The sequence below is a fragment of the Mytilus californianus genome, unplaced genomic scaffold (assembly GCF_021869535.1).
Source record: "Mytilus californianus isolate M0D057914Y unplaced genomic scaffold, xbMytCali1.0.p SCAF_43, whole genome shotgun sequence".
NCBI lineage: Eukaryota > Metazoa > Mollusca > Bivalvia > Mytilida > Mytilidae > Mytilus > Mytilus californianus.
Genome location: NW_026262694.1, coordinates 1,282,640 through 1,354,728, shown reverse-complemented (window position 1 = coordinate 1,354,728; position 72,089 = coordinate 1,282,640). Strand labels below are relative to the sequence as shown.

Sequence of the window (72,089 nt, the reverse complement as noted above, 5' to 3'; positions counted from 1 at the left end):
ACCATGTACCACATTTAAAAAAAATAAACCAAGAGTGGTTTTTGATATATAGTTCAAATCATATCAAGATATGGATACCTTTTAACTATTCACAATTAACTAATTTCAACTTTTCATAATAAAGTAATATCAATTCCAACGATTCGTAATGATCTATATGAACAATTGTTTACTCAGTATTGCGTAATAGTACGTTATTGCGCAACAGCAAGGTATTGTGCAACATCATGGTTTCTGCGCTATTACAAGAAATAAATACATAATTCTGTTAACAAATTTCAATGGGGATTGATTTAAAGACTTCAATTGTTGGGGTTCTTACCGTTTAGGAATTAGGGGCACAAAAGTGGGGAACAATGATTTTCAAGTTTCCAGACAATTCCTTAAGTTTAAGTCATTTGATCTCTATAAAATTGTACCACAAGGTTCTGAAAACTGATATACTCAGTAGTGCGCAACAGCACGATATCGCGCAACAACAAGAAATCTTAAATTGAATATAAATACAAATCTCTTAAAAATTTTCAATGGGGGATTAGTTTAAAGACTTAAATTGTTTAGGTTCTTATCGTGTATTTGATTATGATATTGGGCCCCGTTTGAAATTAGTCCACATTGAGGTCCAAAAGGTTCAAAATTGAACTTCGTTTGATTTCATCAAAAACTGAATCTTTGTGGCTTTATCCCAGATATGCTGAATCTAACCGTGTATTTGGATATTGGACCGTAATAGGTAAATGCCTAATTTAAAATTTTAAAGTTCTTTGACCACATTCAGTCTGTACCAAAAAACCTATGCTGTGTCAAACATTTAATCACAATCAAAATTCAGATCTTTATCAAGCTTGAATGTTGTCTCTATATTTGCCCCTACTTTTCAGGGTTCGACCTCTGCGGTCTTATCAAGCTGCGGCCGGCGGATCATTTTATTTATATTGTTGGAGGTGGTGTGGTTTGAATAGTTAAACACTGACACAAGGCTATAATTCATAAAAACTTGAATTTGTGGAACTTTTATCACGAAAAAGGGTATTTTACCATGCCACTGAGATTCAATTTGAATGTATATGTGCTGGTTAAAATTCAAGTTTGGTACTGTAGACATTAATTACGAAGTCCAATGTACAGGGACACGTCACTCCCTGTGCATGTAAAAGTCATATACATTTCATGTTGTTCATGTTTTACTGCTGACTCAGGTTAGGTTTAAGGTTGGTGCGCCTGTCAACACGTTTAAACCCGCTGCATATTTTATATGCCCCTGTCCTAATGAGTCAGGAGCCTGTTGTTCTTTGGTTGCCGTTTGTTGCTGTGGTTCATATGTGTATTTCGTTTCTCGTATTTTATATTATATAGTTTAGACCGTTGGTTTTCCTGTTTGAATTGTTTTACACTGGTCATTTTGGAGTCCTTGATAGCTTGCTGTTCGGTGTGAGCCAAGGCTCCGTGTTGAAGGCCGTACTTTGACCTATAATTGTTAACTTAAAATACATTGTTACTTGGATGGAGAGTTGTCTCATTGGCACTCATACCACATCTTATTTATATATGTAAATAACCGTCGGATTAATGGTCACCTTTGAACTTTTTTCAAACAAAATCGTTGGCATCAGCTATGCCTTTATTTGATACATTTAGGTTTTTTGCAATATGCAAGAATAACCGTCGGATTAATGGTCTTTAAAATTTTTATATCTCAATTCTCATTTTTTGACATTTATACCTGAAATGATATCGTTTATTTGTATTTGCGTCATTAAACCCGTTTATTCATTGATTGCTTACTTTATGATAAAAATAATCAAATGTAACAAAGAAGCACAAAAAGGCATACATCAAATTTAACATCCTCATTTTTGCATTTTATTATACGATTTTATTTATCTATGTAAAATCCACCCATAAAGGATGTAAGGTTTTAAGTACTGGTGTAGAATCGCGCGTTTGACGTCACACAGGTAGATATAAAATAATTTTGTCGTTCAAAGTATGACGGAATACATAAGTACAGAGTCACGTCAAATGGATATCACAAAAAATGACTTAACAGTTCAAGTAATATTGATAAAACAAAATAATTTTGTCGTTCAAAGTATGACTGAATACATAAGAACAGAGTCACGTCAAATGGATATAACAAAAAAAGACTTAACAGTAAAAGTTATATTAATAAAGATAAAATAATTTTGTCGTTATAAGTATGACGGGATACATAAGTACAGAGTCACGTCAAATGGATATCACAAAAACAGACTTAATAGTAAAAGTAATATTAATAAAACAAAATAATGTTGTCGTTCAAAGTATGACGGGATACATAAGTACAGAGTCACGTCAAATGGATATCACAAAAAAACAGACTTCGGCTGTTATCTGCTCTTTGGTCGGGTTGTTGTCTCTTTGACATATTCCTCATTTCCATTCTCTATTTTATTAACAGTCTATCGAATCTTAATTGATTACTTATCTTTGACTCCTATAAAATCTCAATGATTTTGGGTATAAGTATGTCTTGGCATTTCGAATATTTTGGATACATAACGCTTTTTTCATTCTGAAGATTAAAGTATTTTGCCAAGATATGTATAGATTGTATGAGCAAAATTATGTTGACATTGATTTTGATGAAAGATTCAACAAAGTTTGACAATTATGTACAAAACGTCAACTCGTACCTCATTTTCTCTATTTGGATCTATATCTGCTCTTTCTAATAACAATTGCACTATGTCGAGATTTCCACCAATAGCAGCTAAATGTAAGGGAGTATCACCATCAGACTGAAATTAAAAAGCTTGCACTGCTCATTGCATCATATGAACATGATAAAAGCTAACAAAAACAATTCATACAAATTATTACAGTACAAAAAATTACATTTGCCAACATTTCAAGAAGTCAATGAATTTCAAACCGTTTTTGTTAATCGCATTTTGTTGAAACTGTAAATGTGGGTTAAGATAATAACTTGTGTACATAAAACATGTTCAGAGTGATGTGTATTCAAATTCCATTTACATTGACAAAGTTTGCCTGTTTTCCAGAAGTTCTGTTGTTCTGTGTGTTTATTCCAACTTCCTCCACCAACAAAAACCTGTTCGCAATGGTATAACCAATATCACTTAACGAAGCTTTATATTCCAACAAAACAAATACACGAAAAATATCACGGTTATTTGTATCACACTCATAGTATAACAGTTGGTATCATTACGGGCAGATTTCAAGAAAGAGATCTCAGTCAATGCCATCGAAATAAGATAAGATAAAGTTAAAGCTGTCAAAATGATATTGCAAAAACAAACAATCTGCTAACATCTACGACATTTGTTACGTAGTTAAAAGTTGTCTCATTGGCAATAATATCACATTTTCTGTTTTTCCATATATATCATGATATGTGTAATTTTAACATCATTTAATTAGACAATATACGTATAGTGTCGTGATATATGAAATTTATTTGTATGAGGCTAAGAAACGGGGGGAAATGCGAGGTTTACCGAGCATTTCCCCCTGTTTCGTGCCGAATACAAATACATTTCATATTTCAAGACACTATACGTATATTGTCTTTATACTGAAATCGATAAAAAACATTAAAAAAAATAAAATACGTAACAAATGTATTGTTAAAAAAAAAGTGTTTTGAATTTCCCTCTTGGGGTACCAGTGTTGGGTATTTCCCTATAAGCGTAGTAACTCATAAAGTCCAGGCGATAAGACATTGGCATTTTTAGGAATTAGAAAGAGAAAATAAACTAATTTAATAATATTTAATAAACATGGTATGTAAATTACGAATTTCAAGACATAACAAGTTAAAATTTACAAAAGTTTGACAATTGTTACTACACGTTGTCATGGTTGTAACGTGACATTATTGATGAAATACAGTAGTTCCGGTAAGTAGGCGTGGCTAATAGGTTAGTTGAGGTCATGGACGTATAAAGCTAACGTTTATACGTATAGCTTTATCTGTATAGTAAAATAGGTGATTGCAGTATAACTTCTTTTTTCTGATGTCACAATGATACTATCCCACCAATCTATTTATAGCCTTTTTTATTTGTATTATTCCTCTTTGATGGAAGATTTAACAACGTTGGACAATACTGTAAAGAACGTCATCCCGTACCTTAGTTTGATTATTTGGATCTATATCTGCTTTTTCTAATAACAATTTAACTATGTTGATAAATCCACCTCTAGCAGCTGCGAGTAAGGGAGTACCAAAATACTGAAATAAAAAATTTGCAATGTTCGTATTATCCAACAGAGGTATAACACAAACATGTCATACAAATGATTAGAGTACAAAAAGAGCATTGGCTAACAGTTGGAGATTAATGAATTACAAAACCGTTTTTATACATCACATTTTTTTATGAAACTGTACATGTGGATTGAGTGAATAACTTTTGTACATAAAAAAAACATGTTTATTGTGATGTGTATTCGAGTTTCTTTTCAATTGACAAAGATTGCCAGTTTTCCAGAAAGTCGGATGTTCTGTCGGAATACATAAGTACAGAGTCACGTCAAATGGATATCACAAAAAACATGCTTAGCAGTAAAAGTAATATTAATAAAACGAAATAATTTTGTCGTTCAAAGAATGACGGGATACATAAGTACAGAGTCACGTCAAATGGATATCACAAAAAACAGACTTCGGCTGTCATCTGCTCTTTGGTCGGGTTGTTGTCTCTTTGACATATTCCTCATTTCCATTCTCAATTTTATTAACAGTAAATCGAATCTTAATTGATTACTTATCTTTGACTCCTATAAAATCTCAATGATTTTAGGTATAAGTATGTCTTGGCATTTCGAATATTTTGGATACATAACGCTTTTTTCACTCTGAAAATTAAAGTATTTTGCCAAAATGTGTATAGATTTTATGAGCAAAATTATGTTGACATTGATTTTGATGAAAGATTCAACAAAGTTTGACAATTATGTACAAAACGTCAACTCGTACCTTATTTTCTCTATTTGGATCTATATCTGCTCTTTCTAATAACAATTGCACTATGTCGAGATTTCCACCATTAGCAGCTAAATGTAAGGGAGTATTACCATTATACTGAAATTAAAACGCTTGCACTGCTCATTGCATCATATGAACACGATTAAAGCTAACAAAAACAATTTATACAAATGATTACAGTACAAAAAATTACATTTTCCAACATTTCGATAAGTCAATGAATTTCAAACCGTTTTTGTTAATCGCAATTTATTGAAACTGTAAATGTGGGTTAAGATAATAACTTGTGTACATAAAACATGTTCATAGTGATGTGTAATCGAATCCCATTTACATTGACAAGTTTGCATGTTTTTCAGAAGTTCTGTTGTTCTGTGTGTTTATTCCAACTTCCTCCACCAACAAAAACCTGGTCGCGATGGTATAACCAATATCACTGAATGAAGCTTTATATTCCAACAAAACAAATACACGAAAAATATCATGGTTATTTGTATCACACTCATAGTATAACAGTTGGTATCATTACGAGCAGATTTCAAGAAAGAGATCTCAGTCAATGCTATCGAAATAAGATAAGATAAAGTTAAAGCTGTCAAAATAATATTGCAAAAAACAAACAATCTGCTAACATCTACGACATTTGTTACGTAGTTAAAAGTTGTCTCATTGGCAATAATATCACATTTTATGTCTTTCCATATATATCATGATATGTGTAATTTTAACATCATTTAACTTCTTTTTTCTGATGTCCCAATGATACTATCCCACCAATCTATTTATAGCCTTTTTTATTTGTATTATTTCTCTTTGATGGAAGATTTAACAAAGTTGGACAATACTGTAAAGAACGTCATCCCGTACCTCAGTTTGTTTATTTGGATCTATATCTGCTCTTTCTAATAACAATTTAACTATGTTGGTAAATCCACCTCTAGCAGCTGCGAGTAAGGGAGTACCAAAATACTGAAATAAAAAGTTTGCAATGTTCGTATTATTCTACAGAGGTATAACACAACCATGTCATACAAATGATTAGAGCACAAAACAAAACATTGGCTAACAATTCGAGAAGTTTATGAATATTAAAACCGTTTTTATACATTACATTTTTTTATGAAACTGTACATGTGGATTGAGTGAATAACTTTTGTACATAAAAAAAACATGTTCATGGTTAACCCGAATAATTCAGTCCCTCCCCGTGATCGACTCGACCACTCGCGAGGGCCTGAATTCTTTATACGATAAAAACGCGTCACGAATCCAGGATTTTGTTTGGTGCCCTCTGGGTGAGAGAGCCAATCAGCTAATAGCTCAATGTTATCTAGATATGTAAATCCCGAGCTAATTCCGAATGATTATTCGACATTTTTTTATTGACAAGGCCTTCAGGCGTTAATGTAGCCATCGTAGAGCAGTGGAATATAACGACTGAATTATTCGGGTTAGTTCATGGTGATGTGTATTCGAATTCCTTTTCAATTGACAAAGATTGCCAGTTTTCCAGAAAGTCGGTTGTTCTGTCTGTTTACTCCAGCTTCCTCCACCAACAAAAACTGGTCGCCATGGTATAACCAATATCACTGAACGAAGCTTTATATTCCAACAAAATAAATACACGAAAAATATCATGGTTAATTTATCACACTCATAGTATAACAGTTGATATCATTACGGGCAGATTCCAACATTTCGAGAATAAATGAATTTCAAACCGTTTTTGTTAATCGCATTTTATTGAAACTGTAAATGTGGGTTAAGATAATAACTTGTGTACATAAAACATGTTCATAGTGATGTGTAATCGAATCCCATTTACATTGACAAGTTTGAATGTTTTTCAGAAGTTCTGTTGTTCTGTGTGTTTATTCCAACTTCCTCCACCAACAAAAACCTGGTCGCGATGGTATAACCAATATCACTGAATGAAGCTTTATATTCCAACAAAACAAATACACGAAAAATATCATGGTTATTTGTATCACACTCATAGTATAACAGTTGGTATCATTACGAGCAGATTTCAAGAAAGAGATCTCAGTCAATGCTATCGAAATAAGATAAGATAAAGTTAAAGCTGTCAAAATAATATTGCAAAAAACAAACAATCTGCTAACATCTACGACATTTGTTACGTAGTTAAAAGTTGTCTCATTGGCAATAATATCACATTTTATGTCTTTCCATATATATCATGATATGTGTAATTTTAACATCATTTAACTTCTTTTTTCTGATGTCCCAATGATACTATCCCACCAATCTATTTATAGCCTTTTTTATTTGTATTATTCCTCTTTGATGGAAGATTTAACAAAGTTGGACAATACTGTAAAGAACGTCATCCCGTACCTCAGTTTGTTTATTTGGATCTATATCTGCTCTTTCTAATAACAATTTAACTATGTTGATAAATCCACCTCTAGCAGCTGCGAGTAAGGGAGTACCAAAATACTGAAATAAAAAATTTGCAATGTTCGTATTATCCTACAGAGGTATAACACAACCATGTCATACAAATGATTAGAGCACAAAACAAAACATTCGCTAACAATTCGAGAAGTTAATGAATATTAAAACCGTTTTTATACATTACATTTTTTATGAAACTGTACATGTGGATTGAGTGAATAACTTTTGTACATAAAAAAAACATGTTCATGGTTAACCCGAATAATTCAGTCCCTCCCCGTGATCGACTCGACCACTCGCGAGGGCCTGAATTCTTTATACGATAAAAACGCGTCACGAATCCAGGATTTTGTTTGGTGCCCTCTGGGTGAGAGAGCCAATCAGCTAATAGCTCAATGTTATCTAGATAGGTAAATCCCGAGCTAATTCCGAATGATTATTCGACATTTTTTTATTGACAAGGCCTTCAGGCGTTAATGTAGCCATCGTAGAGCAGTGGAATATAACGACTGAATTATTCGGGTTAGTTCATGGTGATGTGTATTCGAATTCCTTTTCAATTGACAAAGATTGCCAGTTTTCCAGAAAGTCGGTTGTTCTGTCTGTTTACTCCAGCTTCCTCCACCAACAAAAACTGGTCGCCATGGTATAACCAATATCACTGAACGAAGCTTTATATTCCAACAAAATAAATACACGAACAATATCATGGTAAATTTATCACACTCATAGTATAACAGTTGATATCATTACGGGCAGATTTCAAGAAAGAGGTCTCAGTCAAGGCAATCGAAATATGATAAGATATAGTTAAAGCTGTGAAAATAATATTGCAATAACCAACAATCTGCTAACATCTACGACATTTGTAATGTAGTTGAAAGTTCTCTCATTGGAAATCATATCACATCTTATATTCATAAAGATAAGACTATGTATTTACTTTAACATCATTTTTCTTTATTAACTTAAGTTGTGTTTCAAACCTTATGTACAGTAAGAAAAAAGGGAAAGCGATACTTTCTAAATGTTCATACGTCCGATGCGAATTTCTTGATTTTCCTTGACCAAGAACGCTCAAAGCCGAATATTTGAAAGCCAAATATTGAACTTGTATTTTCTTGTATTAATTGGACTATTCTCCGTTTGTATTTTCAACAGCTATAATATGTATGTGTCAAACAAAGTCGCAGTCATAAAATGAATAGAAATGATAACATGTTCAAAGCTAATACGAACATACGTTGGAATATACGAACCTTAATGATATACTGTAGTTATTCACTTTTTAAAGTAAAAGTACATCACATATATAATTAATTAAATACTATTAGATATACAAAACTTAGATATGAAGGTTACATAGATATAAGAAGATGTGGTATGAGTGCCAACGAGACAACTGTCCATCCAAGTCACAATTTATAAAAATAAACCATTATAGGTCAAAGTACGGTCTTCAACACGGAGCCTTGGCTCACACTGCACAGCAAGCTATAAAGGGCCCCAAAAATTACTAGGGTAAAACCATTCAAACAGGAAAACCAACGGTATAATCTATATAAAAAACGAGAAACGAGAAACACTTATGAACCACATCAACAAACGACAACTACAGAACATCAGATTCCTGACTTAGGACAGGTGCAAACAATTGCAGCGGATTTTAACGTTTTAATGGTACCAAACCTTCACCCTTATCTGAAACAATAGTGTAACATCATAACATAGAAAGATACACAATAAAATACCAATTGAAATGGCTCAACTCAATCAAAAGACATATTAACACAAGTGAACATACACTGAACGAATAAATTTGATCTACGATATGATGTAAATACAACATCAATAAAAAAAGGGATGAATAATTAAAGTAACAGTATTATACCGCTGTGAAATGTTAAACAATTTTAGAAAAACAACAATAACCTTAAACAAAAATCCGCCATTTACAATAATATCATACACAGGTAAATGAAAATAATTTTGTTGTTAGGTATACATTTTAAAAGGAGAAAGGAAATATGTTTACAAAATAAATAATTTTGATGTTCATAGTTTACTTTTATTCGTTTTTACAGAATCCGGAAACCAAACGTGTCTGCTGTAGGTATAAAAAGACGAAGTGATCATGATTACTAGTTCATGTTTATACAGCCTTTTCTTATTGGAAAACAATCTGACGATAGAAACCGTTAATGACTGCAGATGTGTTGAATATTGATTAAACCAATTACGTAAAAATAAGAACAGAACATCCACCAACGTATACCATAACCAGGCATTAACAAACAAATACATACCTATGTCGAAACAAATTGTTCCATGTAGTATTGTAAATAAACAGTAGTTTGCAAATACCAATAAAGATAACTAAGATTTTCGTTGTCAATAAAATCATGCTTTAAGATTATAAGATACAAAGAATGTACTAACCTAAATATCGAACTCCACGGTAAAATCAAAAAGGTGAAGTCCGTAAAAACTGACAAAAACCAAATTCTCGACTTTATTAACAAATGGAAAGACCTGACAGCAACTGACATATTCTTGACTTGGTATAGGCATTTTCCGAAGAAAACAATGGCGTTAATGTGGTTTTATAGCTCGCTTAACCTCCCACTTGTATGACAATTGTATATAGTTTCATTATATTGACAATATTGCGTAAGCAATCCAAACAGGCAAACTTGGTTAACGTGACAATAATTGGGATCCAGCAGCACATATTGCATACATACATCATATATATATACAAAATAACTATTTTTTTTTAAATCCAGACAAACAAACAGATACATCTAGCAGAGACGTCAACAAACAACAACCGTTTCTATACGATAGTTTATATAATGTAGTACATTATACTCAAACATAAAACAACGCGGCATATACACACGTTCCCGATACAGTATGGTTTAAGTAAAATAGAAATACAAGGGTAAACACAATGAAATTACGCTATACAAATGTCATGCGTCCGAGTCACCCCTCTAGATCCAGCACAATCAGGAAAGCCACCAAGCCAAAAACACCGTATCAACATATACATAGTCACGACATGAGTCATACGACCATAAGGGACATAATAGTAAGAATACAAATAAACAGAAAACTGCAAAAGTATTGACATGATACACAACGTCAACACCTGAAATCAATAACTCAAGACCATCCTGTATTATTTGTGAGGTTGACACTGAATATTTGTCTTTAAGATCGTGGTACGTTTCGTGGAACTTTTTGAGACCATGGCTCATAAATGTTTCGCTAAGACACCATTGACGTTTTACAACGCCTGAATAGCAGCTGAAAACTCTCGAAAATCGTATTAGTTGAGAAATGCATACGCAAAACGCGGGTAAATCTGATATATTTGCTGAAATGCATGCTTCGATGATGGAAATATATGATTTCAAAATCGAAATCATCTTGTATGTCATTGACTCTGGTACTGAGATGACCTGCGTAGTCACATTCGAGGTATATGTCAAAATATGAGGTACAGGAAGCTGTGTCTGTGGTTTTTGAAATCTCTAATTGCGAACTATATATTAATGTGATCCAATTAGAAACAAATTTGAATTGTTAATTAAGAGAACATCATCAATATACATGTATATGAAATTAGAAAATGTAGCGTGTCTGATTTACTTGATTTTTACAAGTGTCTGAAGAAACTACGACTCATATGAAATTTACAAAAAGTTAAGAAGAGGAGACGCCCAGTATGTTCCCATAAGAATGCCGAAAACCTCCTGGGAAATCTTAGCATTTACTCCACATTCAAATTAATTACAAGTATCATGTGGTTAGATCCGTCTTCACTGCTGTTGGTCTATCAAACGGACCATTCCTTGGTAGAATATGACAAATTGATTTGTTGACTGTATTTTGCTTTACTCAACCTCAGCACAAAAAGACTATATCGTGTCTAGAGCTATTTCAAATATGTTTGCGGAGGTAGTTTTAAAAGTTAGGCATATGGCCCTTCATATACTATAACTCAAGTGTAAAGCAAAATTAAGTGTTTACAAATAAAAATTCAACACTAAGATAAAGTGATAAAAGTTGTAATCTTTTTAAACTGAAACAACATATTTGTAATATATGTAATACATTTTATATTCTTTAAAAAATGAACCATTTATTATGTATGTTGGCGTCGGTTTTGTTGCAGTGTTCCTGTTGTTCCGTTGTTTTCATCTAATAGTAGATGTGTTTCTCTCGGTTTTAGTTTGTAACACGGATTTGTTTTCACTTAATCGATTTATAGATATAGGAATATGTGGTATGAGTGCCAGTGAGACAACTCTCCATCCATTAAACAGTATACTACTGTTGCCTTTATTTTGCATTCAAAGCAAGATTTAACTTCATTTTTTTAGAAGATACTCGTGTGTTATTCTGACGCTTATAATAGTCACGAGTTGATCAGTTCTCAGCTCAACTTGTTGACAAAAATCAGAGGAAAAGTTGCATTGTAACAAACCTTGTGAACTTGATTTTGTGTACTTGTTTAGTTTTTTTCTAAATTTTCCGACTTTCCGAAAGTGCACTTGTTAACCTCGTGTGAACAAGTGTACTTTGACAAAGTGAACAAAAAGTAAACACTCGCCTTGTGTACATTGTCTTTGTTCACTTGTAACATACAACTAGTCTGATAGTTGCATTGCAACAAACCTTGTATATTTCATTTTGTTTACAAGTGGAGTTATATTCTAAACTTTCTGACATACCGAAAGAACACTTGTTAACTTCTTCTGAACAAATTTATATTAACAAAGTGAACAAAATGTATATTATCATCTTGTGGTGTTGTTTTTGTTCACTTTCCTTGCTTATAATGTTTACTTGTCGAGTTGTTTCTCATCTTTCTCATTTACTGAAAATATATTTGTATTGTTTGTATCTAACTAAGTGTACTTTTCACAAATAAACTTGATCTCAAAATATTGCAAGTTCACTTGTTAACTTCTTCTGAACTTTATATTAACAAAATTAAAGTGAACAAAATGTATATTCTCATCTTGTGGTGTTGTTTTTGTTCACTTTCCTTGCTAATAATGTTTACTTGTCGAGTTGTTTCTCATCTCTCTCATTTACTGAAAATATACTTGTGTTGTTTGTATCTAATTAAGTGTACTTTTCACAAATAAACTTGATATGAAAATATTGCAAGTTATCTTGTTGAAAGTCAACTTGGTCTGAAATCTGTCGGCAGGGCTTAATAATTTAACCACGTGGTCTCAGTGTATATTTTGCTTACAACTCTATCCTGTCTGGAAGCATGGCAAAGAATTATATATTAAAGGTAAATATTCAAATGTCTGTATTATCACACCTTAGTTAGGAAATGCATGAGTGTTATATCCCTAATCTGTCACTTGTGCATTCAATTTTGAAATCAGAGCAATTGCTGAACGATTTGAGATAGAAATCATACTCGATGTGCTCGTCGACGAAAAATATGGCCACCATTGCTAAGACACATTTTAGCTATAGTCACATACATTTATCGCTTACCTATTCATGAAAAAATTACCTCGTTAAATAAAAATTATTATACAGCCGCTTAGCAAGCAAGGCGGAATATGGGTCATTTTCAAAATCCGTCCTTATTCTTGTCCGGCTAACCTTTGAGAAAAATACGGCTGTATCATTATTTGAATTTTGGTGTCCATGCAACGTAGATTTGTAGGTTCTACTACTTGCAGAAGAAAAATAAGGAATAGGTATCAGGATTTTCTTGGAACTCAAACTCACAGCTCTAAAATGACCGTAAATTGCATGTACCAAAAATACCAATTTATCGTTATAAAATAGACATCTTTATAATTATTACAAAACTAATACAATTTTCTGTTTAATGATATAAAATACAATGTAGAATGATATCATAAAGGCATTACATAGTAGTTGCAATGGTTTCATATTTATTTTATTTGTTTATAGTGTCCTTGATATATTTTGTCAACTACATGTGAAATGAGCACGTTTTTGCTTGCCAAATATTACTTTTGACACCCCTTTTCAACTAGAAAGTGCATCAGCATTAACTTAACTTACATATCATAATAATAATGGAAGCATAAAAAGATAACTCTGTAAATGTATCAACAATTATTGACATTTACGTAAGTAGAGGTAGCCCCGTTTTTTTTTTTTAATTAAGAATAAAGAATGGAAACGGAGAATGTATCAAAGAGACAACAATTCGACCAAATGTACAAAACAACCCAAGGCCATCAATAAGCCCTCAACACAGCTAGAAATCCCTCACCCAGAGGCGGGCTTGAGAAGGTCCCGAAACACTAGTGACGTATACTAGATCGGGAAAATGAACGCCACTCTACACTACGAAGCATAGAGATGAACCAAAATAAAAAAAAACATGCAATTCTAACAAAGTCTAGAGGTTCCTGACTTAGGACAGGCGCAAAAATGCTGTAGGGTTAAACATGTTTTGGGAGATCTCACTTGGTAAAAGAGAGGAGAAAGATACCAAAGTGACTATCAAACTCAAATGTGGGAACAAACTGACAAAGCCATGGCAAGAAATGAAAAAAAGACAAACACCAACACACAACACAAACTATAAAAATAAAAACTGAGCAACACGAACCCCACAAAAAACCGGGGTAATCTCATGTGCTTCGAAATGGTAAGCAGATCCTGCTCCACATGTGGCAACCGTCGTATTGCTCAACATACGTATAAATTCGGTTAATACAAGTCTCATATGGTGCTGTCATTTTAAAGAAAAGAGTAGTTATACTTTCATAAATATATTAAGTGTAACGGCCAACTACAACTGTATTATGTTGTGGACATTTTTGTTGTGTGGTTGACAATATCGTTATGTAGGTGACAAAAAGCAAATGTCAAAATCGGTCGTTGAACACTGTAATAATCGAAGTAATTAGAAAACAAAAATTATCTTATGATATTTAAGAAAGAGTCATCATTTATTAGTCCTTAACATTTAGATATCAACATAATATTACTACCGTAATTTCTAATATCTCAATTTGCATTAAAAATAATCTTCCCAGTTTCATTAAGATTGCATATTTTAGATTTTGTTCATATAAATAAGAGTTCATTAATAATATTAACATCGAATTAAATTGATAAAATATTTTCTCAATTTCTATCTCAAATATTGACAGATTTTGAAAATGACCCATATAGTGTCTCTGATGTCCGTACGTCCGTCTGTTGACCTCCTTTCTGTATCCATATTTTTTAGCCATACATTGAATTTACTAGTAAAAGAAGTCGACCTGCGTGATTTTTGAAGATTCGTGTAGCATAACATTGACTAAATCCTATTTTAGCAAGTGGTACCAATATTGTAATTATCAATCTTCAAATATCGCTTTTCGGGATTTCTATGTAACTTTTACAGACACTTACCCATATTTGGAATACAGATACATGTACTTCATATTTTTGATTTTTTTAAACAAAACAAAACATATTTTTGGGGGTCTTCTGTAGCATAATATGGAGCTTCATCATTTGAGCTGTGCATCAATAGTGATCTGAATTCACTGGATTTCTAGATTACATATTGTATCAGCACTATATTGAAAACAACTGTAACATTCATACAATACTCGGGTATAACTACCATGATTTTTTTGAGAAAAAAAAATCCAGTTACCGAAAAGGTGATGTACCGCTGGCGGATAGCTTGCAAACCTGCCCGCTCGATATCACATTGTACATAACTTTCTCAAAATATATCCTACAGTTCAGCCATTTCGCCCGTTTAACAGGGGTAGAATTAACCTAAGTCGTATAGGGTCAATGTACCTTGTTTTCATACTGATACTGAGTGCAAGTAACGCAGAAAAGTATCAAATCACATCACGAGGTTTCCCGCGTTTCTCGAGGGAAGCAAACTCCAATATGCACACGTAATCAAAAGAAATCATGTATTAGTTCCTATTTTAAACTTTATATAAAAATTGCAGTATGTGTAAGGTTTGTTGTTTGTACTTTGTCTATTTAAGGACTATTTTATTGTAGAATCCCATATTCACATATCTCTTAAAACGTTTTCTCATAAAAGACACTACACAAGAAACGATAATGAACAAGAAAATTTGTCTATAGTACACTGATACCCTATTCCTTGACCACAATTTATATATCTTTATACTTTGTGGACTTTCTGTAATAATATATTTATACTTATTTTCAGGTTGTCGTAACAGTATTGATTGTCCTACACGGCGTTATTGCGTATCCTTATACAGGCGATGATACATCAACCGAAAATTTAGTTAAATATTATTTCTGTTGTTTATATACAAGAGAGATTTGTGGGTTTCTCATGCTGTGTCATGGTATTTTTGTAAGTGTGTCAACAATAGAACGAATCAAAAGAATATTAGGACTACGTAGACGCCAAAACCACAGTCCTACATTTCTTGTTCAGGAGAAGATATTAGAGCTCCGTTCGGAAGGTTATGCAAATCTTGGTTATAGATCCATGTGGAGATTACTTAACTCGCAGTACAATTTAACTGTCCCACAAGAAACTGTCAGACCTTGTTTACGTTCTATTGACAGTGTAGGTGAAGAATCCAGAAGAAGGCATCGATTACACAGAAGAAGTTATTTCAACAGTGGACCAAACTATCCGATACACATCGATAGCTACGATAAGTTGAAGTCATGTGGTATAGCGATTCATTGAGCTATTGACGAATATTCAAGACGAATCTTATGGTTAAAGGCAGGGCCATCAAATAACAATCCTAGATACATAGCCAAGTTTTATTTAAATTTTGTGAAGGAATCCAGAAGAATACCTTGTGTCGTACGAGCGGATGCTGGTACTGAGAATGTCATAGTTAGAGACCTACAAATAGCTTTACGTTTTGATCATGGTGATGCAATGTCTGGATTACGAAGTTTCTCAACTGGAAGGTCTACTGGAAATTAACGTATTGAAAGGTCATGGAGAAATCTTTCGGAAAGTCTTTCTGGAGGAATAAATTCGCGTACGTGCGTGATGCTTACATTTTTTGTACCGCCGAACCATTTCATATCGAGTGTATCAGATACTGTTTCCTTCCACTGATATGTAGGCAGCTTCAAGAATTCATGGAAACTTGGAATGAACATCGAGTAAAAAGACAGCGTCAATTTCAAGCTCACACATGCATCCCTAACGTACTTCACTTTCAGCCTCAAATGTTTGTTACATTTGACTATTCATTTCCCTTACAATGTAGCGTAGAAACATTGGACGAATTGGCTGTTGAATATTCAGAGGAATGGCCCATAAGAGGATGTTCCGAAAATTTGTTAGAATTGATTCGATACTTTACAGGCGAAGAATCAACACTATCCCTTATCCCACAGGACATGCACGAATCTTTTCAAAATTTCTGTGTATTGATATATATAAGTGATTCTATTACAAGTCGCATTCTCCAAATGATATGCATTTGTAACACGGTAGCAACATTGCATATCCCCGCGCCACAGTTGTTTCGAACAAATTATAAAATGAAATGATTTAAAGGAAATGACATCAAAATTAAAAAAAAATCAGTTTAATTTTGGAAATATAATCATTTGCTATATACAGCTGATGTTGTTATATTGTTAACAAACTTGTTATATTTCTAAGGTATACTTTTCCAACAAATAAGGGTTTTAAAAATCTTTTTCCAAAGTTGGAATTCCATCTTTTAATATTGAATGATTACCTTAACTTTTGTGACATAATCCTTTTTCTTCTTCGAAGTAAGAAACCGAATTCATATTTAATGTGTATGGTCCCGCGAAAACTTTGCGTAGTGCTGGGCAACAAAGCAAGTCTTCTTAAAGTTATTTACATTTAAATCATTCACCAATTTACAATTGAAATTATATACAGGCTGTGCTGTTTACTTCCTTTCAGAGCCTGCTTACAGAGCAGCTCTGAATCCCTCTTTCGTGTCAGCCGAGGTTGTTTTAGATGGAAGTTGATTCCAATCCCTGATGGTCTTTGGGAAGAATGACTGTCCATAGGTGTCAGTTTTTGTTTTTTTTCTTGGTAAAAGCGGCCTATACCTCTGGTCCTGCTGTCGTTGGGGAATAGATATTGTTGTCTGTCTATATCGGTTAGGCCATGATGATTTTAAATAGCATACATTGTCTGTTGGCTTTCCTACGTTCTTCCAGGCTTTCCCTCTGTAGTTGTTTAACCATGTGTGTTACACAGCCATGTGTTCGGTCTGAGTAGTTGTTATGAGCAAATCTTGCTGCTCTTTTTTGAACTTGTTCTAATGATTTGATCTTTTTTTGGCTTGATGGGTCCCAAACTGTGCAGGCATATTCCACTGAAGGTCTTTCCATGGCTGTATATGCTGCTGCTTTTACTGGTTTAGTGCAGTCTTTCAGATTTCTTCGAATAAATCCCAATGTTGTATTTTCTTTGCCTACAATGTTATCTATGTGTCTATCCCAGGATAGGTTGTTGCTGATAGTTACGGCTAAGTATTTGTTGGCATCAACGTTGCCTTGTGTATGTCCGTGAAGCTTGTATGATGTATCTATTGCTTCTTTGTTCTTCTGTGTTATTCTGATAACTGTGCATTTTTTTTGCGTTAAAGCTCATTTGCCAATGTCTGCCATTTATTCTCCCATTCTTCTAATGATGTTAAGTCTTATTGCAAAAGGTCACTGTCTGCCTGGTTATTGATTGTTCTAAAGAGTAGGCTAACGTCTGCAAATAGTTTTGTTTTAGATGACGTTGATGTTTCTGGCATGTCATTTATGTAGGTCAAAAACAATAGAGGTCCAAGAACTGTGCCTTGGGGAACGCCTGATAGTACCGAGACTTGAGAGGAGACAGCTCTTTCTAATATTACGCTCTGCATTCTGTTTTCAAGGTTGATAATATGAATGGTTTCCACTCTATAAAAAGTCTGAGAGTCTTTCAGCAAAATTTAACAGAGTTAGAAGTATTTTTTTAATCCAATTTTGCTATTTAACAGCAATTGTTTTACTACTGTCTGAACGTATGGATCATTGATTATTTTCCCAAATCAATAATAGAATAGAAAATGGAAACGGGGTCAACAACTCGATCAAAGAGCAGAAAACATCCCAAGGCCGACAATGGTCTTCAATGCAACGAGAAATCCCGCAACCAGAGGCGGGCTTGAGCTTGCCCCTCAAAAATAATGTATATTAAAAATGTAGTTCAGCAAAATGGACGCCACTATACGCTTTGAAGCATAGAAATGAACCAAAATTCAAAAAAGAACAAGACTACCAAGGTTATTAATAAGTTACTTTTCCAGAATATTTTGTTAGTCCCTAGGATTAATTTTAAAATGCTGAAACTTTCTAGGCAAATGTTAAAGTGCTATTGTAATGCACCATTTTTATGTTTCTATCGCTTAATGTGTAAGAGAAGTTCTAGGACAAAATATTTAGGATCTTGTACTCTCTTGTTGCTATGCCCCGAAATTTCAAAAAAAAAAAAAGATGATGCCACTGACTTTTGAATTTTGCATATGTTATTTATATACCATGTTTTTCAAAGTTGTTTGATTTTCAGCATTGTAGTCTGAATAGATTTGAAGATTTCACTATTTACTTGACATCGCGAAATCCATTTTTCTGCTCATAGATATGGCCAAAAGGCAAATTCGAATTTCGTGATTTATTGGTATAACTAACGTTACCGACAAATAAAAAGAAATGATTGCATGCAATCACTCAGACAAAGCCGTGAATCTTTAAAAAATGTATATCGTCAAGACTTTTTACGTGTAATTTACTTTCAATTGGTGTTAGGTACATCCTTCTACTCTGAAATCAGAGGTGTGCTTTTGGAAGGCAGGATATTGAAGGCTTGGATAGTAAATTGAAAATCTTAAAGATCGCCATAAGAATCTATCTATGGTTAATTCTGTATAGTTGGTCGACCAGGCTGAAGGAATGAAAAACTATGACGGAAGCAGATTTTTCGGAGTCTTGAACATGTGCTTTAAAGTTTTATAATGTTCAGAGAGCGCGGAACTCCTTTTTCACAAGTCATTTGAAAAGCAGACCCAATTCTCCAATGACGTGGATGCCGTATTTATGCACTCTGAACAACCAAACTGCCGCTTTTTAATGGTTTTCGTGTCGTGTCTGAGAAGTCCGGGTTGTGACCATATTTCTATACAAGCGATAAATCATTGATAAATATTATAAACAGTAAAGGTTCTAATATGGAACCTTGTGGTACTGCTGATTGAACCTCTCGGAAATAAGATTCAATATCATTGATCATTATCTTCTGAAATCTTCATGATAAATCCAATCAATAGCATGATCATCACAATGATACATTTTTTAATTTGCTGAATAAAATATTATGATTAACAATATGAAATGCTTTGCTAAAGTCTAGAAAAAAAGTACACATGTCAAAATCCCTTTATCCATTCCACTTAGCCATTCATCAATTAATTTAAGTAGTGAGGTGTTACATGAATGTCCAGAACTAAAGCCCAATTACTGCCTTAAAAGAAGTTTTAATTTGACGAAATATGCATATGGTTGCTTAAATTTTAGAAATGGTCGGGAGTATAGATATATAGACTCTTACTTTGATACCAATGGATTATCGGATTTATCCAATCGAGATAGTTAAATTATTAATTTTTAAGTCCGAGCCTTATTATTTATAATTTAACTATCGAGATTGTATAAATCCGATAATCCACGAGTAAGAATATGTTTCTCTAATGATTAAAAAATAAATTTTACTTTTTTGCTAAACTAAAATCCCCTTCGAGTCTTCGAGTGCCTTTCACTTTCAACAAAGTTGTCAATTTCATTAACACCTGTTAGCATATTTTGATTTATCCAGTGAGCTGATAAAGGTTATGACCCTTAAACTTATCCAATCATCTTCTGAGATCACTCGCAACCACACGTTGATTAATTTGTTTTTATACAATTAATTCGGAAAGGGATACATTTCCATAGAATTAGAGAAATTGGTCTATAATTGTTCGCATCAGTAGCGTCGCCACCCTTGTGAAGTGATATAACCCTAGCTTCCTTCAGCTCATCAGGAAAAATACATGTACAGTGCACGCGACTCGGGTATAATTGGCGAGGATAGTTTTAGGATACGAGGTCCAACTTCATCAAGCCCTGTTGACTTACTGACTTACGTCTAGTTTAATAAGTTTATTGTATACTTCAGATATTGAAACAGAATAGAGGGAAAATGATTCATTTCCATTTATCCTACTCTTTACACACGATGCTAAACAATCTGTAGAGAAAGTGGTTTTGGGTTTAGGCACACATTTATGACCGACAGAACTAAAGTTATCATTAAGATGTTGAAAAATATCTGTCAAATTTGTTATATAATCAAATTATTATTATTATAAGGTTTTGATGACAGAAAAATAGAGACAATTACAATTTCATTCTAAATTCTAAAACTATGCATCTAACTTCTTCTGCAAGTGTTTCTGCATCTGGAAAATTTGAGACAATAACACTTTTTCACGTTTTATCCAAACTACTTGCTGTTTTTAGAACAAGAAAAAAGAAAAAAAAAATATTGCTTTTATTTAAATCAGACACCCTTCCGATATGAGAGGGTTACATACATCTAATACAAAGACAGAACATAATTTGGAAGCCATGTTGCATGTATTTTTCCCTTATCTTCAAACTTCAAGAAATTAGCACGGACAACCAATACAATACCGGTTTGTAAATATTAGATACACCACGAAGCCGTTAGCCCAAGTTGGTGTATCTAATTTACACCCCAAATATTATGATCAATGTAAATGATAGATTTTTAATTCATGAGAAGGGGGGGTCTATAGTGACATAAAAAATACAATACATTATTGAAAACATAACTTCCCGGCCAAGTCGCAAAGATGTCGTGTGATGAAAATAAGTTTCTAATGTTTACATGATAGCGTATTGTCTACCCAATGATTACTTGGTTTATGGAAAACAATTATTTGTGTTATTGGGAGAAAACTCTAGCATAGAAGAATACCACATGTATTGCTGATTAAAGATGCTTTGTTATAAGGTCTTATCATAATGAAAGGATACCATTTTTTTAACTGCTGTGTCGAATAATGATATAAAGATAAGAAGATGCGGTCTTCAACGTGGCGCATTGACTCACACCGCAACGTAAGCTATAAATGTCCCTAAATGACTAGTGTAAAAGAGGGGCGACAGATACCAGAGGGACATTCAAACTCATAGATCGAAAATAAGCTGACAACGTCATGGCTAAAAAGGAAAAAGACAAACAGACAAATAATAGTACACAAGACACAACATAGAAAACTTAAGACTAAGCAACACGAACCCCACCAAAAACAGGGGTGATCTCATGTGGCACCCATCGTGTTGCTCATGTTATATGTTACAAACCCAGTAAATAGTCTAATTTGGTAGGTCACATTCGATCGTGAAAAGGGAACGGATTGAAGTTACGACATAAGGAACATATCCGATATCATCTGTGAAACGGATATTCCATAACGAGCAATCAACTCGTGATGGCGTCCGTTAAATTTACGATGGGATGATTTCAACTTCACCATTTGGAACTCTTGGTTTAATAGCTTCCTTGAGAGCAGCAACCCTCTATCAAGGAAATCATGATAGGAAATACAAGCCCGGGAATATCGTATCTATTGGGAGATATACACTCCGTTTGCAGGTGCTTCTGGAATGTTGCTACATAGAAATGGAAAGTTCACAGTTGGGAAGCTGAAATCATCTCTTTTGTCGTAAAGTTTTGTTTTCAACCGACCCTCATTGTCAATTTCTAGAGGAAAGTCAAGATATGAGGCAGTCTTAACTGTATCTGTTGTATCCTTTATCTCTAGTTTGATGGGATAGATAAAACAATTAAGACGGGACAAACCAACGGTCAGATTTATATAAAAAAAAAACGATACACGAAAAACGGTGTCAGTCGAGGCTCCACGTTGATCGCCGTACTGTGACCTATACTTGTTCAAAGAGGTAAGGCCTTTTCCCACTGATTTTTTTTTATTTGATTAGGTAGGTGAATCATTTTTTTAAATAGCCCGATAGATGCTAATTATAGTACATGAAAATACGTCACACCATCTATTTTCATACCTTGAACAGGTATTCTTACAATTAACAAGGCCAAGACTATTGATGTTTTGGTTTATCAAAACCAATATTGATTTTGTTTGTCAACGCCAATGAGGAGCATGAGATAACATACGGCATACCACGTAACCTGTCAAGAAGCCGTATAATATCCGCGATGCGTTTTCCGAGGATGTTGTTTTCCTCAATCTGGATGTATATTTGTTCCAATTTTTAAGGTTTTACAGTCTATAGGAACCGAACAACATCTTACACCAGTTGGTACTAGAACTCCTTGTGTTACAAACACACATAATCTGACCTTTTCTGGCATTGTAACAAATGGACCCTTTGTTGTGGTTTACCTACAGTCACGATTGGTAGTGTAATTGATTCGTTCAGTGGTGTTATTTTATTTTCTGATGACTTAGGTACCGGTGCAAGGACGGTGGTAACAATGTCAGTACTAGTATCTTCACATTTGGTGGATTGGCGATACGTTGCTGTGTACATTTCTTACATATAATACAATTTTCAAAAACGTTCTTGTTCAATGTTTCGAAAAATTGTTTGTGTTGTTTTGAATTTGTTCTGTTATGACCTTTTTTTGATTATGTGTATATTTACACACACATTTAGGCTTCATTGCTATTTAATCAATTATCGTGTTATAGGTTATGTACAGGCACCTTCTTCAGTTTGACGGCAATTGTTCCTTGCATATATATAATAAATGTAAACACAGGAATAGGAAATAAGAAAAAGTATGGCAAGTAATAGGAGAACACACAATTAGCAACACATTATTTTCTTTAATGAAATAATATGGAGTCAAAATGATCCATGATGACTCTATGAATTAAACAAACATCCGATAAAATATGATAGAAACATTACAATTTGATATTTCAATGCAAAAAAATGCAAAAAATCTGATTTGAACCTCTTCCTAAAAGTAATCTACTATTTACAGTTCTATACCAATGAGACCACGGCGACTCTTGGAGAAAACAATGATATTAAGCAGATATATAGGTACAATTTAGTGAAGTTCCACTTTTTTGTATTAAAAACGTTGTTTTTAAGTATTAAAGACACACTAAACCAATTTTATTTTTGAAGAAAAAGGTTGTAAAAATTACAACAACAACAACAAACATCACTTTGTTTTGGTTTTAAATGTCCTTCTTGGGGGATTCCCTATTTTACCCATCTAAAAACACGGTAATTCCGCATATTTGACTTTCATCCTTTTATGGGGGGTTAATTAACTATTTTGCAGACATATCATGATATATAAAAATCGAGATATTGATAAAAAAAACATTTTTATTTCTTGTTTTTATCGTAAATTTTATTCTTTCAGCCCTTTTTGAAGTTGACCCTTCTGTGAAAAAAAAAATCAAGGGAAATTGGCCCTACCTCTTGAATACTTTAGGAGTTTAGGTCTTGGATGGAGAGTTGTCTCATTGGCAATCATACCAACACATTTTCGTGTTAACAATTGATCCATATTCTTTAAAAAAAATTCTTGTTAGGAAATTTCAGAGAATATAAAACCACAGTGGCATAATCTTAAAATTCATCTGGAAAAATAGTGGAAAACAGTTCAATATTTGACAAAAGGGGCGACAAAAGACGACCCATCTTGAAATTTCCAGGTACCAAGTGGACAATTTTGAAGTTATTAAAAGCACAAAATCTTATCGTTTGTCAGTACGTGTTTGCATAGAAAATTAAAGTTATTTACATCAGTTAAACATTCGATAAGCGTTAACCTCATCAAACCGATAGAAGTGGTTCAAACAAAGGAAAATACAACTGTCTTTATCTTATTTTGTCTTTGCACTTCGCTGCGGTGGTACCCTATTTCTGATGGCGATGCTACACAATGTTTAACGCTGATTTCATTTCATCTCTTGTTACGTCTTTATTTTCATGGGGCGTGTTTGTATTGGATACTGCATCGCGTTTGGTATACGAACGCCATCATCTTGATGCGTCAAAGGTTTTACTGCCGAACAGATGGACCATGTACCACATTTAAAAAAAATAAACCAAGAGTGGTCTTTGATATATAGTTCAAATCATATCTAGATATGGATACCTTTTAACTATTCACAATTAACTAATTTCAACTTTTCATAATAAAGTAATAATAATTCCAACGATTCGTAATGATCTATATGAAAAATTGTTTACTCAGTATTGCGTAATAGTACGTTATTGCGCAACAGCAAGGTATTGCGCAACATCATGGTTTTTGCGCTATTACAAGAAATAAATACATAATTCTGTTAACAAATTTCAATGGGGATTGATTTGAAGACTTCAATTGTTTGGGTTCTTACCGTTTAGGAATTAGGGGCACAAAAGTTGGGAACAATGATTTTCAAGTTTCCAGACAATTCCTTGAGTTTAAGTCATTTGATCTCTATAAAATTGTACCACAAGGTTCTGAAAACTGATATACTCAGTAGTGCGCAACAGCACGATATCGAGCAACAACAAGAAATCTTAAATTGAATATAAATACAAATCTCTTAAAAATTTTCAATGGGGGATTAGTTTAAAGACCTAAATTGTTCAGGTTCTTATCGTGTTTTCGATTATGATATTGGGCCCCGTTTGAAATTAGTCCACATTGAGGTCCAAAGGGTTCAAAATTGAACTTCGTTTGATTTCATCAAAAACTGAATCTTTATCCCAGATACGCTGAATCTAATCGTGTATTTGGATATTGGACCGTAATAGGTAAATGCCTAATTTCAAATTTTTAAATTCTTCTTTCACATTCAGTCTGTACCAAAACCCTATGCTGTGTCAAACATTTAATCACAATCAAAATTCAGATCTTTATCAAGCTTGAATTTTGTCTCTATATTTGCCCCTACTTTTCAGGGTTCGACCTCTGCGGTCTTATCAAGCTGCGGCCGGCGGATCATTTTATTTATATTGTTGGAGGTGGTGTGGTTTGAATAGTTAAACACTGACACAAGGCTATAATTCATAAAAACTTGAATTTGTGGAACTTTTATCACGAAACAGGGTATTTTACCATGCCACTGAGATTCAAATTGAATGTATATGTGCTGGTTAAAATTCAAGTTTGGTACTCTAATCAAGACATTAATTACGAAGTCCAATGTACAGGGACACGTCATTCCCTGTGCATGTAAAAGTTATATACATTTCATGTTGTTCATGTTTTACTGCTGTCTCAGGTTAGGTTTAAGGTTGGTGCGCCTGTCAACACGTTTAAACCCGCTGCATATTTTATATGCCCCTGTCGTAATGAGTCAGGAGCCTGTTGTTCAGTGGTTGCCGTTTGTTGCTGTGGTTCATATGTGTATTTCGTTTCTCGTATTTTATATTATATAGTTTAGACCGTTGGTTTTCCTGTTTGAATTGTTTTACACTGGTCATTTTGGAGTCCTTGATAGCTTGCTGTTCGGTGTGAGCCAAATCTCCGTGTTGAAGGCCGTACTTTGATCTATAATTGTTAACTTAAAATACATTGTTACTTGGATGGAGAGTTGTCTCATTGGCACTCATACCACATCTTATTTATATATGTAAATAACCGTCGGATTAATGGTCACCTTTGAACTTTTTTTCAAACAAAATCGTTGGCATCAGCTATGCCTTTATTTTATACATTTAGGTTTTTTGCAATATGCAAGAATAACCGTCGGATTAATGGTCTTTAAAATTTTTATGTCTCAATTCTCATTTTTGGACATTTATACCTGAAATGATATCGTTTATTTTTATTTGCGGCATTATACCCGTTTATTCATTGGTTGCTTACTTTATGATACATGGTACAGGTCTGATGAGTTAAACCTTTTTAAAAAGTGATGCAACACTGTCCCAGGTTACAGGGATGGTTTGGGTCCAGCAAATACTTTTAACCTCGCTGCATATATACTATATGTACCGGTCCCAAATTCAGGAGCCTGTAATGTAAGTGCTTGTCGCTTGTTGCTGTGTGTTATATTTGTTTTTCGTTTATTGTGTTTTAAATAAGTATGGCTGTTGGTTTGTCCCGTCTGAATGTTTTACACTAGTCAAATATTGTCATGTATAGCTTACTTTGCGGTGCGAGTCAAGGCTCCATGTTAAAAGCCGTACTGTATTTGCAGATCATGTTGACTTTTAACAAGTAAACTTGCAATATTTCCAAAGCAATGGTATTGGTAAAAAAGTACACTTAGTTAAATGCAAACAATACAAGTATACTTTCAGTAAATGAAAAAGGTGAGAAACAACTCGACAAGTAAACATTATTAGCAAGGAAAGTGCACAAAATACAACACCACAAAATGAGAATAAACATTTTGTTCACTTTGTTAATATAAACTTGTAGAGAAGAAGTTATCCAGTGCACTTTTAGAAAGTAGACAGTTTAGAAAATAACTCCACTTGTAAACAAAATGAAGTATACAAGGTTTGTTATAATGGAACTATCAGACTAGTTGTAGTATGTAACAAGTGAACAAATACCATGTACACAATGCGAGTCTTTGCGTTTTGTTCACTTTGTTAAAGTAAACTTGTTCGAAAGAAATTAACAAGTGCACTTTTGGAAGGTCGCAAAGTTTAGAAAATAACCAAACAAGTACACAAAATTAAGTTCACAAGGTTTGTATAATAATGCAACTTTACCACTTATTTTTTCAACAAGTTGAGCTGAGAACTGATCAACTCGTGACTATTATAAGCCTCCATAGTTTCATTTTATTATGTGACAAGAATACTTAACTAAGTGACAAGTAGACTAAATTAGCTGACAAGTCGGCTTATTTAGCTTATTATGACGACTTAACTGAGTGACAAGTAGGGGCAGATATATGCCACCATAGTTTCTCATGTACTGTAAGCAATAGATCACCATAATTTGTTCTCTCGAATGACAGTACAGTGTGCCTGTCCGTCTACTATGGTTCAAATTACCTTGACCTCATTGTCATGGTTCAGTGGTTAATATTTATTTTAATTGCGTATGCCTATTTCAGAAACTACTAGCAACAGTTCGTACGCTATATGTTGTATATGATTGTAAAGCTACATGTCCATCTGACCTTGACCTCATATTCATGGTCAATGGGTCAATCTGAAATGTTCCTGGTTTTAAACGACTGTTTCGCTCTGATACTTTTAGATATAGGCCAACTATTTGTATTGGAACATTATAAGGTGTACATGTCAGTGTGGTTGTATTGAACAGACCATGACCTCATTACCAATGATCATTGCTTATGGTACCTATAGTAAAATTTTGCCTATACTTTGAAATTTAATCGAGATGATAACAACTGCTAGACATTTCAGCAGTTGCACTATTGTTTGTTGTTTTTTGGTTCATTATGAAATTGTTTGGCTTGTCGTTCTAGAGTTATTGAAATCAAACTGTTAGATCAATGGAAATGTTTTACATATCACTGATCACTACGTAGAGTATGCTCTGATCGATTAACTTTGATGTTAACAACGTAGCCAGGAATGGTAACGGTACATTTATATTAATCAAACAGAACAGCAAGCATAATTCATGATAAGAATTGAAAACAAATTAACAACACATATCAACCTTTCTTAACAGACTTTACCATGTATTTTGTAGCAATTCAAATGAAGTTCTTATACTAAAATCTATCCATCTATGAAATGAAAAGAGACTATCACCGTCAGATAAAATATGTTACATTTTACATTAAATTATTCAAAATAGAATAAATACAAACATCTGTATACCTCATTACCGCCAAATAAAGAAGCTACATTTTGTCATTCCGGCATCTTTCAACAAATTGGTTAAAACCTAATCAATACGCATTAAAACATAGGTTTGAAGAATAATCTTTTTATGTAACACAATATGTATAGAAAAAAGTATAGAAACAATACCGAACTTAAAGGTAAAATCAAAAAGGGGAAAGCACATACAAATGACAAAATCAAACGCAATCAACCAAAGGAACGAATAAAAAAAGAACTGTAATATTCCGACTTGGTAGAGGCATTTTCCTTAGAAAATGGTGGGTTAACTCAATTTGTATGGCTGGCAAAACATTCATATTGTATGACAGTTGTTAACAGTTGCATTATATTGACAAAATTGATTGAGCACCCCAAACATACATATTTGGTTAATGTGACAATAATTGGGATCCAGCACGACTGTGTAAACATACATCACAGACATATAACACAACTGACTGAAAATTCAAACAAACATACGAATATATCTAACAAAGACGCCAAAAAAAAAGAAGGTTGCTACAGTTAATAATAAAATCGGCTACATATATAAAACAATTGTGGTGACGAATACTTATGGTCGTTGAGGTGAACGCAGTAAAAGCAAGCTCAAACCTTCATTTGGCATTCATTTTTGTGTAGTAACTAGTTAGTTAGTAAATATAACCTCAGTCGATATTGATTCTTAAAAAATAGAGAAACAATAAGAACAATTGTCTTGCTATTCTGATATATCTAAAATCTGGTTATATACACCATTTACGCTTGCAAGCGACTGTTGCAAGTCATGGCCGTTATTATATTCAATCACCATTTGATCCCAAGAACATCGTAATAAAAAAAATAATAGAAGTATAGATGAATTATTGGGAAGAATGAAGATTAATACTGTTTTCATTCTTTGTCAATTGCTTGTTATCTTGTTATCGTGTAATACAGTTTATTTTATTCATTCAGATGTCTATGATATTATGCTCACCCAGTCTACGTTAATATCTGCACCTTTGACAAGATAATTCCTGACCTTTTCTAAATCTCCGGCTATAGCTGCGTCTTGGAGAGCCTGTTAAAAAAAAACCAGGTATATTTCATTTAACCACTTTTTGTACAATAGTATCAAATATATTTTGTTTCTATCTTTGGTAATACAAATGCAATATTTGCCGATATTTTTACTGGTCTATCTTGTGAATAGTATAGACTTCCTAAACGTTGAGCATTTATTTTCATCTTGACAGATATTGCATTTTATGCTTTATCCTTAAAGTTTTGTACACACAAGAGATGTTCAGAGCAACACGGTATTTGCTCGCAAACAAAATTACTATTACATTTCAAACAATTAACCTGCACATCAATTGGTTTACAATTAACAATCTGCTTACCTTATCAAAAGACTTTCATTTGTTTGAGATATGTCTTACGTTTGCGGCATATGCATTAAAGCCAATGATTAAAGTAAACACAACGTCCGACAAGTGTGCTACGATATCATTGTTTAAATGATATAAAACAGAATCTCCATTCGAAATTATATCAACGCGTGTTATAAATGTTTATTTTGTCTTCACTATGACAAATAAAGGCAACAGCAGTTGAACGAGGTTCAAAATATACAAAGGCTGTTGATCATCAAATATGTAGTTTATAAAAAGAGTAGGAATTAAACAAATGGACATTCAAAACTAATAAGTCAAAGAGAAACTGACAACGCTATGGCAAAACAACGAAAAACTAATAAATAAATAACAAGCCTACACAACACTACAAAGAAAACTAAAGGCTAAGCAACACAAACCCAAACAGAAACCGATGATGACCTGAGTTAAATAAGGCTGAATAAGCACACCATTTCCTTCTGGTGACACCGTTCTGTGAGAGAAATCATAAAGACAGGAATACAAATGAAGAGTAAAAAGATCCAAATACAAAGTGGTATATCTAACCATTAGTCGTATTATTTGCAAAAAAAAAGCCCAACAAAAGATTTTAAACATTTTGTTTGAACGCTCTATTATGTTTTTTTTAAATGTCAGATATGTGATGATGTTGATCTTCATTAATTAAAGTGATTTGTCCGAGTCAAGTCAACACCTGTATTTTTATATTAAATTTATCATCAAGGCAGTATCAGGAGTATTAGTCTTCAAAGTTGGGGGAACTCGTTATTTTGAGAAAATCAGAATATATCAACATATTTAAAAAAAAACAAAATAATTAATTTATTTGTATTTCCCAAAACTGAACGTTTGGGATGTAAACTTTATAGAATCAAAGAAGACATATATGACCTGACTAACTACCAATGCTTGGATAGCGTTTGTTTTAATTAAAATAAACAGCTGATAATAAGATATATGCAATTAGATATAAAGTCAGGTAAGGCCAAACAAACGTATTAAGAAAAATAATGCGTATTGTAGGATCTGGATTATCACATGTAAAATCGCCAATTACGTAATGAACAGGAAGGAAGAAATACTCGTTTATCTCCATATGTAAAGTAAGAAGCCTATTCGTTATTCAAAATTCAAATATTCTGAGTAAAAGATAATAAAGATTAATATGTGTTTAAAAGAAGTGATCAATCAGAAACTGTATACCTAAAACAGGACATTTTATGAACATGTATGTATTTACATATATTCCGGAATTAAGTGTGGCGTAACTCGCTGCGTTGAAGAACCGTTGGTGATCATGGGCTGTTTTGTGCTCCATGGTCCGGTTGTTGTATTTTTGACACATTCCCCGTTTCTATTCTCAATTCTTTCGAACAATTAATGCTAGAACGGACATTTTCATTTGGGTTTAATATTAAACACAAATTGCAACAGACAACTAGAAATGGCTTAAATGACAATGAAATCTTCGTATTCAATTATTTGGGTTATATTCCATTTCTAGAAAAATTTGTATTAATTTTCAATCGATAAAATCAATGGGTTTTTTGTATTATGATATATATTTTGCTTGAGATAATATGATATTGCTTTTTTTTTAATGAAAAATCTTACAAATAAATTACATGTCAGTATACAATTTGTAAATTTCGGTTAAATCTCTACATTCATTTATTCGAATGTAACACGGTATCAAAAATATCCAACCAATAAACTGATAAATAAAATAAAACATAATATTAGACAAAGAAGTGAAGTCAAGTCAATTAAAAACGTCAGGTTACATCAAATAGTCTGAATGGACAACATTTATCTTGTTAACATGTGACACCCGTTGTGTTTCTGACCACGGCAGGTATATCCTAGTGATAAGTCACTTCGGTTTTAATCATAACCTATGAAAATTGTCAGAAAATTTACGATAAACATAATTGGATTTATAAACAGTTTGAAATAACAATGATTGCGGTGTTTGTGACGTGGTTGTTTAAAATCAAATCAGAACAATTTAAGAACTACCCCAGTTCAAAAATTAGGATTGTACTTTTGAGGTTATTCTTATATATTTTGGGGCAGACTATCAGAACAACTTCAAAGTAGCATTGTAAAAATGGGATGGGTCTGAAAGGCTTTTCTGAATTTGCCTTCATCAGAAATGCTTAAATCCAAATATTGCAAAGGCAAGGATGTATAAGTACAGAATCACTGACCTAAATCATAAGTTTAACCACATTGTTATTTCCACAAGCCATTCTGTTCACTACCTGCTTTGTCACTAGAGCATATTTGACAGGCACCAATCCATGCAATAAGTCATACATTCAAAAATGCAATAAATTCTATTATTATACTGTATGTCAAAATGCCAGATTTTCATTTGGTAATACGAGGGAGACAATTTACTCTATCCCATGGCAAATACTCTATTACCATTCACGGAGACGCTTGCTCAAGTTTGTGCTTTGATAAATACGGAGGATTGTTATGTACAAGACAACATAGTTTATAACTTTGAATTTGAAATTTAACAGCTGAACATTGAGTATAATAAATTAAATAACACATATCTGAGAGGGTGATAGACCAGATTGTTACTCCTCGAAAAGACATTGTCAACCTTGGCTTCGCCTCAGTTGACAATGTTTTCTCGGGGTAACAATCTGCTCTATCACCCTCTCAGCTATGTGTTATTTATATAATGACTTACACGGGTAGTTCAAACGGACTGGATTGAATGACACATGTTTCTTTAAAACGATAGAAATATAGCCAATCTTATTTGTTTCAAATTACAATAATGTGAAAGAAATTAATTGTTAGGAGTGGTTATAATTATAAACTTTTCAAAATCTAACTAAGACTAATAATACTTTTCCACATCTTTGTAACATAAACGTAATAACCTGTTTCTTCAAAAAATTTCGTTAACTAAGCTTTATACAAAAAATGTTGTGAATAAGGCAATCATGCATTTCAAATGATTACAAAATACACAAAGCAGAGTAATCATTTGGACAGCATCCAACAACATCTTGAAAGGGTTTTTTTTTTTAAATTAATTATAATTGACCATGATACTCTGTTTAATATAATGTAAAATAATAATAACGATAATAGGAAGCAGCGAACACAATGTTATGGAATGAAAACGACACTTTATAAATAATATATAAATGTATGCCAATCTTTAGCTAAAAACAGATATATTGAATAGGTCTATAAACTCGGATAAATTGAAATAAAACTGATGTTACGTCAAAACCTGAATTCGGAATACGATATAACTGATTTTCTTTTTAATGAAAAAGGATAACGCTTTATAACAAATACGAATAATAAGATTTCTCTCATTTGATAAAACCTACCCGATTTAGCTGCCAACTTGCCATCTTCTATCTGTAAAATAAACATACACATTAATTATGAGTGTTAAATCTTTTCAGAAAACCGTTTTAATGGCAACAATAAAAACATTTTTTTGTTTGTCAATCAAGACGCTTTGAGGAGCAGAACAATTACAGTTTAATCAAAGTATACAAATAATTGTGATGTTTTTTTTCACTTAAAATTACAACAAACCGAAATGTATTACTATATATGAAAAGGGAGACAATGCAAGTAGTGTATTCTCAAAGATAATGAGTGAGTGAACACAATCAGTACCGTTGTACTACTTAAGAAAGATCTGACGGGTCACTCATGACTTATTACTTAAGTTTGCATTTCTATACTTAGTCACACTATTTATAATTTTTATCATAATAGCATTAACTATTGAATTTTTATTTGACATCAACCATATAAATTATTGATTTATCAGCAAATATGGATGATGGAACTAAAATGAAACTAGACCCTTTTAGTTTTATGCGACGGACATCGAAGAAGTCATGAATTTCATTCTCCACAATGTCATTGTAACGTAATTTACAAAATCTGTTGTTTAGAGGTATTACGTTGTGTCTTCCTTTTTCTATTTCAAGTTTATGAGCACTGATTCTAAATTTGGTTAACTCATTATTTTTGACAACATTTTTCTAATAGAAAATATTTTTCAAGACCAATATCATTTTAAAACAATCTATATTCTTTACAAAGCACAAAAATGTCGGCATTCACCTCAAAAGCTAACCAAACCTGTAAACAGACTTATTCGGAAAGGATATAGTTACGATACTGTTGTCAGGTCATTAAGAATTGCATATTCTGGTTTTAGTATTGATTCACTCATAGGGTCTTTGCATCGGAAATAAACAATATTATTCTAAAACCAGTTGTTGGCATGATACGGGCTATGTTTTTCTCATATATGTTATGATGGTATGATACTTAACCCCTAACGGGAGGGATTGTACTTGATTTTCATATGATGAAGACATAATCTTTCAATCAGTTTAATTGAGGTCTGGAGCTGGCATGTCAGTAACTGCTAGTAGTCCTTTGTTAATTTATGTATCATTGTCATTTTGCTTAGTTTCTTTTGTTACCTATTCTAACATCGGACTCGGACTTCTTTTGAACTGAGTTTTACTGTGCGTAATGCATTGTGTTTCTTTATTCTACATTGGCTAGAGGTATAGGGGGAGGGTTGAGATCTCACAAAACATGTTTAACCCCGCCGCATTTTTGCGCCTGTCCAAAGTCAGGAGCCTCTGGGCTTTGTTATATATATGTTTTTTTTTTTAATTTTAGTTCATTTATATGTTTTGGATTTTAGTGTGACGTCCATTTTCACTGAACTAGTACACACTTTTATTTAGGGGCCAGCTGAGGACCACCTCCGGGTGCGGGATTTTCTCGCTGCGTTGAAGACCCATTGGTGGCCTTCGGTTGTTGTCTGCTCTTTGGTCGGGTTGTTGTCTATTTGACATATTCCCCATTTCCATTCTCAATTTTATAACATGTATAAGTTCTTAATTTAATTCCTTGCACAATGCCAAGTTTGTCATTATTTTAATTGATAAAACAAAATTCATCATATTTAATTCTGAGTCTTTTTCTGTTAATTGACAATTTGTGATTAAACAAATATTCTGGTGTTACATTAAAATTTTCAAATAATGTATAAGTGTTACTCAACCAGTTGTCGCTACATTTGTTAAATTCGTCAGATGCCTCTTTAATGAGGAAGTTATTTTGTTCTGATAGTCTGACCATAAATATAGACTCAAGAATAACCTAAAGAGGATATTGCCCGTTACTGCTATGTTAGTTGATCTTCTAGGTGCCTGTAGATAATATTTACAAAATTTTAAAAGCAATTTTTCAATAACTAAATCTTTACTGATTTGGAAAAATAGTTATTTCCTTTTGATTGTAACTAATTTTGAGAGAATTGTTACTAATTTTCTTAGCCATAAAATAAAATTAGCTTCAGTATGAAGACGTACTTTAACATAAAGACCGGTTGGCAAAAATAAGTGATCAAAGATACCAGACAAATGTTAGTACATACTCATTAGTGGCGCTTGCATCAAAACAGTTAACATGTTAAGTCAACTAGGAGGTTGAGCAGCACTGAAAACCTCTAGTTTCAAATAATTAGCGAAATGCCAAAAAATGACTTGAAGTAAAAAAAATATTGGCATTTCGAATGATGCTTAAAATTTTGGAACATAAAGTTTACGACACCGAGGATTCATCAATATTTGTAGGTTAACAACATACGTGGTTTTCGTGGATAAGGCAATCGACGATTTTTTATACTGGGTAAAATGAATATGTTAAGCTTCTTTGATAGGTATATCAAGTGTTTCTTAAACCACAAACATGGATTTCAATATGATATACAGTAACGGCTTTCTCAGGAGGAGGATAATAAAAATTGTCAACCCTACTGAGGGTTATTTTCCCGAGGGTTTTCTTCCGACAAATAGAGCCGTTACTGTTTTATTATACCGAACAAATATTAATCTCATAGGAAAAATTGCAACATATGTTTTCATATGTTTAACATATGTTTTTCATATGATTGAAAACATATGTAAACATATGTTTAGGCCCGACATGAAAACATATGTTTTCGAACATATGAAAAACATATGGAAAACATATGAAAAACATATGTTTTTAAAATCATATGAAAAACATATGTTTTTCATACATGTAAACATATGGAAAACATATGTTTTTCATATGTTTTTTACAAACATATGTTTTTCATATGTTTTCATACCTGGCCTAAACATATGTTTTCATATGTTTGTCCTAAACATATGTTTTCACATGTTTGGCCCAAACATATGTTTTCATATGATTTAATCTTGGTCCTAAATATATATTTTTTATATGTTTTTAATTGTTCAAATGCATTTATTTTCTCATAGATTCTAAACATGGTTTGTATATATATGTATTTTTTTTTTTTTGCGGTAGGTTTTTTAAAGTTATGTTTTGATGTTTTAATATGTTTTTCTTCGTTATTTTTTTTTTCTGTCAGAAACTCATTTTGAGTGTAAATACTTCAGTGTGATGAGTTGTTGCTTTAAAAAGTAAATAACCCAAAATACCAAACTCCACAGAAAATACATGGCAAAATCAAAAGCTCAAACAAATAAAAAACAACTGTATACAGGCATTCCTTTATGCAGAAAAATAACAGTGCTCCATAATTTTTATATCAAGTAGAATTCTTTTTTTATTAACTTGTTGTCTCTTCTATTTTCATATTTTTGTCTCTTTGACATACCACATTTCTATTGTCTAGTATATTCTATTTTGTTTTGTTTGTCTCTTCGACATCCACCATTTCTATTGTCTTTATTCTATTTTCATATGTTTCTCTCTTTGACATGCCCCATTTCTATTGTCTATATTCTATTTTCATATGTTTGTCTCTTTGGCATACCCCATTTCTTTTGTCTGTATTCTATTTTTAATATTTTTGTCTCTTTGTCATACCCAAATTCTATTGTCTACGTTCTATTTTCATGTTTGTCTCTTTGATATACCCTATTTCTATTGTCTATATTCTATTTTCATGTTAGTCTCTTTGACATACCCCAATTTTATTGTCTATATTCTATTTTCATATGTGTGTCTCTTTGACATACTCCATTTCTACTGTCTATATTCTATTTTCATATGTGTGTCTCTTTGACATACTCCATTTCTATTTCCCTATGATGTATGTGATATTTCTATTGCTATATCACCATACACAGATATTTAATTGTCTCAACTGCTGGCTATTACTGGTGCATGTGTATGCAGCTGCTTTTTTGGAAACATCCTGTATGATTAAGAAAGACAACTAAATTGACTTTGAGTTCAATATTGTATTAATCTAAAATTAATGTTCTTTGGTTCTGTTTCTTTACTTTTCAGTTCCTGCAAGTAAAAATAAAAGAACAGAGTTTCAATGTCCACCTAGTCGTACATTTTTTATCTATCAAGGGGCAATATTAAAAAAAAAAACATGTTTTTTTGTTCTCAAAAATATTTATAAATAAAAAATGTGCTTGGGGGAAAAAAAGTTCTTTTTCTTGTATACTAAATATTTCAAACCGACCTTCAAGGGCATTACTATAATAGTATACTACATGTATAAGTTAAATAAAAAAAAAATGAGAGCATTTACGAGGCCATTTTCCATAAATTTATTATTTCCAAGGGGCATAACTCTTTTGAAAAAAGTTGATCGGCCAAATTTATAAAACTTGACTAGGATTATGCTGATATTAACCTATAGAATAAGTTTTAAAAAATCTGGCAAGAATTGTACCTGCAAGACAATTATAAACACCCTACAATCATTCCATTACATTAAAGTAGTTCACCTATACTTTTAGTATCTAAAAAAAAGACCAAATCAAGAGAAATTTAATACTGACCAATGAACCATGAAAATAAGGTTAAGGTCAGATGAAGCCTGCAAGATAAATGTAAAGTTTAACCTAAACACCTTACAATTTCAATCTACAATCATTCCAGAAACCAAATATAGTTCACCTTTACCTTATAGTATCTGGAAAACAGACTAAGCAAGAAAAATATATCCAATGAACCATGAAGATGAGGTCAAGTTCGGGTGATTACTGTCAGACCCACTGGTGGCCTTTGGCTGTTTTCTGCTCTTTGGTCGGGTTGTTGTCTCTTTGACACATTCTCCATTTCCATTCTCAATTTAAAATCAGTACACCTTACAAACATTCCATACACCAAATATAATTGACTGAATGCTTATAGTATCCAAAAATTAGACCAAAACATAAAGACTTATTACTGAACCATTAAAATGAGGTCAAGGCCAGATTACAACTACCAGTTGGACAACTACACCTTACAATAATTCCATACACCAAATATAATTGACTGAATGCTTATAGTATCCAAAAATTAGACCAAAACATAAAAACTTATTACTGAACCATTAAAATGAGGTCAAGGCCAGATTACAACTACCAGTTGGACATCTACACCTTACAATAATTCCATACACCAAATATAGTAGACTTATTGCTTATAAACCTGAGATATTGAATTGACCACGAAAACTTTCTGACAGAGTAGACAGACACTAGGACCTTGCAAGATATCCACATACTAAGTAAATATAAATATCCTATTACCATGAATACTATAAATAATACTAATAAGAGAGAAATTATGAGAGAAATTAACATTACAAAAAACCTTTATTTTTTCAAGTAATCACTGAACCATGAAAATGAGTTCAAGGACAATGGACAGTTGACTGACAGAAACTTCATAACATACATATGCATCTATAGACATTGTACATAGTATGAAGCATCCGTGTCTTCCACCATCCCTATGTCGAGCTTTCTGCAGCGGAAGTCGCAAGCTCATCAAAAAAACTAAGCCCATTTATTAGTTCAAATACGGAAAAATGAAAAAGAATATTTTCAAAATTTTGCCTTGGATACTGTAGTTTGGTCATTAAGAAGCTTCGAATATTCTGTCTCAATTTCACAAAATCCCATGTCTGTTTGACAAAGTAATCGACGTTCAAAAAAAATTTAACCACAGACTGAACCTAAATTTTAGGACAGCGACGCCGCCTCTGGCAGAATCTAGGATCACTGTCTCGCTTTCGTGAAATAAATTTGCAAGCTTGACAAAAAGCAGAACATGTTTTTCAGATATTGAAATTCTAAGCAATTATAAATACTTATATGCTGTTATGGTCCTACATATTCTTGTGTGTTCAATATTTTGGCATTACACAAAGTCATGCTTTCTTAGACTGTTTGAAATGACAAATGTTTTGTTGTTACATTAATTGATTAAATCTGTCGAAGGTGAACTGATAGATATTTTAGTTTGAGAAAACATAATTTTTGCATCTTTTATTATTTTGTTATTTCTTTTTAAGTGCTTGTTGATGAGTCCAGCCTTTTCTTGCTGATTCTGACATTTGGTTTTTATGTTGGGTGCTGTCTGCCATACTGTGTGTAGTTTTATTTTTTTCATTGGTTCACATTTTTTCATCCTTATACAAGTTATAGCCATAATAGATTACTTTATGGTATGGATTTTGATCATTGTTTATGGCTGTACAGTGACCAGCAAATGTTAACATCTTCGTCCTTTGGTTTTTTAATTGATAGTTGTCACATTGAGAATCATACATGTACCTCATCTCCTTATACATGTTATATCTATATATATATATATGCTGGTTCATAAAAAAAACTTAAAGGGAAATTATTCAATTGTTATACATGTATGTTTAAAAACTCATTCCTATAATGCAAAAACAATAATTGATTGAATTTTCTTGCTTATTTTAATGTTCAGTGGCAAATATTTTATGTATATTCAAGATGAGAACAACTTTTAAATACCCAATTCATAATATAAGCAAATGCTATAATTATTTGAACTTCTGACATCTCATGCGTGTGTGTGTGGAGCAGAAGGAGAGCAGGATAAGGATTTTTTGATGCATACTTGACATCAGAAAGAAATAAATAAACAACAGTATACATGCCGTAACATGTACAATTACACTTGAAAAAGTTTTCAATAGATAACATTACATTATTTAAATTAACTGCAATTCTACAGATGAACTTACTTTGATACCAGTTCTTTTTGCCGGACATCCGCATCTACATGTACACCAGTGATTCTAATACTGCATTTTCCTTTAATTTGGCAACCATGGTAATAAGCTAAAATTTTAAATCTTAATTTAATCCAGAACTCCAGACAAAAACTAGATCATTTTTGTAGATGAAGTATGAACTGATGCTCAGAGAGTCACTAATTTATATTTTTACTTTTTACTTTTGATTGAATGGAAAAAATGTGTAAGCAAACAACAAAAAGATCAACAGCGTAACTAATATTAACTAGAGGCTCTAAAGAGCCTGTGTCGCTCACCTTGGTCTAAGTGCATATTAAACAAAGGACGCAGATGGATTCATGACAAAATTGTGTTTTGGTGATGATGAAGTGTTTGTAGATCTTACTTTACTGAACATTCTTGCTGCTTACAATTATCTCTATCTATAATGAACTTGGCCCAGTAGTTACAGTGGGAAATATTTTGTAAAAATTTACAAAAATTTACAAAATTTATGAAAATTGTATAAAATTGACTATAAAGGGCAATAACTCCTTAAGGGGTCAATTGACAATTTTGGTCATGTTGACTTATTTGTAGATCTCACTTTGCTGTACATTATTGCTGTTTACAGTTTATCTCTATCTATAATAATATTAAAGATAATAACCAAAAGCTACAAAATGTTCTTAAAATTACCAATTCAGGGGCAGCAACCCAACAACGTGTTGCTTGATTGGTCTGAAAATTTCAGGGCAGATAGATCTTGACCTAATGAACAATTTTATCCCTGTCAGATTTGCTCTAAATGCTTCGGTTTCAGAGATATGAGCCAAAAACTGCACTTTACCCTATGTACTATTTTTTAGCCATGTCGGCCATCTTGGTTCACGGGCGGGGTCATCGGACACATTTTTTAAACTAGATACCCTAATGATGATTGTGGACAAGTTTGGTTAAATTTGTCTTAGCAGTTTCAGAGGAGAAGATTTTTGTAAAAGATTGCAAAAATTTACGAAAAATGGTTAAAAATTGACTAAAAAGGGCAATAATTCCTTAAGGGGTCAACTGACCATTTTGGTCATGTTGACTTATTTGTAGATCTTACTTTGCTGAACATTATTGCTGTTTACAGTTTATCTCTATCTATAATAATATTAAAGGTAATAACCAAAAACGGCAAAATTTCCTTAAAATAACCAATTCAGGGGCAGCAACCCAACAACGGACACATTTTTTAAACTAGATACCCCAATGATGATTGTGGCCAAGTTTGATTTAATTTGGTCAAGTAGTTTCAGAGGAGAAGATTTTTGTAAAAGTTAACGGACGACGGACGACAGACGAACGACGGACGCCAATTGATGAGAAAAGCTCACCTGGCCCTTTGGGCCAGGTGAGCTAATAATATATGTATAGCCTAAGCCCGTCTTAGTTTAGTATGAACTTTTTCTAATATAAAATCATCTATTCTGCTGTCTACAGTTTAAAAAAAACAACATTTAGGCATTAACTCTTGATGTCTATTAAATCTTGATTTCTTGTTACATAGGCAAAATTGTTTAAATACACAATTTAAAGGCATGTAGTGGAATCTCAATAAATACTCATGATTGCAATGTAAGTTTAATCGTTGTTGTAGCTATGAAATCTATACAATAACGTCATTCACTACAGCATTAGGGTTACAACGTTACCATAGTTCAATGTTAGTACTTCACGTATACTATTTTCAGACAAGGCAATATTAACTCATGAACATAATATGTTGTCATTTGTGTTACCATCCATACTTCATGCATTAAATAAAAGAATAGCGCTTCAATGTACCTCGCCAATTGATGGATATATAAAATTTGCTGTCAAAAAGCAAAAAATATGTATGTTCTTTTAACCTTTTTCATAAATTATAAATAATCTAAAAGAAATGAAGACATGTGTGGGATTGCTTGCAATGCAGTTTTTCTTACAATATCTATTTCCAAGAGGTATAACTACTGTAAACATATTTGATCAGCAGTTATTTTCTAACTCATAAAACTAAAAGACCATGCTGATATAGACCTATGGTATGAATTACAAAAATATCTGACAAAAAAATGTAACCATAACAGTGCTTTACTGGTTATCTTTCATAGAATTTACATTTCAAAGTGAAGTAATTCCTGTATAAATAATTTATCCAAGACATTAATGGTCTATAATAAACCTTTGGTATACATTAATATCATATGAATAAACTTTAGACATAGAAGTATGTCTTCTCTGTATGAAATCCTGTTAGTAGATTTTAAACGTTGATATTATAATGACAATGCTTAAACATCCAAAGTCACACACCATCCATGACTTGACAAAGTTTCAAAATTAATAGACCATGACTGAGGGGCTGGGCAAAATAAAAACAAGGGATATGAAATGCGCTAGTACTCTGACATATACAACTGCATACCAAATATCAAAGATTTATCATTATTGGTTCACTCAAACTGACCTAATCAGAAACTTTTCACATTTAAGTTAAGTAAAAATATCAAAGTCAATCAACCATGACTGAGGGATTTGGACCATATAATCTCAATGGAAATGGAAATGAGAAGTGGATATCCTACTTCTACTGCAAAAAATATTATTGACTTATTCAACCATAACACGGCCATAAGTTATTGGTTGGTTCCTCTTAAACTGACCTAATCTCAATTTTTAACAAATTGTTTATGACTTCGCCTCTGTTAAAACAGCATTCCCAAGACTCACTTTCATGACTGTTGTTGCAAGACAAAAAAAGAACAAGCAATGAAGTGTTAATAGAGCTTCCAACGCTATTTTCTATAAAATTGACCTGTAAAAAAAAACAATTTGTCACTGCTTATAGAAATAGCCCACAACAAGAATCAAAACTTTCAACTCTATCATGTCTATGACCTCAAAACTTGCAACATGTATACAGAGTCTGACAACAACAAAATATTTAAACAAAGTTATCCTCTTCATTACATACCTCTCATCACAAAATTATTCATTGACTACTGCTCCTTTTATGCACATAAATCAATATGACAATCTATGAATCCATTATATAATCTAGAAAGCAATGCCTCAAATGAATTCTGTTCTGTTGCTTAGATTCTTCTACTTCTTGAAGTACATGTACAAAATGTACTTTCATTGAAAATGCTAAAAGAAATAATGTATAACATGTTCAAATGTATAATAAAATGAAGTTACAATATATCTGCCAAATTGCCTTCAATATTTTTATATGGCAAAATTGGCTTATTTTGATCTTTTAAAACAAGAACAACAGATCTAGACTTGCCCTGAAAAAAATTTAACTATATCAAAAGTATTAAATTATTTGAATGTTCTAATCCATCTTATGCATGTTATGTTTTTTAAATCCATAGTCATGACTGTTGTATGAAGTGATGAATCAAAGTGGTTAAATCTGCTTTGTACATATCTGATGTCAGATGAGTTGAGCAGTTTCACACCACTATCCCAGGTTAAGGAGCTACCATTTTATTTTATAGGGGGAGGGGTAGGATGAAAAATTTTGTCCTGCATTTTTATTTTTCCACTCTATTCAGTCCTGTTTTTTTTTTTATTTATAGTTTATCCTGACAATTTTTTTACATCAATCGTCATCCTGCCTTTTTTTTTTTTTTGGCAAAGTGTCTCATCCTGCCTTTTTTTCAAATTTCATCCTAGCCCCACCTCCCCCCACATAAAAAACAAATTATAGCTCCCTCAAGGGGAGGGTTTGGCACCAACAAACTAGTCTGACTCCACCACATTCTGTATGTGCCTGTCCCAAGTCAGGAGCCTGTAATTCAGCGGTTCAAGTTGTCGTTTGTTCACTTTGTTGCTGTATGTCATATTTGTTTATTTGTTCCTTGTTTTGTTTATAAATCATTATCAGTCTGTTAGTTTCCTCATTTGCATGGTTTTACATTTGTCATTTCCATTAAATGTCTTTTATAGCTGACTGTGGTATGGGCTTTGTTCATTGTTGAAGTCATCTTGTACCATAACTTATACTTGTTAACTTCTATGTCATTTGATCTCTGGTGGAGAATTGGACCCTTCTCATTGGCAATCTTACCACATCTTCTTATTTTTATATTCACATTTTAAGTAGATGTAAAATAGACCATTCATGCACTCGACTAGGGTCCACATCTTATAATGTACAACAAGGTGATAAGACCTGCCGCTGTAATAGCCTGGTTCATATTTTTCAGCTTAAAAATATGTGAATTGGTGTGGAAAACTATCAGAAGTATAATACATGTATGTTAAGGCTGAGAATTACTAGATGTTTATTGTTATAGTACTCAGTAATAGTAGTCTCAGACTCAGGATAATTAAGGCTTATTGTACTTGTCATATGCAAATTTAAGCCCTGTAATTTTCTTAGTTGCAAGTCTTGTTTTGCCTTAAGGTAACATAAAATAAGGAATTTGAGCCTCAGATTTGAGCTTTAATCAAATGTGATGATTTTCTCGGTAATGCCGGAATGTGATTCTTGTCCGCTCCTGTATGTCCTGGAATCACGTGCACTCATAATTAAAATTGGGAAAAGGTTACATGTACAATATTACCTACGCGATGTATGAAAAGGTATAATACATTTTTTAAATCTAAATTATATGAAAAAGGGGGAGTAATTGCGGTATGAGTTCCATATGGCACCCCCACCCAAAATGTTGTTAAAATATATTTAATTGATATATATTTAATGTACAATAATAATATATTTGTTTTACAAGGTATTAACTAAGATTTAAGGAAATGGGGGTGTCAAATAGATATAGGGGGTGTCACTTATTGGAACAGGGATATGTGTCATAAAAATGTTGTAAAAATTGATTGATTTAATATGTATTTGATGTACAATAGTAATATATATATATATATAACTATAAAGGAAAATGAAACAAAATGAGATTTATAATGATTTCATTTTTATTTTGAAATAATTAATTTCAATTAAAGAAAGGGGATATACTTTTCACATGTCCTGAATGAAACTGTCAAAAAGTGATGTTTTATCTGAATATAATACATATATTCCATTAAATGTTTATCAAAAGTTTTAGATCTTGTATGTGTTGTTGGCAGTTGTCGTTTGATACACCACCTACGATTCTCAATTAAGTTAGTGCATGCACCAATAGTGCATGAGTGGGATCAACAAAGTTTTCTAATTTTTCAACTACGTTGCTAGTTTTTAGTTGACCACAAGCAAAAGGCGATGATTCTTCAGACAATGAAAATAAACTTTTACTAGGATCATATTCATTGTCAATTTCAAAACTTGTATTTATATTAAATTATCCACATTGAAATGATGATGAATCTGATGATACCTCCTCACTTATCTCATTTTTCGGTTTATTAATAACTTTCTGTTTTCTTAAATTCATGTATGTTTATTCTTACTGCAACATGGATTGGACTTGAAGAATCACCCATGTTAAATTAATATCAATTCCAAATAAACAAAGGAAATGAAATAAATAGTGAGTACGTTTCAATTCAATAGTATACCAATACATTTTGACCAGTGTAACTACTGGGGTGTGAAAAATACTCATTTCACTGTATTGCTAATTATATTACATGTATTTAAACTTTACAAAAGTATTTTGTTACCTATTTTAAAGTGCAACAATAACCCTGATTTCCCCATATGGAATTACCTAGTATAAGGATATAATTATTTTTAAAACATATATCACCTAACTTGTCATAGCCTAGTGGCTAAGTCAGTGGACTACAGATCCCAAGATTGGAGGTTCGAATCCAAGTAAGGTATATAGGTATATATATATATAATAATTGTGTTATAAATATAATGAGATGTACTGTAATATAAATGATGCTTAAGATGTATAAGTAGTAACATGTGAAAATCTGAGGGTGTCAAAAGGAAATGGGGGTACCAAAAGAAAAAAAAGATTGTCAACAGAAAATGGCCCACATGAAAAGCAACTAATTTGTAATATTTTTTTAACATTTTTTTCCAATTATTTTTTTAACCCCCCAAAAAAGCCATGCCCCATTTTTTTTATAAATATCCCCTTAAAAAAAAAACTTTTTAGAATGTTTTACTAATCGGGGAAAAATATATTTTTGGGTGGGGGTGCCATATGGAACTCTTTCCATAAGATATACAGGTCTGCATCAGTTAAAGTAATTAAGTTCTGTTGTGACATTAGATAAACAATTTCAATTACATTAAGTATAAGTCTACAGTCAAATAGTTTTTCGTGAAAAATAAACTTAGTAAAAGCACACACATCTTCTGCTTTAATCCAATAATTAAACAAAATGTGCATAATAATATTTACCTTTCGTTGCGCTTTTAGGGTACGTAAAATTATCCATCAAAACAAAAACACTTTGACGTTCGTTTCGTTAACTTTCGTTTCATAAATTTTCTATGTTTCGTTCCCCGGTTTCTTCCAGTTAATCGACAAGTCACCCATTTCAATTTATCTGTTTATAATAAATTTTTGATTCGCCAGTTTGAAAAACCAAAGTTCCTTGTATCATCTATCTCTGTCCATTCTTAAAAACTTTTAAAAAGACAGCAGCAGATGGTCGCATGAGCGTCCATGGATTTTGCGTCATAGTATAAAACACGGTAACGGTGAAAAGATTTCCGGGTTTTCGTGTTCGACGTACCATGCAAGCTTTCGTACATTTACGTATATTTGAGGGTCTGGAATCAAGATGGGGGTTTAAGAATAGAAAATAATGACATAAAGTGCAAAATAAAGAACAGATAGCAAAAAAAAGCAGAAATATAGAATAAAGAATCATAGAGAATAATGGGATTATCAATAAAAAAAAGAATTGAGACTGAATAAAGAACAAACTAAAAAAAGAATATTTATTCATATTATTATTTTACATTCTGTTCAATTCAAAATTAGATAGCTCTGCTGTGGGGGTGACACTGACAGTTGCAATTTTTCCTGTGTAGTGTTACTCACCGGAGTGTACAATTTGTCGAAGTTATTCACCGGCCCTGTCGATTTGGATACAAATATCAGAATCGATTCACACCACGTGATATTTTATTAGACAATACATTGTTCAATAATTCTGTGAGGTGAAATGACATAAACGAATCCACAGAATATGACGTTTTAATAATAGTTCATGCGACACAAGGGGGTGACTACTGAGCTGTTGATCTACACAAGAAAGAAAGGTCAACCAGCAGTTGCATTGATCATTATATAGAAAGTGTGGAAAAAAATATTCATCGAAAAGTTATATAATGAGGAACCTTGATTTTTATTGTCAGCATATTTGTTATGTCGGGTTATGTGTTTTTGATAAATAAACGACATTCTTATTGGAACCAACCAAGCTCCTCTTCTTGTAGACATTTTTTTTTTTGGATTGATGCAGACTTCATACAGGAGCTTCGAAAACATAATCTTTCCTATTTCAAAAAAGTATTGTCCCATTTAAGGGTACATGTATTTACACCCGAAGTACAAAGTCCGGCGATTGCATTGCAAACTTGTATGTTAAGAGTCATTTTGGGGTTTTGAACATCCGTAAACTACAACTTATTTGTCATTTTTTTTTTATTGTGAAAAGCATTCGACACATTTAAATGGTCAGTTTTTTGCAAACATCTCTTGTTTTTAAGATTCTGACTTATACCTGTCATCAATGGATACAACTACAGTTTACATACATACAGATTTCAATTTGGAAAGAAATGAACAAGTTTATTGTTCTATGATCATATTTACAAGGCGATCAAATAACACTTTCTACTTTGTCTTGTTTTCAGAACTAATTATTGCTACATTTTAATTTGACCCAATATTAAAGTCATATGAAACGAGTTTCTTGAAATTTTAATGTTATCAAACTTATTTTTGATGTTTCTGTTATGGTTTTGGTTGAATAATCTGTTATGTCTTATCGTTTGTTGTCCAAATATTTCTAAAATTGCCTTTCCATAACATCATTGTCATATTCCCGAATATGACTGTTATACCGAGTGTGAATCTGCAATGCTATACGACGTGTCTCGGTATTTTGTACATCCAACATTCATGTATTTATTTTTTATATTTCTGTGATGGTTTCGGTTGAATAATCTGTTATGTCTTATCGTTTGTAGTCCAAATATTTCTAAAATTGCCTTTCCATAACATCATTGTCATATTCCCGAATATGGCTGTTATACCGAGTGTGAATTTGCAATGCTATACAACAAGTCTCGGTATTTTGTACATCCAACATTCATGTATTTATTTTTGATGTTTCTGCGATGGTTTCGGTTGGATAATCTGTTATGTCTTATCGTTTGTAGTCTAAATAATTATAAAATTATCCACTGTGTCTTGTTTGCTTATGACACGATCTATAAAATATTCACATGGATTTGGTACACGAATATAAGCTGGCTTTAAACGGTTAATGTGAACTGGTTGTGGAATAACTTTGTTTGTTTTGGGTTCCATTAACGAATAAAGATGAGGACTGTCTATGCGATGAATAATATACGGCCCTGCTTGTTTAAGCTTAAACTTCTGACCAGTCCCTCTGGGATCTTTTCCTAAATACACATAATCCCCTTTTTCTAGAGACAGATTATGAGCTGTCTGATTAGCCCGTTCAATCATTGATATTTTAGATTTTTCTGAATTTTCACGCACTTGATTTCGAATAAATTCAAGTTTGTCAGCAAACTCTCGAATATAATTGTGATAATCTTTTGGAATTTCTGAAAATGCGGTTTTTGTTACACACGATAAGGGAAATGATGGCCTTTGTCCATAGATAATCTCAAATGGTGAATATTTTGTTCCTTCATTCACGGAGTTGTTAATAGAAAAGACGATACTTGGAAAAAATCCTCCCAATTTGTATTGGTCAACAAATACGGTGTAATTCGCTCTGCTAAGGTTCTGTGTGATCGTTCGCAAGTTCCCAAACAGTGATGTGTAAAACTTGGTGTGAATTGTTGTTTGATATCTAAAAGTCTACATATTTCTTTTGTGCATTTTCCTATCATCTCAGATCCATGATCGCTAATAAGAGTATCAAAAACACCAAACTGAGTGATTATTCTATAAAGTGCATGCGAAACAGTAATTGGGTCAGAATTTGGTATAGGCTCTGTAAAAATAAACTTGCTAAACATATCGACTGCAGTACACACGTAACTGTTGCCTGACTTAGACACTGGAACAGGACCAAAAAGGTCAATTTCCCAAACTTGAAAAGGACGAATTGGAGTCTGAAAAGCAACAATGCCGGCTTTAGTCTTTGTGGTAGTCATTTTACGACACTGGCAAGCATGAAATGATTTTATGAAGTCGGACACTTTTCCTGCTAAATTTGAAAAATAATAATGTTCCCTTATCAAATCTACTGTATGCTGAATCCCGCCATTGCCTCCAAGTGGTGAATCGTGGTAAAGCGAAATAATTGTTTTTACGGCTATTTCAGGTAATGCAAGCTGATACTGACAAAATTGTTGTGTTCGCTTAGATCTTGCGACTCTAGTGTGAAAAAGCAAGCCATCGAATAAAGAAAAATCTCCTGTTTCAAGTAGAACTTTACGAGCTAGTTTTTGTGATTGTGGTAAATCACCTTTTTCTAAATATCGGAAAATATTGCAAAATTGCGGGTCATTAATTTGTAACTGTTTTATACTTTTCGGACTGAAATCACAATTTCTGAAAATTTGCAGCGATTCTATTTTCTTTTGGACAGTTTGCTCATCCGAAATAAAATGAACATCTGACAAATCGTCTACAGTTGCCGAAACTAGGCTATCACTATCGGGTATATTTGTTGAGCTTAATGCCGATTGGCTCTCCTCGACGGTATTTGTAATAAATTGATCATTACTAGGACTTTCGCCTGAAGTGTTCATCATAAGGTTCTCATCACTAGTCTGAGAAAATCTTATTTCCCCATTGGAAGATTGTATAGAATTTTCTTTTCCGGAAACTTTTGCAGTTGAGTCGGACATGTCAGACGCCACCGGTTTCTCGGCTATTGATAAGGGTTGATTCGTACGAACTCGTTTCTTTGTAAATTTGCGAGAAACACAATCATCGTTTTCCTCTGTATCGCCATCATATTCAAAGTCAGTTTGTTTGAAAGATTCACTTACTGGCCTACTAAACAAATTCTGCAAAATATCAATATTATTAAGCTGTAGCTCGTCGGTGTCATTTGATTTGTCACTACACAATAAGCTTGTAAAAGGCATTCCATTCGGTGTAATAATATTTCCGACATTTTCGGTGTGATAGGGGAAATATGGATCAAGCTGGTCCGGACTTTCAAATCCTGTTGTTGACGATTTGTAAGGCGCACGTGACAGAGCGTCGGCGACTTGCATGTCTTTACCCGGTTTATATCTCAATTCGAAATTAAACTGCTGTAATATGGCGATCCATCTTTCATAGATTGCTCCTTTTAACTGTTTTTGAAAAAGTGGCTTAAGTGCTTGGTGATCGCATTCAACTATGAATTTGTGTCCCCTTAAATACATTGAACAGTCTAATATTGCTGTTACCATACCAAGAAGCTCTAATTTCGTGGGACCGTAAGACCTCTGCCATTTACTTAGAGACTTTGAACCAAAACGAATAACGCGTAATTCTTCGCTAGTATCTTCCGTTGGGTGGTGTTGATATAACATATATCCTATTCCTTTACACGATGTGTCAACTGCAAGGAAAAACGGCAGGTTGTACTTCGGGAACGCAAGAACTGGAGAGTTCACTAGTAATGACTTAACTTTCTTAAAAGCCTGTTCCTGTTCGATTCCCCATTTAAATTTTACAGATTTTTTCAGTAACTTGGTCATTGGGTCAACTTCCGCACTAAAATTTTGAATGTACTTTCGAAACCAGTTGAAAAGTCCAATGGCTCGTCGTAAATCTTTAACTGATGTTGGCGATGGCATATCAAGTACTGCACTAACACGATCGGCGGGAGGTTGAATTCCGTCTTTTGATATCAAATGTCCAAGAAAAACACAAGAACTTTGTGCGAATGAACATTTCTTCGGTCCGAGCTTAAATCCGGCAGTGGCAAGACGATTGAAAACTTCATTTAAATCACCAATATGATCTTCAAATGTTTCAGAAACTATCAGTATATCGTCCAAGTAACATAAACAAGATCGAGATGTTAAGCCCTTCAAAACTTTGTCCATCAATAGCTGCATGGATGCTGGAGCAGAACTTAAACCCATTGGTAAACGGAGAAATTTATATGATCCAAAACAAGTGTTAAATGCAGTATATCTTTGACTTTCCTTTGAAATAGGTAATTGGAAAAATCCAGAGCTCAAATCTATAGATGTAAGAAAAACGGGTTTTCGGTCAGAAAAAGATTCGGTTAAGTCTTGTAAATCAGGAATTGAATACCGGAAGTCTTGACATTGATTATTTAAGTACCTAAAGTCACAACAAAATCTAAACTGTGACAAACTTGTTGATTTATTTATTGAATTGTTTTTAGGTTGAGGTCTCGTTCGTTTAGATACAAGAACTATCGGACTAGTAATCGGTATATCTTCCGTTTCTTGAACCGTTGAAATAATACCTTGTTTTAGTAATTCATCCAAGTGATCACGTAGTACATTTTTCTTGTCCGGTGACAATCTATAAGGTTGCTGATGTTTGGGTTTAAAGTCCGGTTTTAAGCAAATGTTATGTTTAACAAGTTCTGTATATCCTAACCTTGGATTTTCATCGGTTACAAACAAATCTTTATATTGAATTAAAAATTGTGATATTTGCCGCTGTTCATCGGTTGATAAATGTTTCGGCAATTCAAAGTGTGACAAAAACTTGGACTCAGTTCCTTCACCTGTAGTATGACTTTTAATATCTAATTGTACATTTTGAACAAAGTGTTTGTCCTTTTCATCTGCATTAATTAACATGTAGTCTTCCGTGAACGGTTCAAAATTAGCAATAACGTCTCCACGAGAGATACGAATTTGGTCATTAGTAGGATTTAATAACTTGATCGGAACAGTTTTATGGCTATTTACAGTAACTACGGCTTTCGAAATTAGAAGTCCGCTTTTCAACAAGTGAGAACTATTCTGACACATTCCTGTTTGTCCCTGTAGAATATAGTTTGACACTTTACCCCATATCAAAAGTTCAGAATTTGGATCTACAATAACATGCTTTTGTAATTTAACTTTTGCTGTTTTATTTGAGACAGATAAACTACTAAAATCTAATACTATGTTCTTTGAAATTAAGTAACTCGTACCAAGAATCAATGGATGTGAAGATTGAGTTAGAATATATGTATGTATCCAATGTTTACCCTGCGGCACTTGTAGTTTGACGGTACATTTGCCAACAATATTAACTGACTGGTTATTCGCCAAAACTATTTTCTCTGATACTGAACATATTGACGTTTTACAAGTGTCCGGCAAAAAATCATAAAAACTTTTAGAAATAATGTTTATTGAGCTTCCAGAGTCTACAAGTGCTGCGACAGATATGTGATTAACGTTGACGGGCATATGAATAAATTGAGATTTGAAACTAGTTAAATTTTCATCAGTAAATTCGCAGTCTTCAGTATCAGTGCAATAATTAGCATAGTTTATTTCTTCACGTTGACGACTTTGAGGCGGACTCCTTTTTCTGGCACCTATGGATGAACGCCCGAGGGGGCGTGCCCTTTGACCCCCGGGTTCGACTGGTTTCCCGGATTACTATGATGGTGACACTGAAAAGCACCATGTCCAAATTGCTGACAAAGTTGACACTGCAGAGTTGGACTTATTTCACCGTGACCATTCCAGTTGCAATTTGCTCGAAAATGACCAGGAGCCTGACAATTAAAGCAAGTTTTTAGTCGGTTATTTCCTGCCTGACTTGAAAAGTTATTGTTGTAACGAGGGTTGTTGTAACGAGGGTTTTGATATTTTGGAGGCATTCCTGGTTTGATATCGTTACTTTGTGATTTTAATTCTGATAATGCTTTTGTGAGCTCTTTAACTGGGTTTTGTAACTCTTGAACCGGATTATTATCATTAACAACAATTGGCTTAGCAGCTGCAACACAAACTACCTTCCTATACCCATAGGCTTCGCCCATTTTAGCTGCGGACAATGCACTAGCACTGTCTTTATGTGTACCAGCCCTAACAAAAAACGCAAGCTGTTCCGGTAAACCCTTGATAAACTGGGAGAGAATTTCGTGGTCCTTCTTTTTCAAAATCTGAGCTTTCTCAACTATCTGTCCATAAAAATCTTCCAAAATTTGACCCCTACTTAATTTCATATTTTGAAAATTTTCGCTCTCAAGGAACACGGTTGGACTTTGCCAATCTAACTCTATATACTTTTCATCAAAAATTGCAAGAAATTGTCTCCATGTGCGTTTGCTTCCCGCATCTAGTGAATTAAACCATGTTTATGCAGGGCCTGTTAAGTTAAGGTGAAAAGCGGCAATCATTCTTTGATCATCGGCATGGTCAATTTTGTGAAGAGTTGCAAATGAAGTAAATTCTTTCATAAACACCGACGCATTTTCGTGGAGATAACCCCCAAATTTGCGACAAGCAGCCAATTTTTCCATTATTGCATCTGAATCTCGAATGAAAATACCTGGTTGATTTGCCAATGGCACAGACATTTTGGGAGTGTTTATTGTAGGAACTAAAGAAAGTAATTCGTTAAATTCGGCATCCTCAGATTCGTAATTTCGTGGCATATAAGAGTCATGAAAAAGAGCTATCATATCGGTTCATGAGTAACACTCGATCTTCTTGTCATAGAAAGTTCAAATGTAATGAGATAAATCACACATACATAAATAAACAGTTTTATTCAAATATACAGCCATTTTCTGCCCTCACGTAACGTTGTGAGTCAAACCACGTGTTTTGTACTGTTGACAATTATTTCAAGGCTTCATTTTAATGTTTCATATGTTCATTTTGTATATATCAGGTACCAATTGTTCGATATTAGGGTTCTCCACCATGTAATATTCCTGACTTAGGTTTGGGGGACTAGAGACAAGTATAATATAAATAAAACGAAGAGCTTTCAAATTATGATCCTTTTACTTTGGATTCAAACACAAAAAGAGGCTGATACAAGTAATAATTACACCAATCACGGACAAGGCAAAACAACAGTTCCGGAAAGTACGGATTCAACATACAGATATACAACACTATAACTTTCACGTTATCCCTGAACCAACAAAAAGATAAAAGATTGAGAGTGATAATATATATGAATTTCTGCAGAACAAAACCCCTGCAGTTAATAAGTAAGTTCTAATTAATAGCTATAGAATAGAATAGACACATGAAATATGAATGATACGCAATGAGAGATGTAGCGAATTCTGAAGTAATACTTCGATAAACTGGGTGAGATTGAGAACCGACTATTTTGGAAGATGTAGGAAATTGAAAAAAAAAATCCATCCAATTTAATTAAGCGACTATTTTTTCATTGTTCTATCGGTCTCTCTACGATTTATAAATTTCGTTTTTCCCTTTTGGTATCGTCTGCAACGTTGTTTAGGAATAATTGTAATTTTGATCAAACATAATGTTATCGTACAATATTTGGTGTGAAATGTGCTTTTTATTGAATCCATGCACGTGAAATCATAAGTTTGCAATCAATATCTGCATTTGTTATATATTTTATTAAAGGTTTTGACAGTGTTTTATATACTCATATGAAGCGGAATTAAACAGAACTTCACAAAGAAATATAGAAAACAAAAATACATGCACAGTTCTTTAATTTCACATTTCGATATTTTGATGATGTCCTGTCACTCATAGTTGAAAGATGAAGTAATAAAAATACCAAACTCCAAGGAAATTTCTAAACGGAAAGTCCCATATCAAATGGCAAAATCAAAAGCACATCAAACACTTCAAACGAATGGAAAACAACTTTCATATTCCTGACTTTGTACTTGAATGAGTGCTTACATGTTTTACATTTCTTTACATTTTTAAATTTATTTTTCTTTTAGTTTGATTGTCCCTTTGGTATCGTTCGTCTCTCTTTTACATCTCAGTAAACAAGGTAAATATGATATTAGGGATAAGTAGAAGGTCTGTTTCATATCTTGATATGTTTGACCCGATATTGACACAGATAGACGAATGTATACTATGATTTATGATAAACTTGATGATTTCTATTTTTTTATTGTCATTTTCCCATCTCTTAACAACAGTGTACCCTCTGTTCAGTCGTTTGGTGTTTGTATATCTAGGATAATACGTCACGCTCGTGTATGCTCGAACTGTATTGACTTCGATAACGATACCATGTAGTGTAAAGACCTGAATTTAAAAGTCTTCAAACGTATCGAATTAACATTCACGAAAATGTTTGATATTAATACTTTTGTAGTATAAGTCACCGAAATAAGATTAAAAACATACCAAATTGAATAAAAATTGCATCGTGAAGGTAGTTATGTTTTGCATTTAAAAACTTTTCTTCGACATTTTGCAACTGAATCGCAAGCTTTGCAATGTAATAATACATAAAATATTCTACTACTGACTATCATGTTAAATGTTTTATAGACAGTTCCATGTTCTTTTAGATGCCCAAGGCAAATTATTGTATTAAGAAATGTTAGTGTCCTGTAACAGATTATTCCTGTTGCAGATATGTTTCCTTTGTTCTGTATTTTAATTATCTATTACATATTCATCATAGTTCTAAGAAATGGTTAGATTTTGAATGATGAACATGTATATTCCAAGAGTTATATTACACTGATGAGTACTTCATATCCTGGTAAATTATGATATAATATAAATAGAAAATATCTGTAAATTTTGTTTTCCAGTTTTATTTCTTTACATTATTTCTTTTAAACAGGAACCAACAATTCATATTTCCACAATATATCTTTAAAATGAAATGATATAAACAAAATAAGATTGTATGCATAAATTTGAAGGCAAAAAAAATGTGCGTACAATGCCCGAAAGAGAGTTAGCCTTAAGCTTTCTTTCTCATGCAATGTTAACAAGTATGTACACTTTTTATCAGTAACTGTCCACCTCTTCGGTTTCATACGAACAAAAGGAGAAAGATGGCTTTTGAAAATGTTATTTTTTCGGAAAATGAATTAAAACTTCTTAATAACAGGACTTTCCTCTATACTATTATATTATAATTAAGTACTTGTATATTTAACCCTCACCCGATGAATGATGGGTAAAAAGTATTTGTATTCAGTAATTAAATACATAAATGTGTGGGAGTCGTGAAAACGACCAGCAATCGATCAATCCCTTATGTCTATGCACTGACCTTATGAATATACATACAAATAAAAATCGTATACGCAACGAACTGCAATATATACACGAAACAAACGTGGACCTCGACAAAGGCACCTTTACTTATCAGTCCAATGATAAACGAGGACCTCGATTAGGACCCCTTTACTAGTTAAATGATCAACGAAAACCTTGACGGAGACACCTTTACCAATTAGTCCAATGATAAACGAGGACCTCGACTAAGACACCTTTACCATTTAGTCTAATGATAAAATGAGGACCTCGACTAGGACACATTTACCAATCAGTCTAATGATAAACGAGGACCTCGACTAAGACATCTTTACCAATTGGTTTAATGATAAACGAGAACATCGACTAAGACACCTTTACCAATTAGTTTAATGATAAACGAGAACATCGACTAAGACACCTTTACCAATTATTTTAATGATAAACCAGAACATCGACTAAGACACCTTTACCAAATAGTTTAATGATAAACGAGAACATCGACTAAGACACCTTTACCAATTAGTTTAATGATAAACGAGAACATCGACTAAGACACCTTTACCAATTAGTTTAATGATAAACGAGAACATCGACTAAGACACCTTTACCAATTAGTTTAATGATAAACGAGAACATCGACTAAGACACCTTTACCAATTATTTTAATGATAAACCAGAACATCGACTAAGACACCTTTACCAAATAGTTTAATGATAAACGAGAACATCGACTAAGACACCTTTACCAATTAGTTTAATGATAAACGAGAACATCGACTAAGACACCTTTACCAAATAGTTTAATGATAAACGAGAACATCGACTAAGACACCTTTACCAATTAGTTTAATGATAAACGAGAACATCGACTAAGACACTATTACCAATTAGTTTAATGATAAACGAGAACATCGACTAAGACACCTTTACCAACTAGTCTAATGACAACAGAACAAGAAATGCACGCAATGTTTTTTTTCATATGATATGAACATTAGCACATGTTTTTATTGTTAAATGTGTTACATAACAAACATGATGCTCAATTATAAATTTACTGATCAGTCTTCACATATTGCCATTCCTATTATCTTTTATGATAATTATAGTTGTTTCGTACCATTGCAAACTCGTCACATTGTCAACTCGTACCACAGCAAGTCAACTCGAAAACTAATCCAACGAATGATATCAGAAAAGTATTTGTATTTATAGAACATTTTTAAAAAAGGCAGTCATTATCTATCTTTCCCTGTATATACATGAAATGTTCGATTATGCATTTTCAGTACATGTTGACCAATTTCGAGAATGCATTGGAATAAAATTCAGTGGTACGAGTTGACAATGGTAAGAGTCAGCAAATGTTGATACCCGTTGACAATGGAACGATTTAATTGTTTATTTTTCCCATTCCATCGTTTTACTCGTGATCCACTTCGGAACCTTTTGCTAAATATATGTTAAATTGTGCAATAGTAGCACATATATCCATGAATCAAGTGGAAAACATAGTGTTGATTGAGTGTTACCTTAATTACTTTATAATTTGTGAACAGATGATAAGGACAATAATTCGCATGTTGCAGTAATTAGAGATATACTATGATTCCATGAAACACTTATTGAGGAAGCAACTTCGCAATCATGTAAAGGGACTGATAATAACACAGGTGTAATTAAAAACAACAAGTCGCTGATTTACATAAACCGTTGACACAGAGATATGACTCGCCTGTATGAAATTTTGTTATAATTTTGCAAATGTTAAAAAAGAATCAGCAATATTCAAATTCAATAACCATGACTGAAGGTAAAGGGTCATATAATTCCATGGAAATAAGATGTGCCAATGCTAATATATATATATAGAACAATAGCATGTTTGTTTTGATACCTATTTGATCAGCATGATAGCAAACGGTTTTGTGAATGAAGTCGCGTGCATTTCATTAATACATTGATGCTGGTGAACATTAGACGTTGATGCACTATGCGTGACGTCATTGCTGAATATTTACGAGTATCAGGTCCTGTCCAGGATCTTAAAAAATATTAGGCAGTGAAATAAAGAAAAAAGGAAAAGGAAACATGCACAAATTACCGATACAAATGCATATCAAATATTAGTTACTTGTCATAAGTGGGTCCCCATACTGTGACATTATCACAACCTTTGATCTGCAAACTAAGGAAAAGTTTCGAAGTCAGTAGACCATGGTATAGAAGGCAGGACCAAATAATCTCCATGGAAAAGAGATTAGATTACACAAATATTGTTTTCTAATTATATTGCTTTACATTGATGTTTTTTTTTAACAGGACCCATTAATTCTAATTTCCACAATAAATCTTTCAAATAAAATATATTTAAAAAATTATATGATATACCTAAATTTGAAAACAGACAGATGTGTGTGCAATGCCCAACAGAGAGTTAGGTTTAATCATGAAGTTTCCTGTCTCTTACAATATTAACAAGTATATACACTTCAACTTGGAAGGAGAGTTTTCTCATTGTCACTCATACCACATCTTCTTATATCCATTCAAGACATTCATATATTATTCATGAAGTTCATACGGAATATTTATCAACAAGGTCTTGGTATCTCCCGATTAACTTTTTTAGAAAAATGTCGAGACGTTCTTTGACATAACCCTGGTTTATCAACTTTCTGCTCAGACACTGATGACTTTTATAAAGTCTGAGTAGCAGCTGCAAGCTCTTGAATACCGAATGAATTATAAAATATATATCTCATATGCAGGTGAAGTTGGTATATTGCTGCTAAGGTGAGGGAAATTTATAATTTCAAAAACTATTTTTTTCACACAAGCCAACTTCCACGCCTTTATGATTACTACATTTGATTCCATCATTTTGGGAATATATACACAGGATAAACGTGTAATGAAATCATAAGAAATTAAACACATACTACTGTTCCTGCAGTTACTCGTCAACAATGAAGTAAAGAAAATAGCGTACAGTTATCGATTACAAGACGACAGACCATTTTGGCGGTAATATAATGCATGCCAAGTATGGCCGCATAATAAATTAGTAAGTTTCTATGTCAGGATAGATTGTATAATACAGATGACAGCAATATTGGTACACAATGACTTCAAAATGTTATCTGCATCAATAAAGAGTGTCAGCATGTCCTCTTTTTAATCAAAATATTTTCTCGTCACAAAAACTCAGTAGTTTTTATACCTCAGGCTGGCTCGTACAAAATGTATAACAACATTATTTGACCGAAACAACTAAAACGGACCATATTTTCCCTTTATTATGTAAAATCATATGGCCGCATAATAAATCAGTAAGTTTTTTTTTTGTGTGTCAGGATAGATTGTATAATACATATGACAGCAATATAGGAACACAATGACTTCAAAATTTTGTCTGCATCAATTTAGAAGGCCAGCATGTCCTCTTTTTATTCAACATGTTCAAAATATTGACTCACCACAAAAAAATAGTTTTGATATCTCAGGCTGGCTCGTATAACAAAATTATTTGACTGCATCAACCAAAACTGACCATATTTGCACTTTATTATGAAAATTTATATAGCTGCATAATAAATCACTAATTTTATTCACTCAGGATGGATTGTATAATACAAATGACAGCAATATTGGAAAACTATGCCTACAAAATTTTAGCCGCATCAATTAAGAGTGCCAGCATGTCCTTTTTTTATTCAAAATATTGACATGTCACAAGAAATCAGTACTTTTGATATATCAGGCTGGCTCGTATAACAAAATAAATTGACGGCATCATTCAACACTGACATAATTGATTATAATTGTATTTTATAATGAAAAGTATGAGAAGGTATAATCAGGGAATAGTATACTGACTGACAGTTAGTATATAATGTCGTTTTATTGATTTTGTTGGTAGCTAAACGTCCATGGGCAAATATTTCATTCATGTTCAGGACGACTATATACGTCCCAGATATCATGTTTAAACGGGAAAGATGAATCTGCCGAAAAAGACGTAATAGTTCATAACTATACAACACCTTATATATCCGGACACTATACAATTTTTGTTTGAACATTTTGTCAAAAAACAGAATCTTAAATCCAAGGCAAACAAGGTGAACTACGATGAATATCCATGTAATGCATATGATTATGTTTAAAAAGAGATTATAAAAAATGGGGACCGACGCAAACAATGATGTTCATATCCCATCATATAAAAATAGGTTTTTTCAATGCGTTAGATAACCTTTCTATCCGACTTTCAATTGTAAAACAATCTTTCCTTTCTTTATGATAGCTGCATGTACATATGTCGATCAACAAGTTTGAAATTGTATAGCAATTATTTAATGTATATAAGAATATAAAATAAAAAAAGAAATTGTTAATGTGTATATGTATACAGACTCACTAACGAGTACATTTTTTGCTATACTGGGGGGAAAGAACATTACGATTATTGTTTACATAATTAAAGGTCAGGTCCAATATGAAAAGTCTAAAACACGGCAATCTGTCATAAGCAGACCTGTCCTGAGGTCCGGTCAGTAGCAGACCTGTCCACAGGTCTGATCTGGGACAGACCTGTCCCCAGGACTGGTCAATAGCAGACTTGTCCACAGGTCTGGTCTGGAGCAGTCCTAAAAAAGCAGAACTAGGTCTGGTCTACCACCGACGAAGTTCACTTCCTTGTTTGCTTAAAATTTCATAAGTTAACTTGGAAAGCAGGAAAAAAGTCTGCTCCAAGTTAACTTTTGTACAGGTTAGGACTGCACCCATCTGTATCTACATTTGTCTACCTTTGACCAGACCAAAACTAGCTCGACCAGTTAAGTATGAAATCTCTTCAAATAATTATAGACAAAATCATCAATTCACCGTCTTTTCGTTATATACAATCACTTGTTTGAAACATAATATTTTTGAATACTAAATACAAAATGCAAGTGTAACATGTCAAAAATTACCTTAGCTATTTTTGAGTTATATCTCTTTGAATAGAGTTCAGTAAATGAAGCGAAATTTGGAAATTAAATGAAAATGGAAAAAAAGAAAAGATAATTTTTATAATAGCATTTATATATTTTATCAAATCATATTTCTGATACAGTTTGATTATTTGTCCAAATATTATTTAAGGGTATTTCAAAATATTATTTACTTCATTCTAGTAATTAGTGTACAGGTAAAAACTGTTCACTACATTGTATGTTTTTCACTATTGCTAAATAACTGATCGACAGGTGTAGTTGTGTCTCAGTTTTGTGAACAAGAATATTTTAAGATTGAAGGTTGGTGTATTTTGTAAATATTTATAATGATTTTGAATATGACTGTTTTATATAAAAGTGTTTTATAAAATACAAAAAGAACAAAAACTATGATATGTACATGTAAATAACATATTATATTTTCATCTGAAGTTTTGCAAATGCAAATACGCTTTCGAAATTTTGTTTTTGTATCATTATTTGAATTTGAAGTATAGTTTTATTGTGCCAATTGATAGGCATTGATAAGCAATATTTATACTATGAAAGATGTGTTTTATATTTTAATTATAAAAGGTTCTGATAAAGTCAGTATTGTTCACAGGTAGATCTATGTGTTTTTCCTACAAGAGGATGATATTTTGCTGTGAAATTGTCTGCTATTTCCTTATTTAGGGTATGTATATTGAATTGTAATTGTGTGCCCTTGATTGATATTATGATTATGTTTAGTTAATTTTCGATATTTCTAATTGAAATATTATTGATTATCCATGAACAAATGTTGATTACTTTGAAGACTTTCTCTTATTTTATACTTTTATTGAGAAAAAGTTAAGAATTGTAATATTCAGAAAGGGAGATAATCATGTTCCTGTAGCTTTTATGAATAAATGTTTCTGATGCATTGAATTGACATTTGAATAAGCAATCTTTATTACAAGTTAAAGTTGATTGAATTTATCATCTGCATTTCAATAGACTTATGATGTTTTGTGTTTTTCTGTTTTTCCAAAAATATTGAACTATTCAGCGTTGCCAATTAATGTGATTATTTTTTATATATATATATAATATGAATATACAATAAATTCATGAACATTATCTTTGTGCTTTCGTAAGCCAGTTTATCGTTTTCGTTTATGGAAAAAAATCAAATTTGAAGATCTGTTATATATATTTATATCAATATTTGGAATATAATGCAAACGATGTACATGTACTTAGTAGATAAAACAAAAATCCCAAAGTTCACTTAATTTTTTTATTGCCTGAAATGATGTTTGGCAATTGGTTGAATAGTCATCATCAGATTTCAGGAAATAAGCCTAATGACTAAATATTTCAGGCAATCACTTAATGCCTCGGTATTAACTAATTGCTTAGGATTTAAGCTTACAGCATAATTTCACGTATTGCCGCTAATAAATACATCTTAGACAGTAAATTACATCTACGCTACGGAAAACTGTTTAAATTCTAGTTTTGGGTCTTTCAAGGATTCTATACATCACATACTAATGAAATGTCATTAATGGATGAATCTATGACTACAAACAGTGTTTCACACAACGATTATTTAATTCACGCTTGAGTAATAGGTAACGTTTTCAGTTCTTTTTTTTTACAATAAACAATCCAGATCATAATGTTACTTTTAACACGCTCGATAGAGCAACTTGTACCTGTTGGTTCCCGTACGTTGGAGCAACACATTACAGTTTTTTGTGTACCATAGATCAACCCGTTGAAATTAGTTCGCGTACGTTCAAGAGCAATTCGTTGCAACTAACCAGAGAGCGCGGTTTGTATCCAAAACTAATCATTCCTATCAATTACTATTACAATTCTCTTCATCAGCAACCCTTAATTGACCAATTAAATGTAGTTTTACATTCAGTCTAAATGGCGACAGACGACAGACTAGGTGACACCCTACATATTTTCAACACCTCGAAACTGTGAGGAATTCATTCATTAAGCTTACATTAACTTACTGTGACACGTTGTGATACGGTACATGTACTAACTGTCACGCGTTTTTCTGGGAATTTGCGAACCACAAGCAAAGCGTTGATCTAGCCAACATTGTCAAAATTGCATTTTGACAAGAATAACTATTCATATATACATCAAGTACCGATGCAACTTCATCAGTGCGTATGTCTTGTAAGCATGTACGATAAGTTTGTATTTCAAATTGTAAAGATCAACAATATCAAATCATCAAATGAATATTTTCAGTTAGCACATGTTTAATTATCACATAAATCCACAATGAAAATTCATCGCACTCCCAAAAATCCTGCATCAGGAATAATCGCACTCACACCTTTCTTTTTTAGTTTAAATGAACCGCTTTCAATAAAATAGTGTCGAAATATACCAAAGGGACATTCAAAGTCATAAGTCGAAAATCAACTGGGTTTTGCTCAATGTTGAAGGGTGCACGGTGACCTATATTTGTAAACTTCTATGTCATTTGGTCTCTGGTGAAGAGTTGTTTACTTGGCAGTCATACCACACCTTATTTTTATATTGACAACGCTATTGCAAAACCGAAAAGAGACAAAAAGACAAACAGCATAATACAATACACAACATAGAAAACTAAAGACTAAGAAACAAGAACCCCACCTAACATCGGGGGTGATCTCAGGAGCTCCGGAATGATAAGCAGATCCTGCTACAAATGTAGCAATCGTCGTGATACTCATTTATATATAAAGAGATCTGTGAAACAGATCTTCAATAAACGATATTCTAGATTTTGTCGGTTTATTAACACACATTCGGAAGTTATTGTACATTGAAAATGCATATTTTGAATGATATTGGGTTTAAATAAATTATTTGGTATTTTCAAAATGTAAACAAACGCAGTTTTCAAATCATCCTTTATTCTAGATTCTGTCAGATCATTAACAAATATTCGGAAGTTATTGTACATTGACAATTCGTATTTTTTTATAAAATTGTGTTTAAACATACATTTAAATAAATTATTCGGTATTTTTTAAACCGTAAACAAACGCAGTTTTCCAATCATCCTTTATTCTACAATAGTAATTATCGCGTATGACAGTGAAAATGAACTACCTTGATCTGCACATTGTATACACTGATATATATTCAGTCTATGAGTTACTATTTTGAAAATTGAATATCTTAATGCAGGTGATTTTAAGAGATACTTAAGAGGGAATATTTTTGAAATGTTCAGAAGTGACTCTTGAAATAGAGCTGGTAGAGTGTTGCCTGAATTCCTTCATAATTAATGAAAATATGATTAGGTCAATAATACACGTGCATTTCATTGATATATTTCTGCGAATGGACATAAACGCGTAACGTTGCTGCATTGATGCAGAAGGCGTCATTTCCTAATATTTTCGAGTAACATGTCCTGTCCAGAATCTTAAAACATATATGGCTGTGAAATCAAAAGGAAAATGTTCAAATTCACGATACAACTGCATACCAAATAGTATTAACTTCTAATAAGTGGTTCATCTTACAATGATTTTATCACAAACTGTAACATGTAATCTTAAGAAAAGTTTAAAAGTCAGTAGACCATGACATAGGGGGCAGGGTCAAATATTCTCCATGGAAATGATATTCACAAACTGCACTAATAAAAAACTTTAACAGAATGTTGACGCCGACCGCCGATGCAATCACCACCAGAAACAGCATACCTATCTTTCGCTTTTTGATTTCGTCAACGCAATTACAAAAACTATGGGATATTTCATTGATATATGAACTAAGTTCAACATTGCCAGAAAGATTTGGAATCTTAGTTCCTTCGAAATTACTTCATTCATAATATGATCTAAACAAGACAGAAACTAAACCTTACCGTGTAATGATGATTTCCTAACCCATCCTGAAAACCTTGATGTGTTATTTGCTATGTGTTGTTTAATTCCATTGCCTTTGTTAACATATCTATATCAAATTGTACAGAAGTTGAGAAAAAAAACTTCCTTATAACAACCTTGTGGAGGGTCAGGGAAGGGGTCGTCATTTTTGTATTCATTATTTTTAAGACCATTATTTTTTTATCCTTTAAAAGGTTTTACTTTTATTATCTATACTTGTTTTAACCACCCTATTATTCTTTATTGTTTATTGTTTGATCTATTTTTATGTATTTTTTGTCCACAATTCTCTTCTCTGTAAACCCAATAGAGACCCTCATAAAAGTTAAGTGATCGGTTTTATCAATTCCTGTGTAATACAAAGCGTGGATTATTTGAACATTTTATGGATTTATAATTAAATTTGTGTGTTTTCTGTCATGCTAATTGTGTTTGATAAAATTTGAGATTATTATAAAGATTACTTTTTTTTTAATTTTCGTTGCTTTATCATTTTAGAATACATATTATTATGCACTTAATGTATATTTATGTTTAAACAAAGCAAAAATATCATCTCGAAATGTTATTCAGACTTTATGAGAGATGAATTTAGTTTTACGAACCTATGCTTCAATTAATTTCTTTCAAGTAGCAGATCTATATCATGGAACTCATGATACGAAACTAAAGCATAACATGTATTGCAATTAGTATGTTAGCTGGGTAAAAGATACAAGGAATTTGAAAGTATCAAATCAAATACATTAAAATGTTTAAAATCTAACTGCGTGTGTATGTGGCTGTTTGATACATATTCGTGAACTGTTCAAGAGTTTTTTATGAAGATTTTTGACATTATTCTTTCATTTTATATTAATTTCAATTCTCAAATTGAACAGTTGGCGTTCTTCTCAGTACATAATCTCATGGTTTGCATATAATGGTTGTCAGTAATAATAATAGTCTAAACTGCATGTCTTTATTATTCCTTCTGATCTTGTTCATCCAGATAAAGTGGATTGCTAAATACTTTTCCCACATTTATAGCTTCATAAATATTCTAGAAAATTTACCAAACATTATGAAGTTTGAACCAAAACATCCTCATCACCAATTTGCATCCATTATGTTAAAAGTTGCTGTTCATGTTCCAATTACTATTGACATAACTCGTTAATGATACAAGGCTTATAATTCGGTACGCCAAACGCGCATGTTGTTTACATAAGACTCATCAATGACGCTCGAATAAAAAAAGTTGGAAGGCCAGCTCAAGTTGAATGACTGTTTTAATGACATATGTATTGACTACTAAGCTGGTTTTACAAGCTATGGCTACGTTCAAAGATACTTAACTTATAATTGTGTACGTCAGGCGCTCGTTTTGTCTATATAAGTAGTTATCAAAAGTACTAGAATTATAATTTGATACGCCAAACGCGCGTTTTGTCTACAAAAGAATCATCAGTGACGATCAGATCAAAATAGTTAGAAAGCTAAACAAATATCAAGTTGAAGAGCATTGAAGACCCACAATTCCAAAAAAAATATGCAAAATACGACTACGGTAATCTATGCCTGGGATAAGAAAATCCTTAATATTTCGAATAATTCATACTTTTGCACACAGTAAATTTATAAAAATGAGCATATAATTGATATTCATGTCAACACCGAAGTGCTGCATACTGGGCTGGTGATACCCTCGGGGACAAAACGTCCACCAGCAGTGGCATCGACCCAGTCGTCAGGTGTGTTTGAATTAAAATAGGTGGAATGCAAAATCAAGTGTTAAGTTGAAGTGTATAACAAAACGAAAGCATTTTGCTAAAAAAGATTGAGGTCATATTTGCCGCTGGGGAGAAAGTCATTTAGTTCAACATCTTATAAACAGTGAATATATACAATGATTATATCAAGCGTATTTCACGTCACCACAGAATTGCTTACTCCTAGGCTTGTGACACCATTGAGTATGAAACGTCCGTCAATAGCGAAATCCACTCATTGGTTCGAAACCTCATCAAATTTACTAGGTTCATGAAGATGTTAGATAGAGGCGCGTAATATAAAAAATAGGCGTAAAGACAAATCAAGTACGAAGTTAAAGAGCTATGAAAACCCAGATATTGTCCTTTACACTCATGCAAAAGAGTGAACAAGCCAATTATCAAAAAATAATGTTTTTGTAACCAAAAATCAAACATGTTCCTCCAAACAAGTTGATCAGTTTTTGTTTTTTTGCTATGACGTTTTCAGTTTGTTGCCAACCTTTTAGTTTGCATATCCCTTTGGTATCATCAGTCCCACATTTGTCAAAAAGTCACTGTTTGTGGTGTCCTGTGCTGTCATGAATGGAAGATGTCCGTTGTTATTTTGCGGTTTACATGTTGTAATGTACTATTATATTATTTATTTATGCGTTTCTCTGTACTGAGTGTTCTTGCATTTGTTTGTACTGTATTTCTGTCACGTAGTGTTGTCATTTTAGCGATATTTTTTTAACATTGCCATATCAGCGGGAGGTTTGGCTAGCCATAAAACCTGGTTCAACCCACCATTTTTTCTTAAAATGTCCTGTACCAAGTCAGGAATATGGTAGTTGTTATCAAATAGTCCGTTTCTATGTATGTTGGGGTTTGTTTTTGTTGCACTTCAGTGTGTCTGTTAATCCGTTTTTTTCCTTTTATAGTTGATGCGTTTCCCTCGGTTTTTAAGTTTGTAACCCGGATTTGTTTTCTCTCAATCGTTTAATGACTTTTGAACAGGGTATACTGCTGTTGCCTTCATTGTAGTCAGCAACACAATTTCTGTCTAGCTCATTCCATGATTAGTTTATTTCCAAAACTGTTAACCATCCTTCATGTGACGTAGTTTAGTCTTTGGCTATTCTTAAGTTAGCACACTCAAAATCTCCAAGGAGCCTGTGTCGATTTAATGGCATGTATGGATATGTTAGATTTGTTCATACTCCTGACCTCACAAATATGTTAAAAATGTAGTAACCACAATCATGTCCTCTCTTTTTTTTTATTTTGATAATACCGAATTTGTACTTAGCATTAGTAACACAACGGATGCCACTTGTTGAGTAGAATCCAGTGCCCCTGGAATCACCACTATTTTTTTGGTGAGGTTCTTTTTGCTCCTTCTTTAGTTTTCTTTGTAGTGTTTTGTGAATTTGTTTGTCTTCTTTCATAATGTTTTCGATGTCCCCTTGGTATCATCGCTTCTTTTTTAGTTGTCTAACATCTTAAACACCTCAATAGATAAAGAAAATCATTTAAATAGAGAGAGAAAAAACAGGAAAGGAAAAGAAGAACAATCCCTTAACAAATGAGCTGATATATAAGGAACGGCAGTTGTTAACCGATTTTTGAATTTTGTAAATTGATTTTGTCCCCATGGAATCATCCCCTCTTTTTAAGTTTTCTAATACCTTTAACACCTCTATAGATATAAAAATCATTCAAAATAGAGAAAACACTGGGGGGAGGGGGGGTCCCTTAAAAAATGAGCTGATAGCCATATATAAGGGACAGCAGAGTTTAACGTATGTTCGAATTTTGTATTTTTATTTAAAATATACAAACCAATTAAAAACTGATGGAAACACATAAACTTCCAAAAGAAAACAAGACCAAGTGTGTCGTCGGGTAAGTCTCTCCTTATCTGCATTATTTAGCGCATATGCGCATATATAACTCCTTTATTTCGTTTATACTAGTTTGTTGTTGATACAATTGAGAGAAGTTATTTTAAATTTGGACTATGCTATACAGAAAATCAAGATATCAATAAAAAAAACAATGTTTTAATAGTTACAATAAGATGCTAAAAAATCCTTTATGTATAAAGTAAAATAAAAAAAATACCGAACTCCAAGGGAAATTCAAAACAGAAAGTCCTTTATAAACGGCAAATTCAAAACAGAAAGTCCTTTATAAACGGCAAATTCAAAAGCTGAAACACATCAAACGAATGGAAAATAACTGTCATATTCCTCACTTGGTACAGGCATTTCCTTATGTAGACCTGGTTATGTATTTTAGGATTTTTTATCTTCAAAAAAGTATATTGATGTTGAATTGAACACAGCCATAAATTTACCGTTGACAGATTAAGACAGATTGAGAAACTAAGATCCTGACTCCCTCAAGCAATGACTTTGACGAATTTATTATTTGTGAGGTCATTTTTGGTCCAATATCTATTCACGTGTTTAAGTCTCTTATAGATCCTTGGTTTTCAATTGTTTTGGTATGAGCGTCCCTGATTAAGGATAATTTAGAAAAGCGCTTCATACACATGAAATTAATGTAGTGTTATTTTTATTCATAGGAAATAAAAGAAAATCCACCGCAGATCAGAAAGATGAAGGAGAAAAATGAGAACTGAAGTAACTGCCATTTACCATCCGTCTATTCGTTCGATCATCTAAAAACCATCAATGATCAAAGACCATGAATGTTTGGTAATATTATTTGTCGTCATATTGATTTGACCATGCTATATTGTCATGTTGTTTTGACCATACTTTATTGTCAGTTTGTTTTGACCATACTATATTGTCAGTTTGGTTTGATTTGACCATGCTATGTTGTCAGTTTGCTTTGACCATACTATAGTGTCAGTTTGATTTGACAATTTCTAGAGTTTTATTTGACTTTCATCAGTTTAGAATATATCGTCGCTGGGCTTCTTAAATGTCGTATATGACTTTTTTTGCAAAAATTACTTTTTCACACAAACCGGCTTGGCGGGAGGAATCTCTGATATTCCAAAATATCACACATTCAGACCAATCAAAACATTTGAAATAAGACATGTGACAAAATTGCCAATCCTATTGTTTTAAAGTTTGGTTGTAAAATGGCTTTGAGAATCAAAAACTTGTAGATTTCTTTAGTTATGTAAAAATAAGATTAGATTTTATATTATCCAGAAATGTCCAAGTTTTTATTTCACATCCATATGCAAAAATGTTCAAGTTCACATACAACATTTTTGAAGCAAATATTTCGAACAAATTTTTAAAGCCTGTTTGTGAGATTTTTTTGTTGTTGAAAAATTTGTCATATACCACATTTTGGAAGCACCAGCGACGATATGCTTTTTAAAAGGAATATCTACTTAATCTATTACTAACCTTTTAACAATTAGAAATTTCTTGCAAAATATCAACATAACACCCGTTCTTGATACTCTGGATTTATCATTATTCATGGGGTATCAAATTTCTTTGATTTCGTGGGTTTACGTATTATGTATTTAATATTCAACGAAGTACATATTTTCTTTAGGCTTGTATGCAGACATTGGCAAAATCGTGAAATCGAAACAGGAAAAAACAATTAATCCTCATTTCTCGAATATGGATACCAACGAAAATAAAGGAATCCAAAGTAGTAGTTATAAAAAAGAGTAGATTCCTCAAGATTCGAGGATAGAAATATATTCAATCAGAATCTGAATAATGAACTATTTGATTCACGTTTATGTCAAATAAAAACAGGATGCCTGCTGTACAGATTATACTTAAAATGTAAAAGGAAAGTCTTTAAGATAAGGTTTCATTACAGGTTTTACATACACTTAACCTAGTCAATGATTTATGTTACGGTTCGATGGACCAAGCCTTACAGACGTACACACTTACAATTTTTTTCAATTCTGACCGGACTATAAATACTTAACAATGATCACTGATCCATAATTTAAAAGCTTCAAGGACATGTATGAGGGATAAGTTCACATGACAATCATTCCCTACACCAAATATAGTTGAATTATTGTTTAAAATATCTGATAAACGAACCTGTTCGGTGTGAGCCAAGGCTCTGCGTTTAAGGCCGTACTTTGAACTATAATGGTTTACTTTTACAAATTGTGACTTGGATGGAGAGTTGTCTCATTGGTACTCATATCACATCTTCTTATATCTATCTACTGACCCTGAAACCTTAGCGTTGACCATTGAACCATGAAAAATTTCTAAGGGTTCCGCGGAATCCAGTGTCTCGCCTACTTTTGCTGTTAGAAGCAGGCTCAACAAAAATGAGGAAAAAATTATTAAACATTTTCCTCTAGATACTTTCTTTTGATTGTAAGAAGCTTCTGGTCAAGTTTGGTAAAAATCCAGGATGTTTTATGAATCTAATAAATGTTTTAAAAACTTTAACTGCAGACTGTATGTAATGTTAACTGGAAGAAAAACTAAGTCCATTTATAAGTAATATACAGAAAAACAGGAAATAATTTTTTACAAAATTGCCTTCTAGAAACTAGCTTTTGATCATGAACAAGCTTCTGTCAAACTATATAGTACAAATCCAGGATAGTTTAAGAAACTTATTAAATTTTTTTAAACTTGAACCACTTAGTGAATGTAATGTTAACTGGCAGAAAAGCTAAGTCCATTTATAAGTAAAATACGGATTTTTTTTTTTTTAACAAAATTTACTTCTGGATACTATCTTATGATCATAAACAAGCTTCTGTCCAAGTTTGGTAGAAATCCAGGATAGTTTAAGAAAGTTATTAAAATTTCAAAAAAAATTTAACAGAGTGAATATTTCTGTCGACACCACGGCCGACAGAATGTAGGATCGCTATATCTCACTTTTGCGACAAAAGTCGCAGGCTCGACAAAAATAAGGTCAGGAATGCTAAAAATGAAACCTGTCAGTTAGACACGTACACCTTACAATCATTCAATACAGAAAACACACAAGTAGATGACCTTCTTCTTATAGTATCTGAGAGGTGGACCTAACACAAAGTTTAACATTGACAAATGAATCGTCCAAATGAAGGCATTTCTCTACTTTTTGTGCTATTTTCACATTTCTTGAGCAGTGTGAGAAAATTTTTTCTCATCACTAGTGTTATATCTGTTCTCAGCAAATGATTGGTCGAAATTTAATTATGAGGTTAAATTTTCTTGATTTCTTTTGAATTTCCTATTGTGACGTCATGAAAAAAAGGCGACCATGCCTGATGATCTCACATAAAAAGAACACAACTTTCTGCAAATCTTTGAAACAGAAGGATAAAAATCATTAGAGAAACAGATACCACCCATATAACTCGTGTATTACAATATTTCTCCACTCTCAACATTTAAATTTTAACTATTT

At 32.7% G+C, this 72,089-nt stretch overlaps 1 long non-coding RNA gene across 2 annotated transcripts; it reads right to left on the bottom strand.

Annotated features, from left to right (window-relative positions):
* Positions 1-36,963: 36,963 nt before the first annotated feature.
* On the bottom strand, positions 36,964-65,050 carry LOC127699889 (uncharacterized). Of its 2 annotated transcripts, none has more exons than XR_007981273.1 (4): positions 64,947-65,050; positions 42,741-42,916; positions 39,749-39,845; positions 36,964-37,035 (listed from the first exon to the last, which is right to left on the bottom strand). It is a non-coding gene; the product is annotated as an uncharacterized LOC127699889 (long non-coding RNA). The 2 variants fall into 2 exon arrangements; XR_007981272.1 differs by lacking the exon at positions 64,947-65,050 and adding an exon at positions 46,096-46,368.
* Positions 65,051-72,089: the final 7,039 nt, after the last annotated feature.